The sequence below is a fragment of the Cololabis saira genome, chromosome 6 (assembly GCF_033807715.1).
Source record: "Cololabis saira isolate AMF1-May2022 chromosome 6, fColSai1.1, whole genome shotgun sequence".
NCBI classification, from domain to species: domain Eukaryota; kingdom Metazoa; phylum Chordata; class Actinopteri; order Beloniformes; family Belonidae; genus Cololabis; species Cololabis saira.
The window spans coordinates 11056999-11129087 of NC_084592.1; the positions used below are offsets into that span (position 1 = coordinate 11056999).

A 72089-nucleotide genomic window follows, 5' to 3' on the forward strand; every position below is an offset into this window, starting at 1 on the left:
TGTGTGTGTGTGTGTGTGTGTGTGTGTGTGTGCGTGTGCGTGTGCGTGTGCGTGTGCGTGTGCGTGTGCGTGTGCGTGTGTGTGTGTGTGTGTGCAGCAGGCCTTGACTAGAACACAGTCACAACACTCAGTTTGGACAATCACAATGGATTTCTGATGGATCGAGCCAAAATACCAGTTATTCAGAACAAGGACTTCAGAAATACAGGAACTTAATCATTTTCATAACCTAAAAACTCCTAAAACCTGGGGAAAAATGAGACTATAGTCTGTATTGTGGATTTATATACTGCATACTGTTAGCATCAGGTAGTTATAGCCTCCAAAGACCCGAGCCCTCATTTTGTATTTTTGTTTCTCGCTGCTTCAGCCCCCCTTCAAGCATAAATAACCCTTTAATACCTGACTTATGAAATAAACTATGTATAAATGAGTAATATATAATATGTTTAACAATTCTTTAACAATTCTTTATCTTATAATCATGAATAAATTAAGTGAGTTTTCTCTTTTTCCTTTTTTGATGGGGGTGGTACAAAGGCCTCAGAAATTCAAGTATCAAATATGATATATCGGGCATTATAAGGTTAAATATTATGGTATGCACACCCCAAGACAGGTCTTAAGAGTAGGAGTAAGGACCAGAAGTCGACAAGGAAGAAACCCGAACCCAGGCCACCACCAGCCACACGGAGGACCAGAAGAGGGCGGGAGGAAACCCCCCGCCAGCAAGGCCCGCCCCCTCCCAGCGGCGACAGAGGGAAGCCCCGGGCGGGACCCCCATGACCAGGAGGAGGCAGCCAGGAAACCCACGGTGATGGACCAGGACCCAGCCGAGCACCAGCAACCCGACATGGGCCGATCATGCGGCCAGGAGGCCCACACCCTCCAGACCCCACAACACCTGAGAGGCCAGCCTGCCCGGAGAGATGGGGCCTCCCCGACCGCCGACGCGGTGGGCCGGCACCCGCCCCGATGAGAGCGGGTGCCAAAGGCACGCCCAGCTGCAAGGGCAGCGAGGGGAAGCAAAGATGGGCACGGAGTGCGGGAACCCCCCAACAAGGAGCCACCAGGAGAGGCCCGGCAGCAAGGAGCCCCAAACCCACGTTAGACAACGGACACCCATTCATCCATCCATCCATCTATTTTCTAGACCCGCCTTATCCTTTACAGGGTCACGGGGGTCTGCTGGAGTCTATCCCAGCCAATTTTCAGGCGAGAGGCAGGAGTTACACCCTGGACAGGTCGCCAGTCCATCGCAGGACACCCACCCCCACAGACACTAACATACACTCACTGACAAAGACATGGACAATCATTCTCTCACCACTCCCTTCTCCCCTGGAGGCCTGACACAGCCCAGCAGCCCCCCCGCCCCCCCCCCGAGGCAGCACGACAAGCCCATACCTGGGTCCGGCCATCATTCCCTCCCATGGTCCCCAGGACGAATGCAGGAAACATGGGTGGAGGAAGACCTCACTCCTGCCCCTGGTGATGAGTGTGTGTGGCTGTGACTGGTGCGGTTAAAACAGGGAGGGGGAGGTCAGGGCACCTGTCAATAGCCAGATTTGACAATGCCCCCAAGCCCCCCCCCCCCCCCCCCCCCCCTGTCCAAAGACCCTAGAAATTTCAGTTTTAAATGCAAGATCATAAGAATACCATGTGAATAGTTAAAAATAAACTATCATTTGTTATTGTCAGTGTTGCAGTTTTGACTTCTGTATGGTAATATGGTATTTACAATTTTTTTGAAATCATGGTGATTAATAAAACTTCTTAGGCCCTGATTTTATTCTTCTATGTTCTGATTTATTTATGGGGGCCCCGTTCCTTCTCATTACCGAATGTAATTTAGCCTTTTGTGTTGGGAAAATGTCAATTAAAAAAAAAAGGAAAAAAAATGCGGTGACTGGCTGCTGAGGACATCTCTCTAATAAGCAGTCTGCAGAGTGAAGTACAGAGCAGCCAGATGAAAAAAACCCACTATTAGTCCTGCCAGCCCTCATTTTCTTCCACACCAAACACACTGTCGCCACCAATTGCATATCTCCTCTGCTGAGACCGTCTCTGCTGTCCCAGGATGCCTTGCATGTCCAGACACTGATTCAGTATTCTGCACACATACAGCAAACTTGTTAATAGCCATATCAAACACTGCTTTGATTTGACTTAAAGTTTCAAACTGTCTGTATGTGTTTGTGCGCATTAACACCATGTCACATCTGACAAAAGCCATCAATGAGGCAGGGATGTAAAGAGCATAACTGTTGGAATGCTTAATTGTTGCTACGTAAATATAATTACCTGGCGCTGCATTGGTGATCCAAGTGCAAGACCAAAACAGCTCCATGGAGGCGTGAACCACATGACCTCTGAAGCTGTCTCTCTCTATTAGGCAGCGAAACCCATAAGCCCTGTAAACTGAGGTGGGTTTCTTTTTTCTCCACTACAGCCCCTTGCATAAATTCATCATGGATCCATCTCCTGCATCCAGCCAGCTCTCTTCACATTGATGACTTTGCTAAAGCCAATTAATTTGGTTAGTGATAACCAACATTCACCTAGACTGGTGTAGGGAACCAAGAGAACCAAGTCAGCCTCCATTTGCGTCTTGTATATTCTAGCCAAGATAGGTGTTCCTAAACTGAGGGGCATCTTACAACCTCTATGATAAATGCATTCAATTGGAGCACAATTTACCACTTTCACACAGAAATATAATATTTGTAAAATTTGATTTATTGCATTTGACCATACATTTCCTCCATCATAACCCGCTATTTATTTGTGGATAGCATTACATTTAGCATTGGACCAAATATTCATCTGGGTTCTTTGGAGGTTATGGAAACTGGGCAAAATCTGTTGAACATGCCAACAGCACTGTATGACAAGACATGTTGAATTTCTGTGTACAAGTGCATGCATTCATGAGCTTTTTCTCTGGTTGCATTAGCGCCACAGATAGGTGCTCTGAAGAGATGTAACAGCCAGCGGGTGGCCAGAAGACCAGTGAAAATCTCTTTGTAGGTCCTGAGTCAGACAAAGGCTTGATATACCCTGGGTTTAATGAATGCCTTATTCCTCTGTGTTTTGTGAAAGTTTCTCCCCAAACACAATCAGGAGAATTGAGGGAGTCAAGATGAGGAAACTGACAGAACCACAAAAGGGATACTTTTCTGTAACTACTCTGCTGAGGTTCTCAGCGGGCTGAGCCAGGCTGTATCTGTCATGTTGATATTGAACGGATGCCACAGACTAAGCAGCACATACACCATCTCCTCCATGTTCTTCATCTTTAGTTTTGTTTTCTTCTTCTTCGTTTGTGTCACACAATAAAGTACATCACAGCAGCTTCGCTCCAACCCCGCCCGATTCTGATCCGGGTACTGGATTGTAATGGAAAAGAAACCAGGCCAAGTTGAGTCGAGATGAGTAGAGACGAGTAGAGCCGAGTAGGTGCTGGTGGAAAAGCACCATAACACTTGGTTTGGGTCAAGTTTGGGTCAGGAGCCAGGTTTCAGCTACAACAGGGTGAGAGGTGCCCCGGGGCATTTCAGAAACAGGCACCAAGGTGCCTCTTCTGCCCACAGGCCATTCCCTCCAACTGGCAAAATGCCTGTTCCTGAGTGGGCTTCTGGCCCAGGCTGTGTGGAGGCACAAGAGCCTCTTTCAGAGCCTGAACTCCTGTTTGAGGATCTCCCAGTTGACTCCAGGATGGACTTCCATGGGGAGCAAGGGACTAGAAGTAGATTGAGGTGTTGGATACCTGCCGGCACCCTTTAATTGTAAATCATGTCCCCTCTGGAGCCCATGACATGTACTTTTTCTGCGTCCTACATACACTTCCTCTGGTGGTGTCCATTTCTGTGTAGTCCATATCACTAAGATGAAGATGAAGACCCAAAAGCAAGACAATTAAATGTAGTTTAATAACCAAAACTAAAATCTTGCAACAACAGGATAATAAAAGAACCAACATCTCAAATGCTGAGGTGAGGTCAGCAGCATGGGGAAGAACAACTGGGAGCTTTCAACACAGAACCACAACGAATGGACTGGCAGGGGAGGGAGGAAAGCAATCGGTAATGGGAAAAGGCAAAACCCTTTCAAAATATACCTTAGAACAAAGGTATCAACAAAAAGAACACCAAAAAATGGTTACCCATTGTATTTGAATAGGGAAGTCAGATTTGATCATAAATGAGGTCTCCAAATAGATGGAGAGGAGTTTAAAATTTTAATCTACTAATCTACAGATTTAAATAGAGCTGCTTTGATTTATCCAGTCTTGATTGGATCACACAAAATACGTGTTAATGCTGGGTTTAAAGACACACCAAAGTCATTGTCAAATATAACCTAAACGTTCTGCTGGCCGAGGAAATATGAATTGTTTTTGATTTGACTTTTTTTTCATTCCTACATACGAAATGTCTTTTTAATTATATTTGTGCATATTTCCCTGAGATAGCACAAAAAGGGCTGTGTTGCTGCTGTACTTTAAAACCAGTAATGGTCTTAAATATAATCTGAGCATGACTGACTAAGTGACATGAAACCAAACTCCATGGCAACCTAAAACATTACCACTGTGGATTACAGTAGGAGATTGGGGAGGGAGGGTTGAATGGAGCAGAGGTCAGGAGGTTGTTGGCAGGGAGAGAGGCAGCAACCGCTTGATGGATTTGGGGGAGGGTCGGTGTTAAACGAATCATCTGCAGTGATGTTTGATTTCCTTCCAAACTCTTTGCAGCCTCCTGGGGCTCCAGAGCAGCTGCAGGGCTGGAAATCCCACCGCTTGGCTGGTTGAACGGTGTCAGACAGGAAGAGCTGAGCTGAGTGCTGCCTTTCACCAAATCTTTTACTTGTTTATCTTTTCTCTCCCCATGTAGGAGGCCTTGGCACGACAAAAAAAAAACAAAAAACTAAAAAAAATCACTTGTTTGTTCTTTGTTTTGCATTTCATTTAGTACGTCATATAGGAAACAATTATAGATATAAATTCCACAAAGTGTTGGCAACAACATGATGAATCATTATTTACCGAGATGAGGCATGGGTGTTGAGAGTTCACACTTATGAGAAACCTTAATGCAAACAAGAAAAGTGAAACTTGTGCCAAAGAATTCATTGCATGTCGAAACTGCCAACCTCAAAACAAAAATATACAAGTGCCTAGAGAATGCAACTTCTTTTTTATGTAGGTATAGAGATGGATTTACTGTTACCAAAGTGTCACAGTCTTTTCCTATATATATATATATATATATATATATATATATATATATATATATATATATGTGTGTGTGTGTGTGTGTGTGTGTGTGTGTGTGTGTGTGTGTGTGTGTGTGTGTGTGTGTGTGTGTGTGTGTGTGTGTATATACATAAGCAGTGACTGCAAAAGATTTTGGTCAGAAGTGTGAAGGAGTTCAGTGAGAGTCTTAGGTTTATATCCTCGCATGTTTCTACATGTTTTATCTCTGAACCAACAGGCTCTCCAGGTGTGCAAACACTGGGTTTATGTGTACCTGCCTGGAGGAACCAGCTGGATCTCGCTGTGCCTGACAGCCTCTGAGGTATTAGCAGTGGGTGGTGTTTCATTTTGTTTGGTTTTCAGAGAATTTCCTCACAATACCCAGACGTCTGTGGAAAACAGCTATGAAAGTTTGCCATGCGAGTGTAGGTTCTGTAAAACCTTAAGCCCTTCATGTTTTCCGAAAGCATGCCATATCTGGTTTTATAACACATAGCAGTTATTACCACTTTTCAGCAGCCTGGGATGTCTTGGAAGTCAGGGGTTTCTGGCTGAGACAAGCAACAACAGGAGGAACAGAAGCAAAAACACTTCTTGAACCCAAGGCTCCCTCTCATTCAACTCCCCTCCCCCTTCCAGGGAGCAGAATACTGGATCAGAGTTACTTGGGGGAGGGTTGAATGGTTGAACTATCAGTACTTTGACACTCAGTACATTTACATGCATTATTTAGTCAAGAAATGGCTATAGCTCAACTAAGCCATTTAACTGTCCTTCTTTGGTCCCAGTTTACATGCACGTAAAAGGAAAAATAATACATTCCACCATACTCCACCATAATAGGTGGTGACAGTATTCACTTTCAGCTGGTTAGCACTCGTCTTTTCTTGTTGACCTCCAAAGACCCAATTAACACATTCATCTTTGGTTGAGCTGGTGGCAGCAAATTAGAAACATAGTTAACAGTAAATTGGAAAAACTTACAGCTTTGTACACTGTGTGTCCTATAGGCTTTAGATTAGATCATTTTTCTAGATTTGATTGCATTACTCTGAATCAGCTTCACAGTATATTTCCACGTCTAAAGTCTGGGCAGGAAATACAGAGCATGGGCCAACTGTTCTAGACGTTGTTAACGATTTCGTTGCAGATTAACTTAAGTTTAACTGCATTATCTGGAAGTCCAACTATCCGAAGTTTAGTATATTTTGATTTCAGTCTGACTACAATATTTAAAAAAAAATTCATTTTAAAACGCAATAATACATTTTTCTTCAAACATCACGTAAATGCACTCAATGGTTAGAGGAATAAGCTTTGTTTGATCATGTGCATACACTTAAAGGTGAAAATTAAAGAGCAAATGCATTTGAATACAGTAGGTCTTTCTCCTTTCCTCCTTTTTAACCTTCCTAGACAACACCGTGGATCATTTCCAGTTGTTCCAGTTCCAGTTTATATAAAGTCTATGTCTGGGATGTTAAGCGACATTCCTGCAGGTGGAACACCCTCCAGGAACATCTGGAAAAGTTTTATTTATGTATTTATTTATTTTATTTATTTATAAGAGAAGAAAGGCCATCTTGAATTATCCCTTCATGAATTGTTTATAACAAGCTCCATGTTTTACATCCCAGCAGCTTATCAGAAGCAAGGCATAGAAAAACAGGTGCTTTATCAAATTCACCATCATCAACACAATACGTTCCATGCAGGCTTGAAACACCCTCTAGAAAACATCTCAGTTCCCTCCATTCTCCTCCATGTTGTGGTATCACAACATCAAAGGCGTTCATGACTTTCAATGTTGGGGGGTGGGGGGTGACAAATTATTGATTTCATGTGCGATGGTGATGGGGAATTATTGCTTGTGAGCCTGATGGCTCCCATACCAAAACGGAAACAGAAAGGCTGATGATGACCAATTACTGATGACATCTTCTGCGTAGTCATGGCAGTTAATGGGGGTGCTGAATCTCAACTTGAAGTTAAATTATGAATCTACCAAGGAACACAATCTGATTGGGATGTTTGGGTAATAAAATGACTAGTTTGGAATTAGGAAAAGTGTTATGTTATGTTTGGGTATAACATTTTGAACTATGACACTGATCCTCCAGATGCTGATATACTGCAGGTATTAAATTAATTATAGGTAGATATTATAATAAGAACAACACCATTAAACCCATTGCCACAGACAGTCCCAACTAATGCAGTGATATCCTCCTCTCAGAGGTGAATCCCAGAGAGTCTTACTCTACAGAGGACAAACCTTTTCCCTGCACAAATCCTTTTACTGTTGCCTGCTTTGTTGCTCAGGTCCTTTAGCCTGGACAGAATTGTTACAACTAACACTTGATTGACATTTGTGGTTATAAAAGGATTAATAACAAATCCCTGAGGTTAAGCCCTGAGAATTCCATCACTGCTTTGATTTTTAGATTAGGAATTAGCGATACACAAAACTATCAAGACTTAGCTAAACTAAACAAGTTCAAAAATTGTTGGGAGAATCACTTTGACATGGTATCTGTAAAATATTTTGGGCCTCTGGGGTGCGCTTGCTGAGTTTCAGTTAGAAAACACTGATGGAACCGTGAACGGACACTTTTCCACTAAATATCTCCAGAGCAACTTAAACACTAGATTACCTGTCAGGGCCTTTGTTCTTGGTTGCATTCCTCTGTTATCTAAACCGCACTGGCTGAGTTAATGTGAATTGAAGGAAAAAACCTTTGAACGGTTGGATATGAATGTGATAACCTGTAGGGTTGTGAGGCCAGAACTGTTGTTTCCATAAGCTGAGTCCGGTGCACTTGTTGTTGTGGATTCAGCGGGTGTTGTCAGCGCTTTGGTTTCCCACATATACCTCAGCCCAATCCAGGCCCAGCGCACAACGACACACACACACACACACGCACACAAGCCCACACACCGACCTCCCTCCTTTACACAAAAACACACACACCTCCCTCCCAGCACAGAGGGAGGTAACTGCATTTGGAGGAGGGAGGGCTGTGCTGGCTGCAAAGGGATAAACACAGTAGGAGTTCCACTTTTTATCACTTATATAAGCCTGGGTGATTCTGTCCCGTATCCCTTATTAGCACAACAATTCCTCTGCTTCACTGTTTGCTGCCTCTGTTGTTCTCCAGCCCTCCATTAGCTTTGTTCTATTTTAATTAGAACAGGAGGTTTAGTGCCAGTAAATACTGAAGTTGTGTCTCTCATGGGAGCAACTCCCAAGAAGAAGTCTGTGTGGGGAGACAACAGAAGCTCAAATACAATCTTCTGCATATATATTTAGTTATTGCATTCACTACAGCCTTCCAAGTTGAGTTGAATGGCTGGGGGAGACTGTTTTTCTCCCCCACATAAGACAAAAAATAAATAAATAAATCTAATTCAGTAACAGGATTTCATACAGGTGGATTTAGGTAGTTTGTGTTTTGGGTGTTGCTTTTAAATTATTACTGCTACATTTCTTTTTCTAGAAAATGAATAACCTAACCACACCTTTCTTCTGCAAGCTGTGCGTTTTATGAAATCTGTAGCCCATTCACACTGCCACTTCATCCCACCCTGTAGCACTTTATTCTGCTCTGCTGGGGTCTGAATTACACAGAGGGCGAATGGCACATACTTTTTTTACCGCTTCTGTTACGGCACTGGTTTGTCTTGGTAGAAATGAGTGCTGTCTGAACTTGCAGTGCAGAAATGCACAATTGGTGGATGAGGAGGGGCACACAGTTCATGAAGAGACTCAACTTAGTCTGTCACTGGGACACTGAGAGACAAGTTTGTGTTGTGGAACAGTGGTGACAGAACAATTTAGGTCTGCAGGAAGGAGCTGAAGGAGCATCCACCACCTGAATCCGGGTTGGCATCTCCCTTCTGCTGAACTTCCCTCCTGCAACTGTAATAAATCTACAAAACTCAGCAGCAACAACTATGCAGAAACTATTATTTATTGCTGTTTTTTTTTGTTTTTTTTTCCCAGCGCTGTGTTTTATTTAGTGAAGACTAAATATTGTAATCAGTGATCAGAGATATGAGGGACTTGTTGCTGTGAACCCAAAGGCTGAAGAAAGATATCATCTTTAGATGGAATGCTGTAATTATTTCTGAAAGCACACACTGGGGAGGAAATATTGCATCCTTGTTGGATCAATGTGAATGCACAGTCGGAGAGTGTAGGCAGAATGAAGAGAGGATCGGTGTGTCGTCATACAGTGATCTCAACAAATCCCAACACATTTTGGGGAAGTTGGATAAAACTAAAGAAGGGGAAGAGGGGTCTTTTCTTTGGAAGTGGTTACAAAATCAAGTTCAACATTCACATAATCCTGTTATCGTCGGGTAAATTTAAGTCTGAAAATGTCAGGGTTTGACATTTCCCCCATGTTTTGGGTTTCAGTTCTGTCCCTCCTGTTTCTCATCTGCCCTGATTGTCTGCACCTGTGTCTCGTTATCCCCTGTGTATATCTAGTCTTGTCTTTCCCCTGCTCCCTGTTGGTCCGTACTGTTTGCTTCCTCCGTGGTCTCCTCTAGTTTTTGGATCCCTGTTTTTGTTCTGCCAGTTTTGATCCTGCTCAGCAGCGTTTTTGGTTTTGTCTTTGTATTAATAAATCCTGCTTTTTGCAAACTCCTGCCTCCTGCTCTCCTGCATTTGGGTCCTCAACAACCACACCTTGACAGAAAATATGTCATTCAGTGAGCTTTTCATGTATTTGTGGTACTGTGACATCACAGAGCCTTATAATTAAATCATCCAACTTCCTTACGTTGTATAAAATGTGATTATGCTTCTATGTAGCTTCTTTGCCCGGCTTTCAGACGATACGGGCAGACAGAGATTTACAGAGGAGCTGAAATTACAAGGGCGGTGGAATTGCGGTGCTTGTCAACAAGAGATGGTGTAATCCAGGACATGCTAAAGGGAAAATCGTTTCTACAACTGGATATTGAACTGTTTTGTCTGAGTTCCTGTTCTTTTTGTCTGCTGAAAGAGTTCAACAGTATTAGTGACAGTTCACATCCCGCGATCAGCTGGTACAGACACTGCATATGATGCCATTAGCTCTGCTGTTGCTAAGCTACAGACACAACAACCCAGCACATTTCTAGTCCTGGTGATTTCAACCTGTCTCTCTCTTTCTCTGCCACATTTCCAATGGTTCAACAGTTTTATGCAAAAGACAAAGATGCATATACAGTAGCTCCCCTGCACAACCTGCTCTCTACAGGGGGGATCAAAATCTGGTCTTTCCCTCCATCTACAAACTCATCTTCCAGAGGCAACCTGTGACCAAAGGAGTCCGAGGAGGAGTCACAGGAAGCTGAAGAAACTCTGCTTGGGTGTTTTGAGACTACAGACTGGGAAGCACTCTGTGAGCGACGTGGAGATGACATCTATGCCATGACTGTGGTTGACTGTATCAGCTTCTGTGTGGACAATGTCATCCCCACCAGAACAGTGATGTGCTTCCCCAGTAATAAACACTGGATCACCAGTGACCTGAAAGACCTCTTCATCTTCCACCTCAGTCATGAATTTTGTTGTTCTTCCATCGTTGTCTCATACTACATCATGAGATGCTGGGCCCCCTTCTTCCTTCCCCCCAGCCTGTCTTTCTCCAGCTGTCAGGTGAAGAGGTAACTGGAGAGACTGAACCGGAAAAAGGGTGCGGGTCCGTTTAGTCTCAGCCCCAAGGCCTGAAAGCCTGTTTAGACCAGCTAAGTGAGATTCTGCAGCACTTCTTCAACCTCAGCTTGAGCCAGAAGAAGGTTCCAGTACCGTGAAAGTCATCCTGCCTTGTTCCAGTACCAAAAATACATCATCCATCTTCTCGTAATGACTATAGACCTTTAGCTCTAATATCCCACATCATGAATGTCCTGGAGCGAATTTTAATGGTCCAACTGAATGAGCAAACAAGCACCTTCCAGGACCCACGGCCGTTTGTTGAGGGGTTAGAGTCGAAGATGCAATAATACACCTGCTAATACACCTGCTTCAATAAACTCACAGTGATCTGAGGAAAGCAGGCAGTACTGTCTGGATCCTATTCTTTGATTTCTCCCATGCACTTAACACCATCCAGCCTGCATTACTATGTAAGAAACTCCAGAAGACACAGGTGAATGCCTCCACAATCACCTGGTTGACTGAGCAACTGACTGTGTATGAGACTGAATGGTTGTGTGTCTGAGGTGGTCAGAAGCACATGAGCTCCACAGGGGACTGTACTCTCACCATTCCTCTTTGTGCTGTGCATGTCAGACTTCCAGGACACGTTGGAGTCCTGTCATCTGCAGGAATACTCAGATGACTCTGCAGTTGTGTGGTGTATCAGTGGTGGACAAGAAACTGAGTACAGAGAACTGGTGGATCGTTCTGTGGCATGGTGTGGGAGCAATCATTTCATCTTGAATCTGAACAAGACAAAGGAGATGATTGTGGACTTTAGGAGAGCCAGGGTTAAGTCAAACAGTTTTTCCATCATGGAAAAGTGGTGGTGACGGAGGAGTATAAATACCTTGGTGGACAAACCTGGACTGGCTGGGTGGGGTTGGCGAGAGGGCCTTTCTGTGTGAAGTTTGCATGTTCTTCCCATGTTCCCTTGGGTAGCTAATAGGGGGGTGATCCTTTCATGCGCTACGTCCGGCCGCGGAAGCCCCACCCTGTTGGGTGTTTTGGGAATGTCCAGTGGTGTACTGGTACTGGTGGGACTGGGTATCAGTCAGGTGTCCTTGCGTCATTAAGCCGACGGTAGTCGCCACACTGGCGCCAGCCACCGCCCGGCTTGGGGACAATGTGGAAAGATGACGCTCACGGGATGTTGGATCAACAGACTATACCCAGACGTACCATGTTTGCAAACTCACCCTTTGCAACGGCAAGCTTGGTCGGATCGAGTCGCCGAGCGCAGGCGTAGAAGGGTATACCAGTGGTGGCAAGATGGTCCTCCACACCATGCTTCACAGCAGATGCAGAAAAAGTGGGCCGGGTGGTCGCTGGAAACTTGGCCTGGAGACGGTGGAAATGATCCAGGGCTGAGAGCACGCTAGACAGTCCCGCTGAGCGCGCATGTATAAGATCAAAACGTGATGGCGTCAATCAAACCGCGGTTCTTTACACCTACCAACAGTCCATGTGCACACAGAAAATCAGCGCCAAGGAGGGGAAAACCAACCTTTGCCGTAACAAAGTCCCAACCAAACTACTGTCCTCCAAAACACAATTCAACATACCTCGTTCCATATGTGCGGATGGGGCTACCATTGGCAGATTCCATAGGGGGGCCGTGGCTGTCGGTTACCACGTCCAAACGGGATGCAGGCAGAACGCTCCTCTATGCACCAATGTTGAACAGGAAACGTCGTCCGGAGATGCTGTCACGATGAAAAGCAGCCTGCCTACGCGGCCGATGCTCGCGGCCACTACTGAGTGCCGGCCCTGGCATTTCCCGATCCATCAAAACTGCGTAAGTCAACCACATAAATTGCAAGCACAGCCACAGCTAACGTTAGACAGAAAGATGTGAGCAATTTATCAAGCCACAGCAACGCTCTTCCCCAATCTCGAGGAGTACACGCCGCGCATGTGTACGTCTGCGACCGAAAGGCTGGCGAATGATCTTGCCAAGGGGATGTAAATGGCTAGGACTGCATCTGTTCAAGTCTGTTAAAAAGATAAATAAATGACTTTATAAAGCCACTTTTTTGGTTATACATCAATCTTTTGATCTGCCACATAATTGAATGAATTTAAAGGAAAACACTTCAAGTGAAAATTGCTGCTTTTCTCAGCAATTTTTAGGTGAGATTAAAAAAGAGGTTAAATAGATTAATTAATTAAAGATTTTGATTAATTAATTAAAATTTCTCATTTTTTTTAATTACTGGACAGCACTAAAAAAAACACCAAACAAAAAATGCGCTGTCCAGCAACCCAACCAGCATAGCGCTCAACGTCATCACACTATAGGCACCACGATCCCTGAATATGAAGTAACTACGGACAGTAAATTACATGCAGCATATTAATTTGGCATTGCATGAAGAACCACACTTAGACCCCGTCCACACGTAGCCGGGTATTTTTAAAAACGAATATTTCCCCCCTCCGTTTATAAAAAAATTTGCATCCACATTACATCGTTTTTTAAAAAAAAACCCTTCCACACGTAACCGAAGATCTGCGTTTTCGACCACATTCATAAGCATTCTAACCTGTAGATAATCTGCGGCTCCCGGGGAAGCTCCGCGGGCTCCGCCGCTCCGCGGGCTCCGCGGGCTCCGCCGCTCCGCGGGCTCCGGGGGGCTCCGCGGGGCTCCGCGGAGGTTCAGCCTCCGCGGCTCCGCGGAGGTTCAGCCTCCGCGGCTCCGCGGAGCCCTCTGTGTCGGTGTAACGCAGTAAGCGGCCGGTCAAGAGCAGAGACCATTTATTTAATAAATAGCTTGGAGAACAGATGCTGGATCATCTGTATTTCTATAGTAAACAAAAGATTTGTTGTTGTTTTGGCGCATAATGTGACGTTCGAAAACGCAAAACTCCGGTTGTGTGTGTCTACACGCATCTACATAAACTGAGTTTTCAAAAATCTTCACTTTGCCCGGAGTTTTTTTAAACCTTCGTTTATTTGCGTTTTCGTGTGGATGACAGGTCAAAACGTAGGAAAATATCTCCGGTTTAGCAGATATCCGCAGATATCCGGCTACGTGTGGACGGGGTCTTAATAACAAAGGTGAATTATGTACGGAGTGGAAGTGGCAGTTTGGGTTGTTTTTTGCGGCGCTGTAGCTTGCAGTTTCCTATTGTTTACGAACTTCATGTAGCCCAGAACTGGAAACGGGGTAAGAAGCTTATCTTATGTTAAGTGGAGCTGAAACATACTGAGCTACAGTCATTTTTACTGACACTACAGAAATGTAATTTTCTATCAAGCTTGAAAATGATGAAGTAGTAGCAGCAGGATGTACATTGAAGAAAATACAATGCAGACCAATCAAATTTTGTATCGATGGCATCAATACAAGCATAGTTAAACTTCTTGGGAGGTCCACATCAGGCAATGGCAGAGGTTGTGATTTAGGGGCACAAATCATCTATAAAGCTGTAACACATTTATCAAAGGAGTCAAACCCACCAAAAGGATGGGAGGGGCCAAGTTCACCATCTAAAACCAATCACTCCAAACCAAACTGTAAAGATACAGTTAAAAAGAAAACTTTTGTACTGTATTTCTGTGATATTATGAGAAAAGCAGATCATAGCAAAAGACCTCAGGAAGAAACTATGACATAACAGTACGTCTTCTTTTAAAGCATGTTGATGTAAACTTGTCAAGCCATGCAACACAAAGCATAACTTGCTTCTGTACAGTCACTGTGTTGATCTCGCTTCAGAAGACACGTACTTTTATATAATCAAAGCTTCATGTTACAAAACTCCCGTGGATTACAGATTGTTCTTTTCAAAGTCCATGCTTTTTCTCTCTTTAAAAAAAAAAATTATTTATATTTTTACTTTTCTATACTTAATCAAATATTTTGTTCAGTTATAAAATTTGACTTAGGCCATTATTTCAAGAGGTTTACATCATAGTATTAGTGAAGTTAACGCAGTCATAGATTAAAATCGACTTGTCTCACAGTCATCACATGAACTCATCAGCAGTTTGGTCGACTGCAACTCAACTGCTCCACAGCCTGACAGCAGGCCTTTACTGCAGTTCAGTGAAATTATGGATTTGAGATTCAGTCCATGTTTCTCTTTAGATGCTTTTTTCCTCTTTTAAAAAAAAATTTGATGTTTTCATTTTTTTCAGCAGATTGTGTTCACAGATGTCTGTGACAAGCAGATGGTTGCTCCAGTAAAAAAATGAAGCATTTCTGTTAATCCACGTTCTTTCTGACCTTGGTGATTTTGTGTTGGCATGTTAAGATTCTCTACATGTTTCATGCACATCATTACATGATCTCAGCTTATGTGCTTGATTTTTAGCTGGCGTGGATTCAGGATTCCCCCTCTTCCTCCCTCTGTCTGTCTCACTCCACCCAAACAAGCCAATGCACTGCCTCACATGCAGACAGGGTTGCCAGGCAACCATTTTTCGTCTCCCAACAGCCTGGTAATCCGACAATAGATGGGTATTTAATGTGTAGGTTTCGGTCTGTGTGAGTGTGCACCTAAAACACAGGCATGTGGTGATATTTAAAGCCCCGCTGCACGTTTACATGTCAAATAAATAGTGCATCACTATTAAGATTTATCTCTTGGCACAGAGCAGCAGGTGTGGAAGTGTCAGGGGATCATAAATTTGAATGCGCTGTTTTTTTTGGGTTTTTTTTTTTTGTTATTCATTTGTTTTGCACAGCAGCGGTGCAGGATCTGACTGGAGGTATTTCAGATGGTATCTCAGATATTCTGCACATCTAGATAGTTAAAGCTGGAAATCTTTACAGTAACCCCAGTTTCCATGGACTATTTTAGCCAAATGATTAAGATTTCGGGGTATTAAAAAACGTCAGTGTAGGATGAGCAGAAATAAGTTACAAACAACGCAATATGTAATTAATCATTGCAAACGTTGCATTGCATTTAAAAAAAAAGGTTGAAAGGTTGCTGATGTGTCCACTAATTTGGACATCATGCAGTCCTTTCACAAACTCATGAAGACGCATTTTTCAAGCTGCATTTTTCCTTATCAAGTGTGTAGTTGATTCTATTCAATCAACTAAAAACATAGCGAGTTCAACATGTTTACAGGCATACAATGTACCTGTCAACTTAAAACCAAATGGGGCGGCACCTCACCAGAAAGTTTCTGTGTCAGCTCCTGGAAACGAAGGCTATGTACACACGTAGCCGGGTATTTTTAAAACCGAATATTTCCCCCCTCCGTTTATAAAATAATTTGTATCCACATTACATCGTTTTAAAAAAAAAAAACCTTCCACACATAACCGAAGATCTGCGTTTTCGACCACATTCATAAGCATTCCAAACCTGTAGATCATCTGGTCTTCCAGCCGCGTCTCCTTCTCGGTAGCGAGACCGAGTCGACCCGTCCGCCCCAGGTGTCCCGCCACGGAGCTGCTGCGTTAAATCGACGTAGCCCTACGCCGTAGGGTACGGCGTACGGTGCGCATCGCTGCGTACCCTACGGCGTAGGCTCTGCTTCGGTGTAACGCAGTAAACGGTGGTCAAGAGCAGGGACCATTTATTTAATAAATAGCTTGGAGAACAGATGGTGGATCATCTGTAGTTCTGTAGTAAACAAAGGTCGCACGTTAGACGTCAGAGCAGATTTGTTGTTGTTTTGGAGCATAATGTGACGTTCGAAAACGCAAAACTCCAGTTGTCTCTGTCTACACCTGGTCTACACGCATATACATAAACAGAGTTTTCAAAAATCTTCACTTTGCCCGGAGTTTTTTTAAACATTCGTTTATTTGCGTTTTCATGTGGATGACAGGTCCAAACGTAGGAAAATATCTTCGGTTTAGCAGATACCCGGCTACGTGTGTACGGGGCCAAAGTGAACTGCACAGTCTCCACCCGACCACCTCCACGCCACTCTACCAGGCATATACATGTCCACAAGAGCCAAATCAGAAATACGGTACAGTGATGCCATTGAGCAACTACTTGCATTACAAATTTTGTTTGAATATTAGCATACACTAGCAACAATAGTTTAGCCTGCTTTCTAATCCTCATGAAATACTGGCAAATCTGTACTATTTTCATTTCTGTATTTGGTTGTAAGGCGTCTCCAACAGAGGATACAACACCATTGACCTTTGATTGACCTTTGATTTGTCCTTTTTTATTCTTTCTTGTTTTCAACTGGAAAGCTTTTTTTTCTTCGTAGGACTGTCCTGCTTGTGGTGAAGCAGCGCGTTCACCCTCTGGTGCAGCTGTTGCACTTGAATGGATTATTGAACTCATAGCCTGACATATATTGGTTTGTAGTTAATTACTTGAACTGCTGTATGGGGTGTTGTGTTGTTATATGTTTATAGCTTTTCCCACTTGTCTTGTCGTATTTTCTCCCTCTAGGTGATATCAGGCCTTTTCTTATTCTCTTTTTTGCTGATTCTCTGATGGTTTCAGATATTTCAAATACTAAACCAAATGCTAAAATTTACTTCACTATTGTATTGTAATGCTTATAGTTAGCAGCTTTAAAAGACAACTTTTTTCAATAAAGAGCATTGAATGGACGTGAAATGACTCCCATTGGCCACATAGGCAGCTAATGTGCACTTAAAGCACCCTAATCCATGTATATAGTAGAAAACAGGCTTCTAAACAGTCATCCAATGTAGTAACCACAATGTATAAAAGGATTGAAAAGGATCTCTGTATCTGGGTAAGAACAGTCATCTTTACATTAAGGTCTCTAACATCATAATGAGTTGCAGAATATTTAAATGACATGAACATTTAAATTCCAGATCTGCTCTGATCAGTGTGCCTCACTTCATCAGCTTTACGCCTCTTTTGTGATGCTTCAAGACAAATGTAGGGTGTTTGTGTTTGTGCAGGAATGACTTTGGTGTCAGACCAGCACCTCTTCAAAGATCTGCTTGGAGCAAACTTTTTACAACTTCTCATTGTGATAAATCAGTCACGACACAGATTAGTCAACTAACTACAAGCTTGTCTGGGAACCATGTTGTTTTACAGATGTCTTTAGGACATAGATTTTCAGTTACATAGTTACATCGTCCTGATACATTGTACATGTAAGTGATACTAAAAGCTTTAGATTATTATTAGGAAGCTGAAAGGGTGACATAAAAGAAAGACTAAAGGTATCGGCAAAAGTTATCACGGTAGCTTCACATAGTAATCAAGGGGACAAAGGTGTAAAGAGTGTGGTGTTAGAGTCTTCACCTTTCTATGACACCTCTTTAATGTTGAAATAAGCTCAACATTAACATGTTTTTTTAATCATGTTGGCCAGTCTGAACTAGCACTACAGTTGCTTCTAATAATACTTTGTAAATATTAGTAAGCTTGTATTGGCTTGGCTACGCGGTGCTGAGATAAAAACAAGACTATCCCAGATAACGAAGAACATTTGGCCCAAACACAACCCATATCTGCTTGGCCTTGACTGATGGCGTTGCCTCAGAGTGAGAGTAGCTGTCTAAACTCAGCCACGTACATACAGAACAGATCTGCATTTATCTGGTCCCTTTACAAAACCCTGGGGGGTTTTCCCAGTTAAGGAGGTGCAGGGCAGGATTTATTTATCTATAAACAAAAATTGTAATCAAATTTGCATTTCTCATTATTTGAAAAGACACACTGAAGAATGTATCCTAACTTGTGCAGGGGAATGTTGAAATTATTCATTCTGATAAAAGAACCTATTCATAATGTTTATTTTTGGCTCCAGCGTTATTCTCCACTGCACAGCTCGGTACTTTTTATTGCCGCAGTGGAAAAATCCCTGAATCCTAACTGCAACTTTGAGGAGTTTTTTTTCAGCAGCATTTATTATTCAGACCGTGACATCTGCCACAGCGCTGTTTTATATCATTAATAACTTCTTTGTATGCTGCTGTTGACTTTGACAATTTCTTTTTTTTCATTTTTGTGGCACTTGTGGCCTTTATTTGGGAAAATAGGGAGACAGGAAATGGGGGAACACACAGTAAAATGCAAGAGGCCAGGACTCAAACCTGCACCACCTGCACGAGGACTACAACCACTGTAACTGGCGCCTGCTCAACCTATTGATTATTATCAATATTTTGAACAAAACTAGAAAAACCCATTTTTGTTCCAGTTCATGGCCCCCCAGCTTATGTCTATATGCACCACACTTTTAGAGGTGACAGTAAGCAGTATATTCAGACATTAATATTTCCATATCAAACAAAAGTTCTAATTTTACATCCTATACGCATTTACCTAAAAGCTGATTAGTCCTCACATCCATTAAGGCTTAGCCAAATTTGACCATCTTCCTCCGTTAGCTAACTTTACTCAAATTAGCAAATTACTTGACAGTTCAAGATGAAAAAAAAAAAATAATGAGCAAGTATTTGACCCATGTGTATGTTTTCCTACACTTACTGGACCCTGTCCAATAAACAATTTAAAATTGTTGGTTTGCCTTTCGCCACACTCTTGCTGCAGTGAATGATGCAGGAACGAGGGTTCAGATTAAAATATACATTTTTATTTTATTGCAAACTGAATTGAAAGAAATTAACCATTTCCACAAGTTTTTATAAGAATGAATATCTTTCACTCATCAAAAGGTTATTGGGCTGGTTGTATTGTTTAGCTTTAATTATTGGAGGGGTTGAACCTCCTGATCCACCCACTTATTTGCTCCTATAACTTATTTCAACCCATTTTTAAAACTGGCCTTTGATATTTGACCCACATACAACTCATACAACACATGCCATGACTTATGATATACACAGCTTAAGAGCTTTGGGTCATACATGACACGCACAGCACATACCAATGCCGTGACTGAGCCAGAAGCCCAGCTTTAGCCTAGATTAGGCCCCAATATGTCGGTCATCTGGGTATTTACAAAATTCACTTGAAATTAATTGATTATTAGTTTATCCGTCCCTGTGATCCTGTGTAGGTTTAACCAGATCTAGAAAATGGATGGATGGATGGATGGATGGATGGATGGATGGATGGATGGACGGACGGACGGACGGACGGACGGACGGACGGACGGACGGACGGACGGACGGACGGATGGATGGATGGATAGTTTATCTGTATAATATGAATGTACAACAATGTGCTGTTCCATAAAAAATTAGACGGGTCCAGTTCAGTTCAACCCATTTACAGTCCAGTTCTATTCAAACATGTATAAATGTCATCAATATAATGCCAGTTCACTGTTTTTTAAAAATAAGCCAACCTAACAAGCACTTTGATTAAGTTAAAGTTAAGTAAAAAAAAAACACACCAAAAAAAGGAAAAAAGAAAAGGTATATTAAAGGGATTGTGACATGAAAAACACATTTTTCTAGATTTTTTGTGTTTTGTTGGGTGTCTTGACATCAATTACACCCAAAAAACAACGAACTTTTAACATTCAGTGTATTGTGTGCTTTCTGGGATTTTCCGCATAACTATGCAAAAACGGCGCACCTGGTTTGGTGGCGGATCGTTACGTAACGATCCGCTAAATCACCGCCCCCTCCACCCAGCTCCCTGTCTCCTCTCCTCTCCAGCGCACCATAAAGGCTGATTTATGGTTCCGCGTTACACCGACGCAGAGCCTACGGCGTAGGGTTACGCGGCGGTTTGGAGGTTTGGAGGAGGAGCGGAGCAATGATTGACAGGAAAAGGGGGGAAAGGAAGCATTTTTCACGGCGCAAAAAAACACTGTAATAAAAAGCCAGGAAAAGATTACTAGAGTGAAGTTTTTCTTGTTACACTCTTTTAGACACATTTGAGGGATGTTGCCCAAGACTTTTAATAGTGTTAAAAGCATGTTAAAAATGATGTCACAATACCTTTAAGAATGAAAACTGGGTACAAGTTGAAAACAAAAAGAAAATAATTTAATACTCAGTTTGATATCCTAGAAGTTCACACGACTTGATATGATGAAGATTAAGTGTAACATTATTTTTTTGGACAGTACAAGATGAAAAGGAAGTAATCACTTATTGTGCTTTCCATTTCTGATTTATTCCACCTCTTGAGTCATTCTGATATCCTGTAGTCTGCACTAACATAGTAAATTGAACGGGAGTTGAATACTTGTTTTTATTCCCTGAATAGAATCGTGTCGCAGTGTAGAAAAAGGCTTAACTGAAATCTCCACTGGTCACCATTTGTGTTTATTAACTGATGATGTCACACGGAGCCTTGGCAGGTAACAATTAGATCTCTCAATGGACAACGAGAGAAATAAATTAATCTGGCCATGAGTTTTTCTGTACTTACAGAGACATTTCTTCTACACCATCTGTTCTTCAACTACTCCAATCCATTCCCCTTTACTCATACAGCTGTCCGTCTTCTCTTTTTACCTGTAAAATCCTTTTAGGTTATGAATATGTTCCTGCAGAACAATAACTGAAAAAGACTTACCAATGAACATAAACAAATATAACCTACATTATAGAGAATAAAATCAAATATTCCGTCTTCCAGCCCTGCTCCTTAGAGGATGGTGCATTTACAAGTTAAAGACTTTCTTCTCTACTGAAGTTATGATTCCAAAGAAGAAGAGCAATAAATCATCAGGAACCAAATTCAAAATGTCCATTGTGTAATGTGTTTATATTTGGATTATCTGTTAACGATTCGATGAGAACAAAAAAGTTCAAGAAGTGAATGAATGAATAATTCATGAATAATTCATTCTGTCGCTCATGAGCAGATGTTTAAAATTTGATCCTCCTTCCTGATGGCTTCAAATGCTCTTTGTAACCGAAGACGAACTGTAGTCATCACATAGTATTGATTATGGAGACATGCATAATGGGGTGTTGCTGAAACCAGACCAGTGATATCATCACCCAAACACATCAACATTGGTCTTCTATAGAATTTCTGATTACAAGCAAAACTGATCATATTTCTGCTTTGATACATAAAGCTTGTCATCATGAAGGTAAAGCAACAGCTGCACGCTTCGATGATAATATCTTTATTTTTTCAAAACTGACCTGAAAAACACACAAATTACAAAATACAAGACGTTAGTGATCAATTTTAGTTGCCTCAAACTGTAAGGATCACAAAGGGGTTGCAATGAAGTCCACAAATCTTCAACCAAATCCTATTCTTTGTTTATTTCATGAATTTTCACATAAGAAAAAGCTTCAAATACTAACAATTCAAACAATTAACAGAAGCTACCAGCTTTGATGTCCTGGGTATATAAAAATAGAGGATGGTGCAGAATTTTAACTAACATTTGTAGAAGTTAAATCCCTGATGAATCGTGTTAAAGTGTGGCTGCTACAACAAATATTTAAATAGCTTCACAGAAGGAGGGAGTAACACATTTAGTTAAACCATTCTCCTCATCAGGTGGTCTTTGTAATCCCAGAAAACATAAATGAGGAGTCACACCGAGGGTCTCCATGCTATAAAAGAGAGGAAGTATTCCAGACACGCTGCTCCTGCTGCTCCTCTTAGCTTCATTAGCTACAGCTGCTGGGCTTCATTTTTACAAGATCACATTTTTAACCACTAGCAACTTTCCTTTTCCCCAAATATCTAGTGACTTTACAGAAAATAGAACCACCCGGGAATCATATTAATAGATCATATTAATAGACACCTTTATCTAATCTTTAACCTAACTGCTTGTTTTTGTTTTTTGAATGCAGCAACAGGCACATCATTTGAAATGGATACAGAATAATGATTAATAAAATTAGTTAATAAACAATTTCAAATAAATTAAAGTCTGCAGGATTAAGACAACGTCATAAAATAATGAATTTTGATGGCTGTCTCTAAAATTTGCAAAATAATAGCATTAACATAAATAAAATAAATATATTGTTCTTGGCCTGTTATGGCGCTTTTGCACTAGTCCCGCCTCCGCCCGGCTCGGCTCGGCGTGCCTCATCCCGGCTCCACCCGTTTTCTCCTCGTTTGTTTTTCCACAGCCAGGGGAGAAGTGGGGGGGTTGGGGTGAAGCTGCTGTGACGTACTCAATTGCGCAAAACCTGTTTGTGTCAGCGCTGATGAGAAATCAGCTGGAGCCGCGAGCGGCTGAGAGTAAAACAGCTCGTCTACATCCCTTTTTTAATTTTCTCGACAGCCACCAGGTTTATGAACATCTGCACCTCAGAGTTGGATCACCAAACAGACGTTTGTGCTGTATAATAAAATCGCCGCGAGCCGCGGGTCGCCTCGCGCTGACTCCCGCTTCCTGATTCAAACGTCTGACGGCCCCGCCCCCCGACCAATCGGTGGCGAGGAGGGTGGTGACGTCAGAAATAGTCCCGGCTCAGCCCGGTTAGAACCTCGCTCAAATGGTTACAGAAATAGTATCGGCTTGGAGCGGCTCTACCCGTTTCAGCCCCTAGTGCAAACGTGCAAGACGGGGCCGTGGCGGGTAGAACCGAGGTGAAGCGGGACTAGTGCAAAAGGGCCATTAGTCCATTTGTTGGCCCTCTGGATAAAATAAATCAAACAAATGCACATGTCACAGGGGTGGTTCAAGTCCCCAATTAAATACTTTCGAGGGTGAGCAGCGCTTAGTAACCCACAACAAAAAGCAGGAGTGCAGCAACAGACATTTATTGCTCCAAGACGGTTATAAAATCAGGGGTGGGGGAGTCACTAAAAATAGAACTGTTTCTAAAATGGCCAATCCATAAAAGGTTAAAAAAGGTTAAAGATGAACAGTCTCAATCTTTCTGGGCTCACTGTCCTCCAGTGCCCTCTCAGTGCCCCCTCCCTGTTGGCCCACGCCAACAGGGATCCCCGGTCCGAGTCCGCCGGGGGCTCCCCAACCACCTGGGCCCCCATGGGCCTCTGTACGTCAGTCCATCCACTCTTGTTCATCAACTCTTGTTCATCAACTCTCGTCCCTCATGGGCCTCTGTCCGTCCGTTCAATCTCTCAGCTTGAATGTCTGCCTTGAATATATAAGGGGAAGGAAACCCTCCCCTCGTTCACCATTGGTCTAGGGGGGCCAGCCTGCAGTGGTTTATTGGCCACTGCAGCTGTCTGTCAGGATTCAGTTGATTGTGTTCAGCTGTGTCTAATCAACTCAAACAAAAGGTAATTGCATGTCAACTCAAAACACAGAAAAGGTTACATTTCAAACAGTAACTAACAAAACAAAAACATGCAAATAAAATGTTACACTAAAATTCCAAAACAATAAAACGATTAAACACAGCCTGACACTCAGCATGACATCCCCCCACAGTTTACCGTTGGCAGTCCCTGTCAACAATCCCCATGTCCACCAACAGCAGCCTCCAGCGGTTCCTTATCCCAGCAGCTGCAGCCAGCTCTCCGCAGCGTCCAGCAGCCCCACCAGTAGCCTCTGGTGGTCTCGTGCCGCAGCCAGCTCTCAGTAGCATCCATCAGCCCCACCAGTATCCTCTGGTGGTCTCGTGCCACAGCCAGCTCTCAGCAGCATCCAAAAGCCCCACCAGTAGCCTCCGGTGGTCTCGTGCTGCAGCTAGCTCTCAGCAGCATCCATCAGCCCCACCAGTAGCCTCCGGTGGTCTCGTGCTGCAGCCAGCTCTCAGCAGCATCCATCAGCCCCACCAGTAGCCTCCGATGGTCTCGTGCTGCAGCCAGCTCTCAGCAGCATCCATCAGCCCCACCAGTAGCCTCCGGTGGTCTCTCTTGCTGCATATGGGCAAAGGTCGCATCACTGTTACGACGGACAAAACATCCTCAGGGCTTGGGGCAGAGGGCCTTCTTTAAGGCCCAACAAAAAACGGGCACCAGGATAAATTATCATTTTAAAACTTTGTGGGTACCCAGCACTGCTCACGAACTCGAATCCTGCCGACAACGCCAAATGTCACAGGGGTGGTTCAAGTCCCCAATTAAATACTTTCGAGGGTGAGCAGCGCTTAGTAACCCACAACAAAAAGCAGGAGTGCAGCAACAGACATTTATTGCTCCAAGACGGTTATAAAATCAGGGGTGGGGGAGTCACTAAAAATAGAACTGTTTCTAAAATGGCCAATCCATAAAAGGTTAAAAAAGGTTAAAGATGAACAGTCTCAATCTTTCTGGGCTCACTGTCCTCCAGTGCCCTCTCAGTGCCCCCTCCCTGTTGGCCCACGCCAACAGGGATCCCCGGTCCGAGTCCGCCGGGGCCACCTGGGCCCCCATGGGCCTCTGTACGTCAGTCCATCCACTCTTGTCCATCCACTCTTGTTCATCAACTCTTGTTCATCAACTCTCGTCCCTCATGGGCCTCTGTCCGTCCGTTCAATCTCTCAGCTTGAATGTCTGCCTTGAATATATAAGGGGAAGGAAACCCTCCCCTCGTTCACCATTGGTCTAGGGGGGCCAGCCTGCAGTGGTTTATTGGCCACTGCAGCTGTCTGTCAGGATTCAGTTGATTGTGTTCAGCTGTGTCTAATCAACTCAAACAAAAGGTAATTGCATGTCAACTCAAAACACAGAAAAGGTTACATTTCAAACAGTAACTAACAAAACAAAAACATGCAAATAAAATGTTACACTAAAATTCCAAAACAATAAAACGATTAAACACAGCCTGACACTCAGCATGACACACACGTGAACATATGAACTTGATGACTTTATGGCTACTTTCATGCTGCAGGCAAAAATGGTCCAAGTGTGATATTTTTACTCATAACCAATGTTTTTTGTCCCTGCTGTTCAAACTGGTCAAATTTCATGAAATGTTCCTTTTTCTATTTTCACATCAGATCTCGGTCACTTTCTTATGTGGTACAAAATTGGATATGTACCTGATGTTTTCCAGTGGGACTTTCTTTGTGAACAGTCATTTAATCCATCTTTGACGTCACTATTATTCAGTTAATGTAACTATTTTGCGTTGGAGGGATTTTTTGGGAAATCAAACAGGCTCACCGCTGCTGCATCCATGTTTACCTGACGCGTGTTTTTCGTGTGTTTAGATTTGTCTCATTCACATCCGGGTCACTTTGAAGCCTGATATAAGACACATTTGAAATAACAATGTGAACAACCACAAAAACAAAACTGGATCTTTGCAAAAAGTCGGAATTGAGCAATGAGACCTTGTTTGTGAACGTGGCCTGTGTTTAAAAGACAGTGGACTGAGGTTTTCCTGTAAAGGAATTTTGCGGCGTGATGTAAAAGTGAAACAGTTTCAGCTGGTTAAAAGGTGATTGGTTAAAAGGTGACCATACTAAGTAATGCTGTTGTGCCATGTCCATTTTTTTTCGAATGAAGCTTAAGGGTGCTTGCGTGGGCTTTCTCCAGGTACTCCGGATTCCTCCCACCGTCCAAAAACATGGACGTCAGGTTAATTGGTGATTATACCTTTTCCTCAGGAATGAGTGGGAGCAAGTGTGGTTGTTTGTTTGCAGCCATAGATGATGGACTGATGGATGGATCAAGTTATGGGGTTTCAATGTTTTTAAGAAAGCAGTAAATAACATTTTAGTGCAATTCTGTCACTTAATTGTTAGATATAAACATTTTAAAATGTGTTTGGAATTGGTATATTTTGTTATATTGTAAGATTAACAATTACACTATCTTTTCTCTCCTTTGGTGGCATATATAACATTATCACTGATACAGACATAGGACTTAAACTTATTTTGGTCAGGTTTGCATTCTGCCAACTAGAATGACTGTGACGGTTAAACGATAGAGCTTTCACATGATGCTGTATGTACACTAAAGATGCCAACTAGACAGAATTTCACCAACAAAAGTACGACTTTCAAAGGAAAGGAAAGAAGAATGTGAAAAAAGAACTATAAACGGCACAGAAGTGCTTTCTGGTAAAAGACTCTTATCTGTAGCGCACATCTGCTCAGAGAAAAAGGCAGCCTCTTTACACTTTGCAAGAAGACATAAATGTTTCCAATCAGTGTGCTTTCTCTAAAAGGACGTTATTATTCTTTGTGAGTTCTGTGAAACTAAGGTTGGTGTTGGTTGAGATGCAGCACGTAAAGCCGTGGGGATATTCCAGACATATGACCGCGGTGCTGGGGGAGTTCAAGCTTGTACACATGACTCCAAGAAACATGGGACCCTCCAGGAACACAAACAAGTCCTCCAGCAGCAGTCCGGCTCTAACAGGCTTTTGTTTGTTTCATGTTTTGAAACACATCACGGGCTTGCTGCTCAACTCTAATGTGTTACATAATAATTAACACCCTCCAAAAGACCGTTCTGAGAATTAATGAAGAGAGCAGAGTTTTTACCCGAGGCAAAAATAAGCGCAGCTGGGAAGCTTTAAGTGTATTAAGGATTCACCCCTCCCTCTGACCTCTGGCAGCGGAGAGCAAGTGCCGCTGTGGCGTTGGGTTTCCCTGTGGCCTGTTTTAGTTATTCACCTCTGCCAATCACAATTAACTGTGTCAGCAGCTGCACATCAGTTGCTATGCAGAAGATTTGCATCTGCAGATCAGTCACCGACCAGCAATGACAACAGGAGTGGATTCTGTTTAAGGTTCACTATTTAGTCATAAATGCACTTCTTAAAGTCTGAATAAGAAGTCTAAAGAATTACACCAGGAGATGAGTATTAACTAAATAGATTTAAAAAAAAAAATGGATTTGATATTTCTAAAAATGTCAAACCTGATCTGATTTTGAACATACAGGAACTGATTGTCAAGCAAAGCCAAAACAAACCCAAACAGGCAGAAATGAGTGACTCAAACAGAGAGAAATGATTTGCAGGAGGAAGAATTCCACAAAAACATTTTTTAATGAATGTTAAGTCTAAGAAATTTAAACGAATTTATTAAAATTGATCCAAGACTTTGAGAAAAAAGCTCTTCTCGAAGATGTTTTCATGCTCATTTACGTACAAGACATGAAACACACAAACATGTGACAATGTTTATAGTAAAATATAGAACCAGTCCTATTTCCATGGACCCGATACAACCTACCAAAGCTTCTAATAAAACACATTTCACTGCAAAGTTGTTCTTCACTATTGATGTCCACATTTTAATAAAAATGGGTTATAGGACAAAGAAATCTAACCTCAGCCGTGACGTGGCTTATTTCCACGACTTAGAAACCTCAGAGGTCACATTACAACATCAGCAGCAGCAGTAGGTTATTTGCAGAGACACTGTCGGGTGTACGTAGAAAAACCAGCCGAACCGCTGATGTGCCTGTTTTGACTTTAGGGCCATAAAAGCGTGTGTGAAAGATGATGTAATTCCTGGATGATACAAAGTGACTTTTAGTGCTGAGTAGACAAGACTGTAGAAATGCCAGCTCTTGCTTTTGCCTCTCATGTAATTGCTAGCATGTGCATCTGTGACACTGACGATTATATGTGACTGATCTGAACCGAACCAGCCAGGAATGTCAACTGGAAATAAGAAAGTCATGACTGGATGGCAGTTTGACAGGGAGATGTTCTCCTAGTCAAGCTGCCAGTTATGCACTTCTGATGTTTTGTTTCTTCTTCTTTTTCTTTAAGACAGTTACAGTTTAATGGTTCCAATTATTAATTCTATTTTCCATCCAAACAGACCTATTTACCATAAACTGTTCTTTTTTTCACTTGTAAAATGGGTCTGGTACCCTGTGAGAAAGCTGCTCAGGCTTTGCGTCGACAAAAGTCAAATGGTCAGGATCATACTGGCAGAATGTGTTTAATTAATGACGCAGTTTTTGTTATGTTATCTAATAACTCCTCTCTGCTAGGGGTCCTGGGTGCACATGACTACAGCCAAGGAGCACAGTTGGAATTAATCATCTGAGAGTCTATTTGAATATTTGTGAGTTTATTATGATTTCTGTGGATTGCAATGCTAATGCCAGGTAAATGTGATTCCCTTTGGTTTTGGTTTTGTCTGTAGGACAAAGGACAGTTGCTGCAAAACCAGATCACTGCAGTTCCACGGTGCCACCCAAGCTTTATGATGGTTGGTCAAGCTCGAGATCGGTCCTTTTAGGTTCAAAACAACCTGACAGCACCATGTCATCGTGCATGTCAGTGCATCACGTCAGTATCAATGAGTCAACACCTTGTAGTTATTGGAAATGTTTACGTTCCTCAAAGCACAAGCAGAGGAAGAGGAGACACAGCAATCTACTGTACCACTCATGTCTTTCACTCTCGCCTTTGTCCCATTTGCATGGGATTAAAGTTATCTGGGGACCCGCTGTAATTTGTAACAATGTCTGTGGATTGTAAAGTAAAAATTCCACCGCATATTACCTACCTCATTTCAGCAAACACCAAGGTCATGAGTTAATTTTGATCCTGTCCGAATGCACATGCCAATAATTCGGTGATGGCGGATGGTGATCGCTGGAATCTCTTTTTTTTTTTTTTTTTTTTTGTAAATCATCACATTGCCTTTCCTGCCTCTCCTGGTGTAATTTTGGCTTTTGCGATTGTGATATTACATCACAACTTCAACCTATATCCAACCCATACAGTGTAATGATCTGATACATGATAAACTTACAGAAATTAATCAACATCAAGCTACAGACGGAGACTTTTGAAAAACAGAAGTCCAGATCAGCAGAAGGACGACAAGGAGATGATGACAGGTATGGCTGCATCACACAGTCAGAAACCTTTTATCCTTCATCAAGCTCCGATTCTCTCTGACAGGCCTTCATTGAAAGCAGGTTGACAGGAAATGGATCTAGAGAGAGAGGAAGACACGCAGGAAAGAGCGACAGGCCAGGACTCGAACCTGCGCCTGCACAAGGGCAATAGCCTTTGTTAGATAATGCAAGGCCTCAACATCACTTCCGTGATCAATGTCTGTAAATCACGGTAAAACACAGACTCCACTTATCCAGCATGAACGTACGGAGCTAAATACAGGTGTCGGGGTGTAACTTCAGAACTACTGCAGGTTCCAGAGGTCATTTTAGTCCAACGCGAATTGTATATTACTCCATAATTTTTTTAATAACCTTTCATTTCAAATGAATTGCTGCACACCACCCGCGTCACTACAGTAGGCGTTTATCAGAGGCTGCTGAATCTAAACTCAAGAAAACAGTTCTGTTCCTTGGTGTGTGCCGATAAAATGACAGACTGCCACCTGAACTTTACTCCTGCACAGGCTGTCTGGTTCTCAGTATTATGGCCGCTGACAGTGTTGTAGGATTTGCCCTTTTAGAAATCACACATTAAACAAGTTTCTAGAGCCGCTGTTTTCCACTTCTGTAACACTGTAAAAATGAAAAAAATCCTATTTCAGAATGATGCAGAAAAACCAGACCACACATTTGTTACTCCGGGTTTGGACTACTGTAATTACTTGTTAGTAGAATATCCTAAAATTACTCAGAACTACATTTGAGATTAAGCTTAAAAATGTACTTTTTGATGAGTATTTAGTTAGTGATAGCCTGAGTGATGACATAACCTGCTTGTTTTTATGTTACGAGTCAGTGTCATAACAGTCTCTCACATGAAAATGTATAAATAAATAAAATAAAATTCGAGCCCCATATGACAAAACAATATTTGTTTTGTGACAATTTTACAGACTGTGTTGTGAAATAACTTGAAGTTCTAGATTATAACAAAGTGACATAGACATGTCTCCCGCTGCAAATGTTTTTTATTCATAGATTTAAGTTGTGAAACACAGGCAGAGTAAAATTCGTAACGTTTCCATGCTTATTTATTTGAACGTGAGTCTGATTTGCAGCAGGAGCCAACAGGATTTGCTGGGTTAAATGTGGCATGTTGCTGGAGACTAAGCCGTGTTGACATGTAGGCAATCTGCTCAGCTGCTGACCCACAATGCTGCGGGACGTGGAGGCTTTGATGCAGGTCATCTGATCTGAGAGGTGCAGGATTTTTCAGATTTTAATTCAATCACATAACGGTCATAACGTGATTTGAGCTCACCGTCACCAGACAGGCTGTCAAGGTCAGCCGCCCGTAATACCCAGCGTGTGATTTCTTTGCCTTTCAATAAACATTAACTTGGCTGCGTAACCATTAAGTAGATCATTCTAACTCAATAGTGGGCCTGCAACACTAAAACCAAAATCCCAGGATCCCAGCCTGCATAAAACACACATTTTATGTGTTTAATTTTTTTATCCCCAGAGGTTTCTACATTAAAAAAAAGTGCACAGCATCAAGGGGATTAGATTTGTGTTTTGTTTTATTTATTTATTTATTTTAGCTCTTTTAAAACCCTAAGCACTGAAAATATGTCTTTGCGTATTACATGGAGATTATCTTTTCATTCCTTCACCTTAATGCCTCAATACAAATCAAACCTTCTGCTGGAGCCTCTCTTGGCTCTTAATGTTGAAATTTTAAAGAGTGACCTCAAACAGATCAGAGTCGCTTTTTACACCAGTAAGTAAGACTCCTGGACTCCACCCTAGCAGCTCTGAATGATTTAGAAACCGTTATTAACTTATAATGTCGACAAGTTCACCTGGTGTGCTCAACAAACTGTTGTAGCTTCTGACTCTGTGAGGCGCTCCTCCTTAGAAGCCAGTGTTTCTGGGAATAAGGATAAGCAGGTATAGTAAATGGATGGAGGGGGGGATTTCCCGTGGGAGGGAAAGTGCTGTGGTCCAGTTTTGAAGCAGTTTCACTCCATATTCAGCTCCCAGCAGGGCACTTCACAACTGGAGAACTGGAGAGCTACCCAGAGGTTTCACCATTGCGTGAGAATTGTCTGTTCATTTAAAGACCTCTCTCTCTCTCTCTCTCTCTCTCTCTCTCTCTCTATCTCTCTCTCTCTATCTCTCTCTCTCCAAAATACATTGTTTACCCACAGCTTCTACCGGGTAATGTGATGTCAGAGTATCGGAGTCCACTCGTGGTGTTTTAGTTTGGAAATTCAAGCTTCACAATGTTATCCCGCCAGCTCATCAGCTTCGTGTAATTTGACGTAGTTTCGCTGTGATCCTGCACCAAAGTAGACTCCATGCATAGTTTTAGCTGACCGGAGCGGATGGCGGCATCAGGGACACCTCTCGACCACCTCTCAACGCTCATCGATTACAATGGTCAGGATTCATAGATGTTTCATGTTTCTAAGTCGACCGTCGAGCTGGTTAGAAATGAGGTGAAAAGAGGTTTGTGTTTTCCATGTGTGCTTCTGCCTCTTGAATCCTCATATGTGGTAAAGTGCTGTCTAGTAAAATATTGATACTGTCTGCATTTTCATATGATTCTTATTGTTTTGCAGAATGGTTTTTGACTAAGCTTCTGACATTAATCCCTGTATATGATAATATGGCAACCCTTTTTCTACAATCACTTTTCTATCCCTGCATCCGATCAAAATCCACATCCATCCACAGCAGGCATTACACAATACTGTATGTCAATATGCCTCTGGGTCTCCTTCAAACCATCAGTGAATCATTACATGACCCTTTCTACACCGTGGTAATGTACACGTTGTTTCTTTGCTTTTCCTGGAAATCTAGTTTGTAGTAAATTATCTGGAAAAGGATTTGAAGTCCAACATAATTCCCAGCAGCATCAGCAGGTCACCTTCTTTTATGTGTCTAAATCTCGTTCATGGCTTGCACACGTGTCATTAAGTGAATCAATGTGATGATGACTTTGGTCCTTTTCCACTACAGTAGCTCCATCAGCAGATTGAAATTTTAATCTCATACTTCACAAATACCAAAACTGATTATTCTTTTCCAGCCCTCGATCTGTTCAATACTAAACTCCTTGTCTTTGCAGGATATTTGCCAAAAGACTTTGTCGTCAATGATTCTCATAGATGCTACAGCAATAAAGATATACAGCTCTTGCAGCTACTTTAACTTTACCGTAATTTGTGGATTTTACATAAACTTCCCCAAATAGTCTAATATTCTTGTTTTATAGGACTATATTTTTTCGGATCTTTGATGCTAAACTTGATGAACTTGATGAACCCATGACTTTTAAAAGTGTGCACTAAGCATCAGTCATTGTCTAAACCTGTGAGGGATTCAGCTTCACGGATTTCAAAGGGCTTTTGATCTGTGTGTCAGAGACAGTTCAGTCCAGGAGACGCGGCACGCCGGCATCCATCAGGATCTCTCCTCGCAGTTGGGAGGAATTCTTCAAAGTTGATTCACATTCAGATCCAGCTCAGTCAACTCTGCGTATGTCCCAGTTCTGCTGAGAACCGATTGATCACACAGTTTGGTGTAAACGGTAATAAAAACATGGCTGACAAGAAGATTGATAAGACTGTCATCTCTCTCTGTTAAATATAAAATCACAAGCACAAGCTGGAAACAAATGCTAAGGGCAACCTCTAGGTCTGAGCAATGAAGCCAGTGCGGACATTTCTTAGACATGCGTTTCATCTATTGACCGGGTGGTGGGACGTGGGGTATCAAAAAAAAAACAATTAAAGCGACACTACGTAACTTTTCCACCTTAATATCATATTTCCAGAGTCATTGTGATGGTACATCAACTTCCAACAGGTTTAATGACACTTCTTTCATGATCTGAGGGAGTCTGTATCGCCTTCACTGGCACTATGTAACTTTGAGGAGCATGGTAGGAACCCTGCCACACTAAAAAACTACAAATTTTACGGCTTTGACTGCTTTACGGCATACGTCACTTCCCCCTCCTTCCCGATTCGCAGTCGAGACGAAAATGGGCGGGGCTTGGAGCGCAGAGCTCCGCAGAAGCTGGTAACCCGTTGCTGCAGCAGCAGCAGCAGCAGCAGCTCCACATATAACAGACCAGGGAAAAGATCCTAATGGTTTAACTTTTCAACGGTTTCCTGCTCGGAGGCAGAACCACGCAGGCCAAGTATCTGATATAACGGAGTAAAAGAGTGAAAGAATCGCTTTGGATCGCGGCTGTAACGACCAAACACAAAGTAAAGCCTGAATTATGGTTCTGCGTTAAATCGACGCACACCTACGGCGTAGGGTACGTGGAGACGCGCAACGTACGGTGCGTGTCGCCGCGTACCCTACGCCGTAGGCGCTGCGTCGATTTAACGCAGAACCATAAACAGCCTTAAACCACAAACACTCACACAGACGGGCGTCGGATCAAAACACGGGTTTTATTCCCCACTTCGCCAGCTAAACGCAGTTGCTGGCCAGCTCTCTGCGGTGCAATTAACCCCAATCTTCAGATAAAACTAGTTTGTTGAGGAAAAAATATTAACTCTTATTTGTAGCTGCAGAGGAAAAAAATAATCTCACGAGGAGCCTCTTCAGCATAATACAGCGGTCAAAAAAAAAAGAAAAGAGAAGTAAGAGGGATACAAAACATGTACTGTATGTTGTATTATACAAATTTATTGAAACATATGGCTCTTCAGTAGAGATTTCATATGGATCCAGACCGTTAATAATCATTATTTTCTCCATATACCGCTCCCTGGCTTCCTTGTTTAAGGTATCCCGGTAAATTCCAGTTCCTTTCCAGCAGTTTAACATCTTTTTTTTTGCGTTCCGTCTGTTCACTTGGTGAAACAGAAAAGCATCCAGTCTCCTCTCATCAAAACAAATGCAGCGACGGGACAGGAGTTTTCCGGCAGTACGCGCTGGTGCTCATGGGAAATGTAGTGTTCTTTCTGGTAAAACACTACCGCTTTTGTCCAAAAGATGCCGCCAAACTCAGAAAAGCTCAAAGTTACGTTGTGCTGCTTTAACTGAATTCTTACTTGATGTATTAAGTCAGTAAATATTCTCCAAATGAGTTTATGGTCAAAAGCTTCAAGTCCAAAACGGCATTATGTTAATTTTCAATAATTTTTTGCTTCCGACTGTGAAGCTATGTGTGTTAAAATGTACCAACACATTGCAGAAGTCATTTAATAACAATAACATTTAGAAACCCAAAATCTTTGCATGCACGTGTCACCTTGTCATCTATAAGCACCCGCGCACCGTTTCAGTCATTTGTTGTCATGAACATGAGTGGCATTAGTGAATAACTGTCTTTCTTATCTTTTTGAACCTCAGACTGTGAGACACCTTTGGCTTGATATTCAGCATCCTGAATAGGCTCCTTATGATAAAGTGACAATAAATGTTTACATTTTCAAGACCTGAAGCTGGAACGCTAAATAAAAGTTTATAAAACAGTCCACATGTGCTGATGAACATTTCCAGTGTATAGACCACCTAGCTGGGATAGTCTCCAGCCTCTTAAAAAGAGGGTATAGATCGTGGATTGTTACAACCAAAAACGTAATAATGGCCAATAACGTAATAACTGCCAATAACGTAATCATTTTGGCCATTTCAAATGTAATAAGGTCAATAGTGTAATAATGTGCCAATAATGTAAAAAAACTTTTGAGCCAATAACGTAATAACTTTTTGCCGATAATGTAATAAGGCATTACATTATTGGCTGGTTATTACGTTATTGGCCTGGTATTAAAAAATTATTACAAAATTATTACATTATCGGCAAAAAGTTATTACATTATTGACTCAAAGGTTTTATTACATTATTGGCACATTATTACACTATTGGCTTTATTACATTTTAAATGGCCAAAATTATTACATTATTAGCAGTTATTACGTTATTGGCCGTTATTACGTTTTTGGTTGTAACATGGATGAATGAAAAAAAAATGTTATGCTGCTTTAATCATAATAAGTTTGATGTACTCTAGTAATGTACAAGTACTGTATCTCAAAACTGCAATAAAGTCCATTCGTCAAGAAAATGTATTTAGTTGCTTCCTATTTCAGTGATGAGGAACCAACCAATTATTGACTTTTAGAAAATAACACATTGATTTTTCTCCTAGTTGTGTTTGTCTTTTTGGTGTATAAAGAGTTATTTTCTTTTGTATAGAACACATGTAATAGAAATACAGAAACCATTGGTATGAAAGAAAGGACCAGGACTGGGTGAAGTGTTAGTTCTGCTATTTGGGTTTACGTTTAGTTGTGATACACACATGCACTTTCCTCCAGAGGTTGACCTGCTTCCTCTGAGTTCACGTGATCAAAGATTAAACACTTTCTTCCAACGGTGCAGGAGGTGCCCACCCATTTTCTGTAGTTTATATCCGTGTAACCCAAGCGTAACTGGATTCTTTTGAAGACAAAAAAGTTCAAAAAGGAAGGTGGTTGTGCAAACACAAGGATAAAAGGTGTGTGGGGGGAGAATAAGAGCAAAACTGTAGGATGCCGACCATGAGGTTAGCTGATCAAACAGTGAATTAGCAGATTTAAGCAGCAGCAGATAAGACCTTCTGTTCACCCCATTTATCCTGTTAACATGATAACTCGAGCCCAGCAGGAGTCTCCTGCGGAGACAAAGTGCGAGTGAAGAGGTTTAAACCAAGCTTGATGGAACGTGAACAGTTTTTGTATGGGAGCTTGGCTCACATTGAATTTATCGGTTGTAACTGGCCGGCCAATCAGACGAGTCGCTCGGCGTGGAGTCACAGAGCCAACCATCCAGTCCCCTTTCAATGCCGCTGCTTGTTGCCAGGGTTGTTTGCGCCCTGCGGGGGTAGAGGTGGAAGTAGAGCAGAAAATGTCAACAGAGATAGATGGGCTGTAGTTCTGCCACCTGAGAACAAACATCACCATGACTCCTGGTTTGTTGTAGAGGAAAAATGAAAGATTGAGGGCTTCAAGGAATTCAACAAGAACCAGCAGGTAGAAAAAAGCTGTTTTCTTCCTTGACTGTTCTGTCTCTGGTGGTTCTTGGCAACTTTCTACAAGGAAAAGAAAGTTGAGGTCAAGAATTCATGTCTGAAATAGCAACATTAAATATCTTTAAGAGGAAATGTTCAGAAAGAACGTTGTCTAAACTTCAAATAAGCATACACTCAGCGGCCGCTTTTTTAGGTACACCTGGTATACCTGCAAAAGTAGTGAGTGCAGCTCACTATTTTTGCAGGTATACCAGGTGAATGAAATTAATGAGACTATGGCTTCAGTATATAATGACCTTTATTGATAGGTTTCAACTAAAGTGAAGATTTTGTGTCTTGCCTACATTTTTTAAAATCGGGCATCAAATAGTCGGACAGTTTGTGATTAATGAGGGGAGCATTGTATAACATTTGTTTTACCACCAGCAGTCTATAAGTCTATGTTGCATCTTGTCACCTGGTAAAATGAGGCAACGGCTAAGAAGCCGGACTGAAAGAAGCATCTGACCACATCTTTGGCAGAAACAGAACAAAACCAGAACATCTCCCTTTAAATAGACACCCCATCTTCAACAAAACACATAATATTGTGCTTTCCTCCCTTTTTAGATTCCCTGCTCCAACACATCTGAGTCAAATGAAGGGGTAAAATAAAAACAAAAAATAGACATAAAAAAAGAAAACAGATTTCATACTGTTGAGGTGAGCCCTATCTTTGGATCAGGTGTGTTTGAGCAGGGAACATGCAGGTAAGTGCGTGGATTTCAACGTGAAACCGTGCGTGGAATTTACACGAACGCAAAAAATCAGATGTACAAAACTGTGCGTTCGCCCAAATCCACGCAGGTTGCTCTGTACATACCAATCAGCGTGGATTTGAGCGCACATGCGGGAGCACAAAACTCCTCCCTGTCTCCTCCCTCAAATACATATGTTTGAATATGATAATGAAGATAATTATCCATTAAAAACCGCTCATCCTAACAAGAAATGTGGCACTCACGGCCACCGCCCCCATAAGCATATCAGAAATGACACCACCCACGACTTCCTATGTCAAACCATTCAAAAGGTATAGTAGAAAATCGGGACAACCAATCAGAAGAAGGGGCGGGGCTTATTCAGGCCAATGAAGCTCAAGGACTCAATACCAATTCAGGTGACATCACCCACAACTCTCTATGTCAAAACATTCAAAATTTATGGCAGGAAATATGGACAACCAATCAGAAGAAGGGGCGGAGCTAATTTTCACCAATTACGGTCAAGGACTCAATACCGAGTCCCACGACACCACGACACCACGACACCACGACACCACGACTCGTTATGTCAAACCTTTCAAAAAAGTTATGGCAGAGAAAAGTATTCTAGGGGGCGCTGTTGAGCCGTTAGGCCACGCCCATTAATGCAAACCATGAAATATCAAATTTATCGCCAGGACTGGCTTGCATGCAAAATTTGATGACTTTTGGAGAACTATCAAATATGGACCAATCAAATGAAGGGGGGCACGCTTTTTGGCGTCTAGCGTCGCCACGGTAACACTTTTGAAAGAGAAAAGTAATGCGCGTAGTCGCAAGATGAAGACGCACATTTTGATGTATAACACACCTGGGTGCACGTTACGGTTCGGGCCGTATTAATTGCCGAAAGAATGGCATAAATTGCGCCAAAATTACACAATTAATTCAAAATGGCCGACTTCCTGTTCGGTTTCGGCCATGTCGCCAAGAGACCTTTCTTTAAGATGTGTACTGATACAGGTGTGTAGCAATTTTCGTGCATGTACGTCAAACCGTATTGTGGGGCTTGAGGCACAAAGTTTTCCGGGGGGCACTGTTGAGCCATTTTGCCACGCCCATTAATGTAAACCATTAAATATCAAATTTTTCGCCAGGCCTGACTTGCATGCAAAATTTGGTGACTTTTTGGGCACGTTTAGGGGGGCAAAAAGGCCCTCCTTTCGTCAGAAGAAAAAAGAAAAAAAATTCCTACAGATACAATAGGGCCTTCGCACTGAAGGTGCTCGGGCCCTAAAAACATCGACTGTGAGTTGGAATAAATAATTTATTTGGGGGCATTTCTTCCAATTTCAGCTGCCTTGCATTATGGGTAATGCTGTTCTTTGCTTTGCGTTGCGTTCCGTGAAGAGTTTTGGTTTTATTATGATCGTACGGGTTTGTGAATATTTATGGGCAGCGTTAGTGCATCGTTAGCGTTAGCTTTAGTGTTTATATTTTAAGAACCGACACCAGAACTTAAGTTGGTGGATGAAAAACGGCTCCTCGTTCCGCTTTATTGTCACGCGTATTATATACTGACGGATTAAGACCAATGTACACGTTTATTGAGTCTTACACATTGTGGATGTCCGCGATCACCTCTCTCATAAGTATAACAATGTGAACAATATACATTTATATTTAAAACATGAAGCATTACGATCTGATTCCTCTGCTGCAGAAATAAAGACAACTTGTGCCAACGGGATTATCGAGGTGCAAACGTGAGAAATAAAGAGCAAAGTTGCTGTATGTCGGAGTGTTGCATCCGCAGGAGGAGAGACCGGTCTAGGTCCCGGTCCATCACCGGAGAAACACTTTCTGGATCCTGCAGCACCTGCAGCTGACTCCATATCAGACTCTGAAAGTTGCCTAAACATTCAATAAAAACTTTTTCATCATTGCTGAATTACATCAGTTCGTACCAACCAACCTTTCTGTGACATCTTAGTTTTATTTTAAAAGACAACTTTACAGAACCGGGTTTTCGCTGCAAAATGTATTTTAATGTTTTTCTGTCCAGACACAGTTATGGGATGTTTTAGGATCTGGCTTTGATCTCCAGTAATCGTCCCATACGGTCGTCATGGTGACAGAGAGATGTCCGACCTGCAGCTCCAGCTGAAAGCATCATGTTGGTCTGAACCGCAGCAGCTGGTCCAGTTCAGGGCAGAGATCCAGGAGGATCCTCTTGGTACCTAAACCAGCTGCTGGTCCAGTCTCAGTCCTGGACCAGCAGATCCAGACTAAACCAGCTGATGGTCCAGTCTTAGTCCTGGACCAGCAGATCAGTGTGATCTGATCATCAGCAGGTTCCTCTAATGGAGCCAAAGCTCCATCAGGATTTGCAGGTTCCATTGTTGAGCTCCTTTAGTTGTTTGTTCAGATCATGTGGTTGATTGTGAGATTGTTGCAGCTCCACTCTTGTGTAATTTATCTGGTGATGTCGGGACTGTCGTGTCCTTCACGTGGTCGTGAACCTATTGTTGACGTTAAGTTTCCTCATATTCTGCACTTCACTGCATCACCAGTGAGTGTCGCCCACGGACAAAACCTCAGAAAAGTGCGTGCACCAGCCTTAATGTGTGAGTGAAGGACCGCAACTTTCTACGTTCAAGTCATTCTTTGTACATCTGACCGTGAGAGTAGAAAGTGGCGTACGCACATTTTTTGTGCGCCGCACTATTAGTACATGAGGCCCCTGCACTGGGAAACCCTGATCCAGACACTGGGCTGGATTACTGAACCCGATGTGTTACTTTTGCACATACTTCTCAATTTAGGATTCTCAGCTTAAGACCAGTACTATTTAATTTGTATACAAATGACATATGTAAAGTATCTAATGCATCAAAATTTGTGTTATTTGCTGACAACACAAACATTCTGGTGAGAGTTTACAAAAACTTCTATCCATAATAATAACACAACCTGTTTTAAACATGATTTTTATTTTATTTTTTTAATTAAAAAAAATCTATATTTTATCATTTTGAATATCGATATCAAATCGGCCGGCGAAGTATCACGATAAATATAACTGGACCATATTACACCAGTCATGAAATCGCCACACTGACTTTCAGTGAGTCAAAGGATAGAGTTTAAAATCTTACTGCTGGTCTACAAAGACCTGAATGTTCTTGGACCAAAATCCATGCTGGATCTTTTAGTTCCTATGAAGCTCCCAGACCCCTGAGGTTCATCTGGATCTGGTTTGTTGTGGTTCCCAAGAACCAGAACCAGCAAGGTGAGGCAGTTCAGTTATTCTGCTCCTCACCGGTGGAACAAACTTCCTGTAGACCTGAGGTCTGCTCCAACTGTAGATCCTTTAAATCAGGGTTAAAAACATTACTGTTTACTGAAGCGTACTCTTAAATTAAATACTTACCTGCTGTACTATACTGCCCTTACTTTTTAACAACTTGTGCTTTTTATTATTTTACCTCTTTTCTTATCATTTTATTTGTTATTTACTGTCTAATTATGTCTTGCTGCTTTTAATGTTGATGTAAAGCACTTTGAATAACCTTGTGTTGAATTGTGCTATACGAATAAACTGGCCTTGCCTTGCCTTGCCTATATTATCACATCAATATTTTTGCCCACCCCTAGTATATATGCATATTTATGTGCGTATGTATAAATGTATATGGGTGTATGTTCCCTCAGTGGTCTGCATTCAGGAGGGAGGGATCCTGGGAGTGCTTGTGGTCTTGGGAGGTTTGCGGGGGCCATCGCGCTGGCATGGGTGTCTGGGCCCTGGGTGGCAATACCCACGGATTGGTGGATGCCTCCTGTCCCTCCCCGTCACTCCCCGTCACTGCGGATATGACTCATTGCCAGTTATCGCAAACGCTTGATTGCAGTTGTTGCTGCTAAGGGGCCCAACCAGTTATTAGGTTTAGGGGGCAATCACTTTTTCACACAACTGTAATTGCACATGGCAATAATCATTCAAGTATCCGCTAATTTACTGTATATTTATACTGTGTAAAATTCTTACTATTAATTTCTATATACGTCAATATCTTTGATATCTAATGACGACGGTCCATCTGAAAACATAGTATTGCGTTCAAGGGGTAGGAGTTCATATGTTATCGAACCTTTTCGAACATGTCGTGACTGCTGCTGCTACCAACAACAAAAGGAGCGTCTCACTTGCATTCATCATTCAAATGTTCAAACATTTCTGTTACCTTACACTATCATGTTCGAAATAGAGACTTTGAATTTAAATTTGAACTCATTAACTACTGAAGAAAATGAGTGGAGACATTTTGTGGCAAACAGAGCCAAACCACCTCAACTAGCTCTACTGGGAGGCATTGAGGTATTCCCAAGCCAACGAGGGGACCCCATTTCTACTTTATTCAGAGCCTCTCCTGTAGGACAAAGCTCCTCACCCTTTCCTGAGGGTAGAGGGTAAGCCCAGGCAGCTTTTGAAGTAGACTCATTCTGACAGCTTGGATCACCCAGAGCTTGTCACCGATGAAGGTTGACCCACAGATCGACTGGTAGCTCTCTCTTCACTACAACATTCCTTCAGGTGTCCACTCAAAGAATCCACCAGGATCACAACTTCTGCACAAAGCAAAGATGCAATCTTAAAATGGCCAAGCTGGAAACCCTCCATCCAGTCTATAGTGTGATTTTAAAATTGAAAAACTCCTAGAAACCTGTTAATTAAATTACAGTGATTCTATGAAATGGTAGCTATTTCACAAGCCAGCGTAATGTTTGAAATGTAACCTCACGATTTGCCCTATTATTAATGTAAATGTATTTTCTTGTCTTTATCGATCACTATACTGGTCATAAAGATTTACTGTGATCTTGACATTGTAAAGAAATGGATTGATATGCGGTTTTAGAATGTAGTCTCTAGCTGTCATCACCTTTTTTTTAAATTTTATTCAAATATGCCACCAATTCATCAGGGGCTGGAAACTCTGGGCACTTTTTTGGTGCTTTTTCTTCTTTCTTTGCTAAAAATTTATGTTGCTCCAGTTCAGTCAGGGTGCATGTAGGAAATGTAGAGTTCCGTCAGCGCGGCAGGGGGGGTTCATAATTGGAGCATCCTGCTGATTTTAATGTGCTGGCTTGTAAATACTTCAAAGGTTGGGGTTTCAGACTAAGGCAGGAGGGAGGCCGGATGAGACCCTTGCTTTCATTAATGACAAAGATGATTTATTTGTTCGTGGAGAGTACTAAAACACAGACTTCAAAGTTATTGCTAATAAGTCCAACATAATAATACCAATTTTATTACTTTAATATGTGTTTACCTGTTGCTTCAGCAGAAGACTGTTAGTGTGTGTGTGTGTGTGTGTGTGTGTGTTTGATCTTCCAGGAATCACAAACAAGAAGTGGATTTTTCTGTTTTTGTGGGTACCAATATACGTACTGACACACTAGTACAATATTCAGTAATATGTATAAAAATAAATAAATAATAAATTGCCCTAAAACCTTTACAATCAAATTTCCCCAAAAGTCTGCATCTTTGAGCAAGACGATGCTAAACCTCATACTGTAGCATCATGGCGACACATAGCAGTTTCTTCACTAGATGGTATATCGATAAGTAATTCACACGTATGTGTAGGAATTTCCCTCAGAATCGCCAACAATCACCGTGTTGGTGTGTCGTGGCAGGGTGGCTCCCATCAGAAGTCGGGCAATTTGAAACTGTTCACATTCCGCTGCAAATGTCAGCCACTTAAACTGCAGCCGCACAACTAGTGCTATCCAATGAAATCATCCACGGGGCCTGACTGTTTCATGCAGTTCATTTGTGTAGTGAGCAGAAAGAAATTGAATTGGTTGTTGATGGCTGTAAAAAGGCATTTCAGAATAATTTCAATTATTTATGGCATCACAGCCTTAAAGTTTGCTTCTGTATTACTTCACTGTCAGTTCCACTTTGTAGTTACATCCCATGCCGTTTGTTGATGTCCAGAACAAGTCTTGACACGATAAGCTTTGGGAGTAATTACACCCTTCTACAGCTTGAATGTTTTCCCTCTGACAGCGAGACGATCTGGAATGTATATGTTTCAATGTGTGGCATAGTTTTTGTTTTTTTATGATTTGATTGAAAAAAAAAAAAACATTGATCATCAGAATTTTAAGGAACAATTTCTGCCTTGATCGCTTTAAAATTACCTATTGGGATTAGGATATTTTATAGCGTTTGTGTCAGCATTAATTTCGACCCAGGAATCTGTAACATCTTGTGTCTTGTTAGTAGTCTATACTGCTACACACGTGCTTGCATGGATATGAAGACAGACACAACTCAAATTAAAGCTGCAAGCAGAGATGAACGGGCCCTCACACCCTTGTGCACGTTCAGGCGTGCTGCAGTGGAAGCGCTTGTATGACTTGCATGTAGATTCTTCAGGCCTGGACATTTAGCGGATGACACCACCCACAACTCTCTATATCAAACTATTCAAAAGTTATGGCAGAAAGTAGGAACTATCAAATATCGACCAATCAGATGAAGGGGCAGAGCTGGTTTGCACCAATTGAGGTGAAGGAGTCAAAACTGAGTCCGATGACACCACCCACAAGTCAAACCATTCAAAAGTTATTGCAAAAAATAGGAACTATCACATATCGACCAATCAGAAGAAGGGGCGGGGCTAATTCAGGCCAATGAAGGTCAAGGACACAATTAATTGAAAATGGCCGACTTCCTGTTGGGTTTCGGCCATGGCGCCAAGAGACTTTTCTTTAAGTTGTTACATGATACAGGTGTGTACCGATTTTTGTGCATGTACATCAAACCGTATTGTGGGGCTTGAGGCACAAAGTTTTCTAGGGGGCGCTGTTGAGCCATTAGGCCACGCCCATTAATGCAAACCATTAAATATCAAATCTTTCGCCAGGCCTGGCTTGCGTGCAAAATTTGGTGACTTTTAGGGCACGTTTATGGGGGCAAAAAGGCCCTCCTTTCATTGGGAAAATAAAAAGAAAGAAAAAAGAAATTCCTACAGATACAATAGGGCCTTCACACTGTAAGTGCTCGGGCCCTAATAATTTAAAAGCTCTCATTAATGTGGAAAGTACAGTTTTAAAATTAAGATGACTGTAGGCCTTAATCTAAGTAGGACCTTTTCCAGGATATGTTCTGTTGTGTTGATAATTTTGCTCGGCAGCCTCACTGATCTACCTCCACAATACTTCGACTTATCAAAATGGACTGTGTCTTTGCCAAAGGAGACAAGGTCAGAGGCGGCTTCCCTCAGAGAAACGTCAGCTCTCATTAGGGGGTGAAGTGGAGAGAGAGAGAGAGAGAGAGAGAGAGAGAGACAGAGTGTGTGTGTGCGTGCGTGCGTGTGTGTGTGGGGTGGGCTTTCTCGTTTTTGTTTGACTTCCTTCTGAGGACACGGACAACACAATAAAATAAAAAGATTTTTAGACCTTCACTGAGGGATAGTTAATGTGACTTTGCAAGCATTTATTTTAATTAATTTAATGTCCTCAAAAGAGAGGGAAACAGCTTTCCGTGTGTGTGTGTGTGTTTTAGACACACCGTTTCATTAATAAAACACACTGATCTTAGAACGAACCATCAGTCTGACACACTGCGGGCCCTCCCTCGTCTTTCCTCGGCTTCCCTCCTGAAATGAAAATGAAGCCGTGAGTTTGAAAACATGTTTGGTCTTGTGATTGTTACAGGAAGTGAGGAGTGGGGAGGAAAGTGGGAGGTGGGGGAGTGACAGAGGTTATCTGGTTGAGTTGAGGAGTTGGAGTTGACTATTTTCATTAATCATTTTCATTTCCTGAGGGTGTTCAGCTCTCTTGTAACCTGGGATTTAGAATTTTTGAATATAATTAATCTATCTTTCTGATTTTTATATTTCCTTATTATGCTGAGATTTTACCAACTAGTGAAACTATACACACTTTTTCACATTTTAAACAGAAATTAACTTGAAGTTGTTTCTCATCCAAAGGTTGGACTGTTTCTTCTTTTTGATGTATCCATGCAGATATTAATACCAGAAGTGATGTACAGGACTGAAAAATAATAAGAAAGCAATATTTGATTTAGTATCAGACACCAGACATGACCTTTTTTTTTCTTTCTTGAGCAACTGTCAACTGTGATCACTAAAACCAGCAGTTATGATTAGATCAGTAAAACATAGTTGAAAAGGGAGTTGGAAAAGGGTACTTTAAAAAAAAACAAGTTTGGGGATTTTTGCAAGTGTTGCAGTGTTAGCATCTGAAAACGGCTGAACAGTGAACAGGGCTCATCGTCTAAATCGTCACTGAAGGCGTTGATGAAGTGCTGCCAACCTCTTTTATTCCAGTAACTTTTTTGATATATAAACGATTTCTCATGTTAATGAACATTTTGTTACACATTTTCAGTGGCAACAAGTAAACAATAAGTAAAACCTAATAAATCACTGTTTCGTTTTTTGCCCAGCAAACAATATTTTAATGCTTTTCCATTGTAAAAATGCAGGTTGTTTGACTGCTTTTTACCACTTTGTTCTTATTTATTCAGTGATTAAAAAAAATTAAAATAACAGAAAAGAAACCTATATATTCCTAACACTTCTGTGTCGCATTCCTCTCCACAGGATGACCACGCACTCTTTTATGTAAATATAAATAGAGTAAAAATTCTGCAGCAACATGAGCGGTATCATGCCTAAAAGCTGCTGTGTAACATTTTGCTCAGATAAAATCTTACTTTATGATTTTGTTTTCTTCCTTGTAGAGAGAAGGTGATTTCGTACTGTCAGTTGTCAGTGTCGGTTAGTTGCAGTAATTCAGTAAAGACTCCAACACTGCGCAGTTTTGGGCTGCCACAGACAAAAGATTGTTATCATGAAAGAAAGATGAAATAGCTTCCATCAGACGTCCAAAGCAGTTGTCCCATGTCATAGAATGTGAGCGGTTGAACCACCACCGTCACACCGGTCTTATGACCAAAGCCTGCCTGATATAATTTTCACAGAGCCAGATATCCTACAACTCTGTCCTTTGTCTTGTAAGTTAAAATGCAACTTGAAATTATGTTTAATGAATGTCTGATTCTGAATGTCAATAAAAAAAGAAATTATGTTTAAAAGTGATCCAGCATGATTGTTCAAAAAAGAACATGGAAGAGAATGTAAATCAAATCAGGCTTTATTGAACACTTGGTAGAAATTGGTGATTTTGTGGCGTTGTGGCAACAGAGGTCCCTACAACTCGAGCTCCCTTTGTTAAACGTGATTCCCTAGTTAGTGTCCTCTCGCAAATCATGACTGTGACCAGATTCTTTTTTTTTTACACATACGAGTTACTACAGAGCATTTAATTTTCATGTTTTTTTTGTTTACAATCAGCGATGCAATCTTTCACCCGTCCTCATCAGGTCGTAGCATACTAATTAAGATGGCAACCTCGTATATTCTGCACATACCATTCTTGACGTCTTGTTGACATGAACATTGTATTCGTTCAAATTTTCTAGCCATTTTTGGGAAGTTACCCGACTGCAGCTTTAAAGGAGGAGCATGAATGAATGTTCCTCCATCACATTACAATACAGTTCTCTATGCGACGTGAACAATTGTGGCTCAGTAATGACGTTATGTAATTCTTTACCTGAAAGACCTGAATTTGATGGGACTCATTAATGTGAACACAAGTCCTACTATTTTTGGTTTCTGATTATGGAAAAAAGTAAGTTAACAAACTGGAACAAACCAATTAGGCATTTAGTGAAAATCCCTCATTGGAAATTTCATTTCATTCAATGCAATTAATTCAATAAAACTTTGATACTATATTAATCCCTTAGAAGAAAGGACGTTTTCCGTACATTATCTTCACATATTCCCAAGTAATTTTAAACCAATTTTCTTGCTCAGCTCTGTGAAGCTACATTTGTGATTGTTTCCTGAGGATTGCTCATCACAAATTCAAGAGTTTGTACCAACTCATCATCTTAACTAAACATTTCTCACAACCTTTACTTAATAAACCTGTTGAAACTAGATCTATCACATTTCTGAATACGCTTCCAGAGTGACACGTCCACTTGGAAGGAATGCAGAATTAGCAGCCAGGTAATCCTGGAGGTAAATGAACGGCAGCAGTATTTGCTTCACAGGGCAGCTGTTGGTGATGAAGTAAATGACTGAGTCACTGTGATGTCTCATTGTCTTAGCAAAACATTCCTAATTCTGTACTAGCAGGTAATAAACAGAGACTCGACATGGTTCCTGATGTTTCCTAAAGAAAAGAGTGTTGCCCTGTGGCGGTTGTTGCTTCCAAAACACAGTCTAAAATTAAAAGCCTATAGGGTGCAGGTTCTCATACCTGTCCCGCAGTTGTTCCGGAACAGGGAGCTTTTCCCCCTAAAGATCGATTCGTTTGGTACATGTGAACACAGCAATCGCGCTCGGATGCGACACAAAACAAGCGGGCCGAGATCTCCTAGGAGAGGTGGTCTCGGCTTGCTGCCATTCCAGACCTGGAGCGGAGCGTTTTTTTTATTTGGAGTCAGAACATAATCTACACAGCAACCGACACAACTCCATTCATTGTGTATGTGCTACCGCGGCGCAAGGAGAAGAGTCAGCGCAGCCTCCACCACCTTCTCTCCTATTGGACACAACTTTCTCTCTTCTCCCTTTTGTCCTATTGGACGTGCCGAGCTGTTGTCACAGCGCTGCATGGTGAAATTAAAAATTTTCAATTCGGGCAGGGTTTGCGCAGCGCAAACGCCGCGGCAGGCACCGCTGAGCTCCGTGGCAGAGCGGCCCGCTCCTGCACCGCGGTAGCACATAAATGAACGGGAAAGCCGGCGGCGGTCTGCGCTTTGCGCCCTCTCTGTGAAAGGGGCTTGTTGTTTTTCCGGAGGTGCGGAAGAGGAAACTCCTTCCGCGTTCAGTTTTGACCAATGAGAGAACAGTTGGTTCACGCATGTCATTTGTTAACAGCTTTGAACCGCTACAGACGTTTGCCTTGTGAACACAAACGCCACAAACCGAAAAACTAAACAACTGTATTGATTTAGCCCCTGAATCGGAACAAAACAAACGGGCCACAGGTGTGAAAGCACCCTAACCTTCTCTTTCAACTCAACCCAAAGGGAACACGGTTGCCCTTAACGCCATTGTTTACCTTTCGGAGTTCTGCATTGGAACACAAAGTGCATAGTTGGATGTGAAACTGAAGGATGTGCAACTCAAATGCTTTTATTGCAAATGCCTGATTGTGAAAGAAAAGTTGTGCAAGGCGGTGGTCTGTACATGCCTTGAACAAGTCTAGCAGAAGGGCCAAAGTGGACATACGAAGTACAAGAAATGATGCAGTGCAGCGGACCAATCAAAGCCCTCATGATCCGTGTTGCGTTGATCGATGTTCAGTTAATTTGGGGAGGTGCACGTAGGGCGATCTGCTTTGTGGAGCGTTGGCTTCAACAGCGAGGTTCTGCTTTGCAATGCCGTCAATTAGATTTTTTCATTACTTTGTGGAGCATCTTGGTCACCTCTGCCATAATGTCCACTGTAGCTTTGTGAGCTATTTTCATCGTTGTTAATGTGTGACACAACGCCATAAGCAATGTGCAGCTGTCCAGCCAGGACAGGAGCAGGAACCTACTTTGTCAGGTTTTTGCCAATAGCAGGCATGAGAGATCGCTGCAGCTCGAAGACACAAATACTCCTTCAAATTAAATCAAAGTGATATTTTAACATGCGTAAAAATGACAACTGCAAATCACTTACAGCACTCTAAATATGTTCAGACTGCCCGCCCAAATTTCATTTTTAGAATATTCAGACCTTATCTAGATATAATTATTTAGAGTGTGAGCGGCCAGCAAATGCAATGACATGTTATTTTCCCAGATCTGATTGAAACCGCACACAGAGGTGGTTTCAAATGTGATTCCAGTTGGATCTGATTACAAAAACAGGATTTCAAACAATCTTTTGAAATGATTATGTCTACCAGAGTGATGCCGTTTATGGCATCAGAGTATAAAAATGACTGTTTGTACTTTTTTGATCCATGGTTTTGACTTGTCACATAAGACTAGAATACATCAGTGCACAGTAACGCAGTCAATCTTTGAATGTTTTTCCAAAGTTGTGTAGTGTATCATTAACATGTCACAACTTGCCGTCGATGGGGCTAGCTCACAGAGCTACAGTGGACATAATGGTAAAGAGACTAAATAAAATTAGTCATGGAAGTAAGAACGAAAGTCACCAAGACTGATCAAGACAGCCCCTTGTTTTGAACAAGTTTTGAACTAGGGGGGGTTCAAAGTTCCTTTGAACTGCCCTAGGCATACTAACGCCAAGGAAGTACTTTTTAATTCCAGTCGCGTGGAGTTCTTTTAAAACTACCTGTCATAGTTTTGTTAACCAGATCTGGTTTTCTCAAAAACAGCTTGTGATTTGGCTCAAGGGGAATTTTGTATCTGACCAAACATTTTGGTTTTTATCCGACTACAGTAATACCCCTTCAGCACTCCGTCTCTTCATTGCTTCACCGTGACTCTGATCTGCCTGCTGAGCCTCCTGCCTGCCGAACAGCTGGACACTCTGCCCGGCAGCAGGCGTCACGCTGTCAGATGGAAGAATGTGCAGCAGCAGGTCCAGACACGCCGAGTCACAAACACAAACAAAACAGGACTGGGGGATGGGTGTGTGTTTAAGTGTGATTGTGGGCACAGGTTGTTATAGAAGCTAAAGGCGTGTGGTTCCTCTGTGGCTATTTTTAAACAACAAAAATGCATTAAAACCATAAGATGGGCATTTCAACTGCTTTTTCATGTCACGTTAAAACCTCAACAAAGCAGTTCAATTAAGAGTTCCTTACTTTGTGTATATATATATATATATATATATATATATATATATATATATATATATATATATATATATATATATATATATATATATATATATATATATATATATATGCCACTAATAGACTGTCATTTTCATTTTTCTTTATTCAATTATAGCTATAGCTACAATGACTAATACGTTCATACAACAGGTTTAAAGAATACATATTGTGGAAAAAACTACTTTTTTTCAGCCCTGAAAAACAAAAATTCAAGTTTCTGAAGGTGTTGGAACATCAAAAATGTTAAATTTTAATTTCACTACTGTGTTACTTTGTTTTGAGTCTTTATGGTCTGACCATGTCGTTCAATGAGCCATTCAGATTTGCAGAGTATTGTGACAACACTGTGACATTGTATCTTCACTTTGAATGAATTTAATTTGCGAAAGGAGCATTGCTTTCGTCAAAAGTTGGGTAATGTTCGACTTCTGATGCGTCATTGTGAGCGAGGCCAATCAAATTGTGTCGACAGAGCTTACTGCTAGCCAATGGAACCCTTTGTGGGGGCGGCACAGTTTCAAAGTGCAAAGCTTATACTGTATATGTAGCCAGCACAAACACATTTGATTTGTTTATGCAATGAAAAAGCCACATCAGAAGCACCACCCATTGAATGCAATCATGATGCTGCATTATAACTGTACAGTATTATCAATTTTGAAAGAGGCACACGGTATAGAAAATGGGTGGAGCAGAATGGTTAAGTCCACCCACTAAAACCAAATGGATTTAACATGGGTGTGTTTAGACTAATGCTTGTCATCATTACAGTGAAGGCATTGCCACGTATTTTTATTTAAAACTTGCATTTTAAAGGCAAAAGAAATCCACATTCACACCAGCATTTCAATTCACATGACCATCCATTCTCATTGGGTATAACATCATTGGTCAATTTTCTTTATGGGTTAAATTTGCAGAAGCAGTGATAACCATGACAAAAAAAATCATATTTTTAAAAGCTGCACCACTGTGGAAGTGCCCTAAGACCTCAGAAAAATGTCAGTTTAATGAAAAGGGCATCTCTTTGAAGGTTAAAACATAATTATGCAGAATTATTTGAGAGATTAAATCAGCAGTTTTGAAACCTTTTTGTCTCATGACTAAACAAAAAGCACCCTTTGTGGCATGATTGTATAATTGTGTAATATTTAACATCCACTAAAAAACAAGGACAAAGATTAGAGAAAAGTCTGAAATTACAGAAGCAGAACTGTTTTTATAAATGTTTCTATTTTTTTATAGTGCTCTGATTCATCCAGTGTTTCTTACAGGGCAACTCTGGATACTCACAGGGACATGTTTTTTTCCAACTGCAAAGAATGTTTGGTCCAAACATTGCTATTTTTTGTAGCTTTCTTTGGCCCATATTTGTCCTTGACTGATGGTGTTAAGAGTGGAAACCAAAATGAAATGACATATATACTAGACATGGACCAAATGCCTTTTCTTCTGGCTTTTAAGCAACACCCGTCCCTTGCAGCACTTGCTATGCCCTCAAGTCAAAGCTTTCTCATGACATTTGAGACAGATCTGGCAGATTTCACATATGCCATAATCCAAGGTGGGAATACCTGTTGTTACAGACTAGGCCAAAATGTTTGGGCCATTTGGTCTCCTACAGAAATGTTCCCACACCTTAGTAATGGAAATGCAATATGCAAACCTGTCTCTGCACATACGGATTCACTAACTGGTGGGGGCAGGTATTATTCTCTGTTCTGTACATTTTTTTTTTTTTTTGCGCTCTCCATTGTCAAGTTGGGGAATTGCAACAACCTAAAGATTCAATGCAACCTGTTACGTTACATAACTTAGCCGTTTTATGATATTATTAAGTGTATCCCAATGAACTGGATTGAACTGGAAATAACTGGACTGAATTGGATTAGATTTTGTTGTGAAATGGTTCCATACAAATATAGTGAATCTAATCATTTTGTGCATCATTTTTTCCTCTCATCTACAGACCTTATTGCATCTTAGTTTATTGAATTAGAAACTAAACAGAGGAAATAAGTTCATGTTTAAGGAGAGAGGAAGCAAAGTTAAACACTCATGAATACATCTAATATAACAGCCCTGTCCAAAAATGAGCATTAATCTGTATCAGTTTTAAAATGTGATGTCTAGATGCAGACGACCCTAAAGAGACAATCAAAGACATAATCAAAGCCACACACTTTAATCACAGCCCAAAACCTTGCTCTATAAGACCTCTAACCTAACCTCTAACTATACCTACAATCAGTGTCAATCAGTTCAAATGATATAGAGCCATTTTAATCTTTCTGTTGTCGTTTTCAACTATATTTAATGAGCTAAAAACCAACCTATACTTGTATATAAACCTACCTGTGCTAAGAATGTGCTGTCAAATGGGTCTCACAAGGGTCTGTCTTCAGGCTCCATGGTGGGCATGTCTATGTTTGATCATACGTACCTCGCCTTTAGATGGGGCCTTCAAGATTGATTTTCAAATTTCAGGGGATACATTGAAGAAAATATATCGGGGTCAAACAGTTTGGCTCTTCCTATCCTATGCTCATTGAGAACACTTATATCTCCCATGGGCCCCACATGTTTGACCCACAGTGCCTTTCTATTTGGTTCCAAAGTACTAAAACCAAAACCCATGCCACCCGCACATTTCAGGCCCACTCGGTCCCCAAGTTACCCACTTTTAATCCAGATGGGGCCCACATGAACATGAGGCCTGGGTAACAACTATGTCTTACATAACTGTGTAAGTACATCAATTCTGTCGGACATGTAAGTGGCAGCTTCGTCCAGCTTGTTCAGACTTGAGGTAAAATTAAGAGGGTGTGTACTCAAAAAATGCAAATGACAAGCTGACAGAGTCAGAGACACACCATGAGCTCTATGAAAACAAAGAAGCGGGTATGGCAACCAGAAATTACAGATGGAGAGACAGAGACCTCTAGTGGCTGAAGCACAACTTTGATCATCATCAGATTGGTTTCAAAGGTTCTACTGACCCACCGGGAGATGGCGCCATTGATGTAACTTTAACTATGCAGACTCTGGACTGTATCAAAACAAAACAAAAACAAAAAAATTGCTCTGAAACTTTAGCCAGAATTATTAAACTTATTCATCTTCAGAAATGTTCCTTCCAGCACACAACCTCAAATGTATTCACTTTGAGGTAATGCTGATCTGAATTAATTATTGACTAAACTTAGTTCATAATGTGTATATTTTGGCTCTAAAGCACATGCATGAAGACATACATACACATAAATAGAACATTACTACAACAAAAATAAATACACCGTTTCTGTTTTAATGTAACATTTTTGTTCCTGTTTATGGAGCGTGAATGAAATGGAACTCCTTAGATAACAATAACGTGTTTGTTGTTTAATTAATTTAATTTGAATTAATTAAATGTATGAAATTATTGTTATTTTATAAAATACAATCTTTATATGAATTAGTACATCTATTTATAACATTAATAAATGTTTGCATACAGAAAAATTAATACAATTTTAAGTTTAAAATATAAATATTTGCTGGGGCGAGCTGTGCGTTGCCACATTAAGATAAAAAAAAGGAAATAGGCGAAACATTTCTCTCATTTCAACCCTTTCATGTGCATAAATATTCCACTGTTGTATCTTTCTCATATGGTGACCTTTAAAGGCAAAATTTATTTCATCATCATCATCATCATCATCATCATCATCATCATCATCATCATCATCATCAAATGATGTGGACAGTTCATACATAACGAAAAAACCTGTTTTGATTTTTAAAAGAAAGTTTTTAGAGGGTTATTCATGTAAATGTCGAAGGTGTCACAAGATGAAAAACACAAGCATATTGTCAGTTTATCCTTAGGCAAAATGTGAAATAAGAAAAAAATTCTTATTTTTAGGAATATCATTAGGAAATGATACAAAAACATTTAAAATATGAGCCATATATGCAGTAAAACAAACCATTTATTTAATGGTTTTATAGGACAGGAAAAAGCCCAGAGTCCTGCAGCTAAGACCGACAATGACTGGGACTTATTCACAAAGGCATCTCAACTGACTTAAAAGATCTTCTAAAACTTTAAGGAATTCAGATGCAGGACCAGCATCTTAATAATTTACTCACTTTGCTCTTATTAATGACAAGAAGTGGTACAGACATAAAAAACACATCATTAAAATGATGAGAATAAAACAATAACTGTTGTATATGTATTTGTTTTGTCTAGTACAAGTTAATTGACTGTAAAATGTCAGGTTCAGACTGACACCCTCAGCAACTTGGCTAAATCTGCTGGATATTAACAAAAGACAGAGACATCAGAGACATACAGTTACAATCCTCCAAACATCTCTGTCCGTCTCTGCTTCGTCTCCTCTTTTTATTAATTTGGGAACGCCCTGGTTACATGGGCACGAGCAGCATAAAGGTGGGGGTTAAGGCTGCTCATGCAAAGTGGGAAATTATTAGCTCACAAGAGAAGAATACTAGCAGTCAGTTAATATCTTCAGTCCAAGATGCAGTCAGGCCTCCCCTTCCGCTGGCACCTGGCTGTTGCCTTCCTGCTTGAAAGACACACACACACACACACACACACACACACACACACACACACACACACACACACACACACTAATGATTGATAAGAGGATGTGCGCTACTCCCACATTCCTCTGCGGTGATGTGAAACTGCAGCTTCTGTTTCTCAGCAGCTTCAGTTGACACGTGCAAAACAATAAGCACAAGATTAATATTCAAAGTTATGGCATAATCATGACAAATGATAACTTCAACATGTATCTATTTTCTATATACAGAATTATTCCAACAAAAATCAAGAGTTTGAATTGCCAAATCTGATCCTGGGGATGGCAACATATATTTTTTAGAGTAACTTTGTGTGGCAGGTCGGGTGTTGCTCTGCCCCACCCCCTCCCACTCAATCGGCATTTGCGAGGATGCACTGCACAGCTTATTGCTGACCATCACGGCCATCCAAGTTAAACCTCCGCGGCCTCCAGCCTTGGTGCAGCCGCTCCGTTTTCACTCTGTCTTCCACGCCATTGTTTTAATTCTGGTTGCGGCTCTCCACGCAGCATCAGACTGAAGCCCCACCGCAATTGTTGTGTTTCTTTGTTTGTTGGTTTATTTCTTTTGTTTGTTTTTGGTTAATTATTCAATTGCTTTCCGGTTCCTCCTTGGGCCAGCTGTTTAAAGCATTTTTTTCTTTCCGTTTATTTTCTTTTTTGAGTCACATCTGGTTATGTTTTAGTTTTTGGTTACATTTCTGATTTTGTTATTTAGCTATGGGTTGCCACCCATAGCTGAGTTACTATTTAAGTATTTCTGTTTACCTTAAAACAATTAATTTGTATTCTTTATGTTGGTCTGCATGTGGGTGTGAATGTTGTGAGTGTTTTAGATTAGGCCATTTTAAATATTTGTATAATCCAACCCTTGAGTGTCACTTCCCCTAATTTTGTTTCTTTTCCCCCTGGACAGGAGCTGGGTAGTGCGTGGCAGACTCCCTGGTGGTGGTCCCCATCTCACATCCTTTAAGTTGCTGTGGCACGTGGTGGTTTGGTTTGTAGTGTTGTGTGTTTTAAGTTTCTTTAATCTGTCCGCCTCCCTGAGTTTGGCCCTGCTCCCCCTTTTTTTTTGTGTATTTCCCCCTTACCCTACTGTGGTTGTAGCATACACTTGGGTTGCAGAGAACATGTTCATTTTAAATCCAGAAAAACATTGTTAAATAAAAATAAGTTGTATATTTTTGGAAGTCAGTCTCATGTCCTCTTAACTTAGTGTAACGAATCTGTGTGACCTCATAGTAGACCGAGTCGAGTTTATTTCCTGGGGTGCAATTCCCCAGGTGGCGTTGTTGGACAACTTCCCCCTCTGCACTACGTCTCGCCACATTTGCTTCAGTGTTGTGTTCATGTGATAAATAATTATCAGAATTATATGCCTGGACTGCAATTGCCTGGCGGTTATATTTTATGACCGACAGAGGGCGCTGTTACACTGTGCAATGGATGAGAATTAGACATTCCATCGGGGAGGAAGGAGGATGATGAAGTTGGATTGATGTTGAATAAAGTCCCGTTCTGTTCCTGAATACGGTGTGGTAAATGACTGATACACCCACACAACACACAGGAGCCGGGGTGTAACACCTTAAGAGACACAATGAGTTTCACTGCTTTTCTAAAAACAGGGGTACTGTAGAACATTGCATAGATAACAGGATTCATACATGAGTTACAGTTTTTTCTGAAAGCTTAGGCGCTAATCATGTTCTTGTAGCACAATTTCTAAAACTATTAATACATATAGCAAAACCACTCACTGAGTTAGCCAAACTAAAAGCACAAATACTGCTTTGCACTCAGTTTGTAATTTTGTAACACACACTTTGCAAAACTGTAAGCACAATTCACTGCACAGCACTCTTTTTGCAGAACTTTAAACACAACTCGCTGCTTACACTCAATTGCCAAATTTCCAAAACACTCCTAGCAAAATTATACACATGTATGGCTATTATTTACACTATTTTGCCAACTGTCTGGCACGCTTTCACATGTGAAAACAATTTCAGAGAATTAGTTAACTTTACAATCAGCCTAAGCACTATAAATAAGCCACAGGTAAGCTGTCTGTGTGGAGTACAATGGAAGGAGCAAGAAGAGTAAGAATCAGAGGACGAGGAAGAGGACGTGGAGGTGAAGTTGGAGGAAGAGGACATGGAGGTGAAGAAGCAAGAGGGTTAGAGGAAGTTAGAGGAAGAGGACAAGGAGGAGCAAGAGGAGGACGAGGAGGGGGAAGAGGAAGGGTAAGAAGAAGAAATAGAATAACTGATGACATCAGAGCAACAATAGTGCACCATGTCATAAACCATGGAATGACCCTGAGGGAAGCTGGCCAACGGGTTCAGCCTAATTTGAGCCGCTACACTGTAGCGAGCATCATTAGGACATTTCAAAATGAAAATCGGTAAGTAAAGTCACATTGCACTAAGATTTGTAGAACTACCCTACTCTAATGTGAAACAACAATACCATACATGCAAAAATTCTGAAAGAGGAAGAATGTTCACTCCAGAGCAAGAGCCCCATATAGTGAATATGGTGATTGCCAATAACGCAATAAGACTACGCGAAATACAGCAGCGTATAATTGATAATGACACCATCTTCCAAAATATACGCAGTGTGAGCATGTCAGTACTAAGTCGTGTACTTGCCCGCAACAGAATAAGGATGAAACAAATTTCCTTTTCCTTTCGAAAGAAATAGTGAACATGTGAAGCAACTGCGATATGAGTATGTGCAGGTAAGCTATAGTGTCATTGGTTCTGAATTTCGAAGTGCATAGGCTACTGTAGTGCTGTGTATGGGCCTGATGTGTTGCATTTGTTTTGTCTTGTCCAGAGAGTAATGGAGCTGGAGGCAGATGCCATGGGACACGAGCTGCTCTTTGTCGATGAGGCAGGTTTTAACCTCAGTAAAACAAGGAAGCGTGGTAGGAACATTATTGGACACCGTGCAATAATCAATGTCCCAGGACAACGTGGTGGTAACATCACCATGTGTGCAGCTATCAGCCAAAATGGTGTTGTTCACCATCATGCAACCATTGGCCCATATAACTCTGCACACATGATTGCATTCCTGGACACCTTACACGACATTCTCACTGTTCAGAGACCAGAGCAGACCCGATATGTCATTATATGGGACAATGTTAGTTTCCATAGGGCTGCTGCGGTCCGCAACTGGTTTACCGATCACCCACTCTTCATGGCACTCAACCTCCCCCCATACTCTCCATTCTTAAATCCGATTGAAGAGTTCTTTTCTGCCCGGCACTGGAAAGTCCACGACCGCCATCCCCATCAACACACAGCCCTTTTACAGGCAATTGAGCAGGCATCATGTCAGGCCTGGATACGGCATGCAAGGAGGTATTTTCCCCGGTGCCTTGGACTGAAGGACATCGCGTGCGATGTGGATGAGATTTTGTGGCCGGACCCAGAGAGACGGCATGATATAGGCTGATTGTCTTTTTTTTTTGTGAATTTATTATTTTATGTTCTGTGCTGTGTCTTTGTTTTGACGAGTGTGAATAAACACCAATACTTGAAGTTTGGATTCCTTGTGCACAGAGAAAGCAAAAGCCAGATGTGTTTTGTATTCATACCATCAGTGTGTAGTTGGCACATTATGTGCTTAGTAAAGGATAGCATGTGTTTACTGTTTGATATGAAAACACAATTTTTACTAAGGTGTGAAGAGTTAATCAAGCTGTGTTTGCTTTTGCAAGAGAACTATAACGTTTTGATAATTTGGTGAAAGGTTTTCTCATTTCTCAAAAATAGCCAATGTTGCAAAAAAATGTGCTTAAGCATTCAGAAAAAACTGTAATATAGAACAGGTCATATAAAAATATGCAAAAGGGCCATGAAGCAAGTCAGTCCTGGCAGCTTTCAGCTCAGATTTGCTTCTTTTTACCGTTACTGAATGCTGGAGTGTGACGGGTGTGACGTGACAGCGCAAGGCACGAGCCTGAGACACAGCCACCACAAAAACTCTCATGTACAGAACTACGATGGAAGAAACTGGAACAATAAAGTTTATCACAGGATCAACATTTCCAGTAATGTAGTCAATAAAAATCACACATTCCCCATAGCAGGAATCATGCCTGTTACGCGGAGTCAGGCTACCCCTGACGAACAACATGCTGTACAAAGCAGAACATAGCCAGCACAGACAGGCACAGATTTAAACTCGTCTAGCAGTTACTCTGGTTAAGTAGAGCAGAGGGTCACAGATAGCCACATGGCGGTCGACTTGATGTATTTCGGAAGATTTCTACTGGCAGAAACAGGAGGCCCACAAGAAAGTCTGAGACAGCAAGGGAGAGGAGGAGGATGTTACTGGGAGTGTGGAGCTGCCTGAAAGAGACAGAAAAGCATCATCAAACCATTACGCTCAAAGAAACAACAATCTAAACATCAGATTCTATTGAGAAGTCTATCTCTGCCTGAAATGGGAGACTGAGATGATGATGAGCAGGTTGAGAGTCACAGTGAGCAGAGAGATGGACAACAGCACAACACGAAGGAGCACAAGTTCAGGCCAAGATACAGGTTTCCTGCAGGAAATGTTGGAGAGATGTGGAAAGCAGAGATCTGCAGTGCTCTCTGTTTCCATCTTCAGAGACCTGCATGTTTTCCTTTTTCTGCATATATATTAATTGTATGTGGAAAAACCTAAAAGCCAACATAGATGCATTTTAATCTTGCCGCGGGCAGTAATGTGGTTGTGTGTCAGTGTGTTCCCTTCACCAGCCCTCTTGACAGTCCAGCCATATTTTATTGTGACGTGTGTGTGTGTGTGTGTGTGTGTGTGTGTGTGTGTGTGTGTGTGTGTGTGTGTGTGTGTGTGTCAACATGCACACACACGGGACCACTGTCATTGACTGGAATGGCTGATTCACAGTGGCAGGTGCGGTCACAGCAGGACCCATGAGTAAAAGTAAAATGGTTTAATTTTAGGTGTGTTTTTTAGTTTTTTGTGCTTTATCTTCATTCAAACATGATATATTTCCTTCAATTTAAACTCCTGTTGTAAAATCACATGTGTTACCTCTATTTTGAAACCAGATTTGCGTGAATACACCTACCCCAGATGCTGAGACACTCATTTTAAATTAAGTTTATTATATTTGTTCAATCACCGAAATAGGTCTTATTAGGAAAGGGTTAGGAAAAAGTATTGCATTTCTGAAGTGACTACCACCTCAAACACTCATGAAGTGTTTGAGCTTCATGTGTTCTTCTGAAAAAAAAAAAAGCAGTTCTGCTTCGGCTTCGGTTTCTGGAGGAGTGCTTCAATAAAAGCCTCATTTAAAGAGCTTAATGTTCATCTTCTGTGCCCTTGTCATCTTCATCCTCTTTGTCGTCCACTTCTTCCTCATGCTGGTATCTACTAGGTTTTGAGCAAAGTACATAAGTTCAATGAGCATTAAAATTTCCAGGGTATTGTTTAGGAACGGCTCCATTTAAAAGTAGAATCATTGAGATTCAGCATCTGTATCTCCAACCAGCATCCGCTGCATTTGGTGTCCCCTAAGCGGATAATCATCAGGAACTTGCAAAACACCCCTTCATCAATATTATTACCCCTTCATGTGCATGAGAATCAGTTGTGTCATCCTGCTTGGTTCCTCCTCCACAGTGACTCTTGACTGAGTCTAATACCGGTTGTAAAAAGCACAGCTGGGATCATCGCCACAGTTATTTCAGAAGTTCTCCTGACTTGCCAGAAGATGGAGGTGTTGACTAAAATTCATGATAAAAATCCGGAGACCCCTCGATTCATCAGGAAGAGGTTTGTGGGAAATTTTACCTCCATTCATGTATTCATGTATCTTGGTGATAAACGTAAGGATGTTGTTGTATTTCATTTCTTTAATTGCTCCTTACTGAAACACCACATTGCACAATTTGAATTAAAAGAATCATACAAATACAGTTTAATTGATTCATTACTCCAAATAATTACTTAGGTTTTCCCTTCAGAACTGAGATTTGTTCACTGAAGGATAATACTAGTGAAGAAAAAAAGAAGCTGGATTTAAGATAAACTTGCTTGCTGTCAGAGGTAAAGGGAATAATGGTTTTAACTTGTACAATGTGGCTCAGAAACACATATTTGAATGCATGCAGGTCCAGAAGTACGTTACTTTAATAAAAAACTGAGATTACATTTTTAATTTGAATTTTTAATTGGTAATATACATTCCCCGGCCACTTTATGGGTTAAATCTATAAAACAGATACGACTGGTGCAAGCTAAAGCAGCCGTTCTTCCTTGGAACCTTTATATTTCCTTTTTCTGATGAAACTGCTAGTAAAAAAGGTTGTTCTGTATTACTTTTATAATAAAGTCACAGTGGGTGACTGAGCCGTGTTGTAACACATTCAAATAAAATCAAATAAATAACATTTTGCACCTCTGATTTATATCAATGAGTTGTACAACTCATAAATTACTGAGAAACCAGTCTTGATTTTTTATTTTTTTTTCCCAAAAGTGCAAAACTAAGATTTAATCTTTCATGATTACAGACTCAGAGCAACCAGTGGCTGTCATAATTAAATAATAACATTATGGGATTGTTACCAGGTAACATGTGAGATAAGTGAACCTCGGAAACACAAAAAATGATACAAGAAATGTATAGCATGAGCAACCCTGTTATGGTTGTGTGTGCGTGTGTTTCCTTCACCAGCCGTCTTGACAGTCTACCATATTTAATTTATCCCTAAAAAAGAATTCTGCTAAAGAGGACAAAGATCACCGATGATGGAATGAGTGTGTAACGTAGTGTGATGGAGTAAAATGACTCATATGAAAACCAGGTACTTGCAAACAGAAGAGGACAGAGAAAAGGGGAGGAGCTTTCCCTTTGAAGTTGTTTATTTTTTTTGTGTGACGTGAGTGTGTTTAGGATGCATGTGGGCCTGTCAATTATTTTAGGTATATGTGTGAAACCTGGGGGGGAGGGCAGTATTGATACATATTAATTATATAAAAATGACATGTGCATTACAATTATAGATAGATAGATAGATAGATAGATAGATAGATAGATAGATAGATAGATAGATAGATAGATAGATAGATAGATAGATAGATAGATAGATAGATAGATAGATAGATAGATAGATAGATAGATAGATAGATAGATAGATAGATAGATAGATAGATACTGTCCAGAAGCTCATCGAAACATAAAAAACAACCACACTTCCACTCAGACAATAAAAGCACATTAATATTAAAATTAACATGAAATATAAGGTTTAAAAAAATTTAACTGCTCATTCATATTTAAGTATACCAATATAAAGTTGTATGCATGGAGCCAACTAGTAAATATGTATATATATGAACTGTGGCAATCAAACGTTTTGCAAGCAAAACTGATTTTATATTTATTGTAATGTATAAAGGACATTGATTAAATCATGTCAGAATTAAAGTGTTTGAAAGGGAAGTGTTGTGATGATTTCATCTCAACCATCTTGTCATACTCACTTATTAATGAGAGAAAATAATGCTATAACTCTTTTGCCAACAACATGACAGTCTCTGGTGGTACAGATGAGTTGTCTACAGTATGTTGGCCTCAGAGGAGCCTGGCTGCAATATGTGAAGAGTGACAATCAGCTTTACTGCTTTTCTAAACCAGGGGTAGAACATAGCATAGATCACAGGGTTTACACATGAGTTAAAATAGAACAAATAATATGCCAAATATACAGCAGAGCTATTGGAGATGTTGTTCCCTGCAAGAGAGACACAGTAATAAGGGCAGAAACAAAGTAGAAACACAACTGTTAGAACACCAAGAGTCCTGGCTGCTTTCAGCTCAGATTTCCTCACAGTCACAGTACCTGATTGCTGGAGGGTGACGGTTATAAAGTTAGAGCGCATGACACGGGCCTGAGACGCAGCCACCACAAAAACTCTCATGTACAGAACTATGATGGTAGTAATGGGAGCAATAAAGCTTACCACAAGGTCAACAGTTCCTGTGATGTAGTCAAACATGATCACACATTCACCGTAACACGAACTGTACCTGCCCGGTTGAGCAAGGTCATCCTTTACAGTAAGACCACCATAGAGAAGAGAACAGAGCCAATACAGACAAACACACATTTTAACTCGTTTATCTGTCACTCTGCTTGGGTAATGCAGAGGGTAACAGATGGCCACATAGCGGTCGACTGATATGAGCACCATGTGTCCTATTGAGGCACAAGTGATAGTGAAAAGCATGAAGAAATATAAAGAACATGAGACATCACCAAGTGACCAACATGTGGTTGTTAATAAGATTTCCCCTGGCATCAACAAGAGCCCGACGAGAAAATCTGAGACAGCCAGTGAGAGGAGGAGGACATTAGTGGGAGTGTGGAGCCGCCTGGAAAGAGACAGAAAAAAAAAGCATCACTGAATCAACAACCACAAAAGTTAGACAGAATAGCAGTAACTGGTTTAATCAGAGACATAATTTTCTACCAGCCCAAAAACATTTTACTGGTAAAACTGTATTATAAGAAGCAGATTGTATTGAGAAGTCTATCTCTGCCTGAAATGGGAGACTGAGATGATGATGAGCAGGTTGAGAGTCACAGTGAGCAGAGAGATGGACAACAGCACAACACGAAGGAGCACAAGTTCAGGCCAAGAAGATACAGGTTTCCTGCAGGAAATGTTGGAGAGATGTGGAAAGCAGAGATCTGCAGTGCTCTCTGTTTCCATCTTCAGAGACCTGCACGGACCTGCACCTCTGATCGCTTTCTGAGTGCGACTCATCATATAACTGATACCTCTCAACGTCTAGCTCCTCCTCTCTTCCTTATCTGTTGGACACTGACGTACCTCCATCATCACTGTAAACTTCAGACCACCCACTTCATCTTCCAAACAACCCAACTCACCTCCAATTTTTGCTCTCCTACTTGTCTTTATTCATTTTAATCTCACAACAGGCGGTGTCGTGGTTGTGTGTGAATGGCATGCCCGCCAAGTCTCTCGTTTTTGCTGGGAAACCATATTTTACCCCTCTTTCCCACCGTCCTTCCACATTAATATTTTCCCGCCTGCTGTAACATGGTTAGCAGTTCTCGCGACAACGGGAACAAACTCAGAACAAGAAATCAGAGACACGGAAGGATGTAATGAGAGAGAAGGCATTTCTGCTAAAAAAGCGATAGCGAATTTACTTTCCTAAAGAGGAGCAAGAGTTACGTGTTCTGTAAGATTTGTAACTGCGATTTTATGCCCCTTTTGCACTAGTACCACCTAAGCTCGGTTCTACCCGTTTTGCCCTTTTGCACTAGGGCTGAGACGGGTAGAGCCGCTCCAAGCCGATACTTTTTTCTGTAACCATTTCAGCGAGGTTCTATACGGGGCTGAACAGGGACTATTTCCGACGTCACCACCCTCTGCGCCAGTGATTGGTCGGGGGGCTGGCCCGTCAAACGTTTGAATCAGGAAGCGGGAGTCAGCGCGAGGCGACTCGCGGCGATTTTATTATACAGCACAAACGTCTGTTTGGTGATCCAACTCTGAGGTGCAGATGTTCATAAACCTGGTGGCTGTCGAGAAAATTAAAAAAGGGATGTAGACGGGCTGTTTTTTTCTCAGCCGCTCGTGGCTCCAGCTGATTTCTCATCTGCGCCGACACAAACAAAGGTGTTGCGCAATCGAGTACGTCACAGCAGCTTCACCCCAACCTGCCCACTTCTCCCCTGGCTGTGGAAAAACAAACGGGTAGAGGCGGGTAGAGTGGGTAGAGGCGTGACGAGCCGAGTCGGGCCAAGTAAGTCCTAGTGCAAAAGTGCCATTAGTGTCTCTCACGAGGGAAGGAGTAATGTCCATCAGCATGAAAAATCTGTGAAGCACAAACTAGAGGATTATGAGCACATAATTAGTAATTCATCTGATTGGTCCATATTTGATAGATCCTACTTTCTGCCATAACTTTTGAATGGTTTGATATAGAGACTCGTGGGTGGTGTCATCGGTTTTGACTCCTTCACCTTAATTGGTGCAAATTTGCCCCGCTCCTTCTTCTGATTGATCGATATTTGATAGTCCCTATTTTCTGCCATAACTTTTGAATGGTTTGACATAGAGAGTCGTGGGTGGTGTCATAGGACTCGGTTTTGACCCCTTCACATTAATTGGTGCAACTAGCCCCGCCCCTTCTTCTGATTGGTTGATATGTGATAGTTCCTTTTTTCTGACATAACTTTTAAATGGTTTGACATAAAGAGTCGTGGGTGGTGTCATCTGACTCGGTTTTGAGGACTTGACCTTTATTGGCATGAATCAGCCCCGCCCCTTCTTCTGATTTGTCGATATTTGATAGTCCCTATTTTCTGCCATATCTTTTGAATGGTTTGACATAGAGAGTCGTGGGTGGTGTCATCGGACTCGGTTTTGACTCCTTCACCTTAATTGGTGAAAATTAGCCCCGCCCCTTCTTCTGATTGGTCGATATGTGATAGTTCCTTTTTTCTGACCTAACTTTTGAATGGTTTGACATAAAGAGTCGTGGGTGGTGTCATCTGACTCAGTTTTGAGGACTTGACATTCATTGGCATGAATTAGCCCCGCCCCTTCTTCTGATTGGTCAATATCTGATAGTTCCTATTTTCTGCCATAATTTTTTTTTTTTTTTTTTATATTTTATTTTTATTTGGTATTTCAACAAAAACAAAACATAAGACAGACAGGGTCATCACAGGTGTATAGAAATGCATGTTGTTAAAACAAGATTGAATGGGTCCGGGTTACATTTTTATCAAAATGTACTGGGTCCTTAGTGTCCATGTGTGCAGGTTGGGGTGCTAGAGGATTTTAGATCCTTTACTCTTTTCTTGTAGATCCTAAGCGTTCCGTAGGAAGATGGAAGATGGCTCCCATTCTTACATAACTCACAAGTCCATTCTTTTTGTGCAGAGGGGAAATACAAAAGCAATGGCATATTTCTTCTACCAAACACATATACAGTAAATCATTTTAGGTTCAAATAGGACTTCCATTTTTCCCAGTATTTTTCACCTTTCTTGGTAACATGTCTCAAAGAAAAAGTCAATCGTTCCATATTGTAGATGTCATTAACTATTTCAATCCATTCAAGGATAGTAGGAGATTCTTTACTCAGCCATTTCCTGGTTATTGCTTTTTTACTAGCTACTAACAGTATTTGTAAGAGGTATCTGTCCTGTTTATTCAGTCCCGTCGGTACATTTCCTAAATATATAGCACTAAAATTGAAGATAAGTTCTGAGCTGATTATAAATCTGATCTCTTTCACTATGTCTATCCAATAGGAAGATATGTTTGGACATTCCCAAAAAATGTGAAAATGACCAGCTGACATGTTACCACACATTCTCCAGCACTGACCTTGTTCAGGGTTGTTACTTTGCGCTTTTTTAATACTTGGGGTTATAAAAAACCTTAAAATGTTTTTCCAGGTGTATTCCCTCCATAAGTCAGAACTTGATGTTGTACACATTGTCCTACATATATTTGACCAGTCATCTTCAGTCAAAGCTATGTTAGCTTCCTTCTCCCACCTTAATTTTACATACAAAGTGGAAAGACCCCTTTCCAGTTGTAGAGATGAATAAATCTTTGAGATCAATTTCCTATTAGAATTACCTTTGTATGCATCCGTAAATATCTTAATCAAACCCGTTCCTTTCTCTCCAATAGTTTTAATATTTGTTTCGAAATGATGTCTCATTTGAAGATACCTGAAGAAATCACATTTCTCGAAGTCATACTTTTTTGAGAGTTGTTCGAAGGTATCTAAATCTCTATTGGAGGATATCGTACAGTATGAAGTCATACCTGCATTTGTCCAAAGTTTAAATCTGTTATCAAATTTAGCTGGTGTAAATTCCGTGTCATGTGCCACCCAGCGTAATTTTCGTGCATTTCTTTCAAAATGTAGGTCTTTAAATTCCTTATACCAGATGTTTAAGGGGACTGCAATCCATTTAGTTCCTTTGTCCAGATGTTTCTTCAGAAGGGATTTGTCCCCCAATATAGATTGGAGAGGTATATTTATTTGATTTTGTTCAATGTCTTTCCATTTTGCATCATATGTAGGATCACACCAGCAAACCAAGAAACGTAATTGTGCTGCTTTATAGTAGTCTTCTAAGCAGGGTAAAGCCCTTCCTCCTCTGTCCTTGGGCAGTTGTAATGTCTGAAAACGAATCCTGGGCCTTTGCTTTCCCCAAATAAATGTTGAAATCAGTCTATTCCATTCACTGAATTGTTTGGGAGGGACATCAACAGGCAGTGATTGGAAAAGGTAAAGCAGTCTGGGTAATATATTCATTTTTATAGCATCTATTCGATTATACATATTCATTGGTAACAAAGACCAACGGTTTAAATCAGCTTTAATATCAGCTGTTATGGGAGTATAATTATATTCATAGGTGGCGGATAGCTCTCTTGGTATTTGTATTCCTAAGTATTTGATTTTGTCACCTTTCGAATTTAAAGTTACACAATCTATAAACATTGTCCTGTGGTTCATAATTAAAGGTAAGAGTTTGGGTTTTCTGTAAGTTTAATTTGTAACCGGAATATGAACCGAATACTTTAAGCAGACACAGTAATTTGGGTAAGCTAACATTAGGGTTGCTAAGCGTCACAAGAATGTCGTCCGCGTACAGACAGGCCTTGTGTTGTGTATCTCCCATCAATATACCTGTTATTTCATTATCTTCCCTGATTGCCTGTGCTAGTGGCTCAATAAAGGGCGCAAAAAGTGTGGGGCTGAGGGGGCACCCCTGTCGACACCCCCTCTCAAGAGAGATTGATTTACTTAAATTCCCATTTATTTTAATTCTAGCTGTAGGAGAGTAGTATAGAGATTTCAGACATCCAACTACCTGGTTGTTAAAACCAAACCGTCTAAGAACTGAATACAAATATTCCCATCGAACCGAATCAAAAGCTTTCTGAGCATCAAGGCTTATAGCTATCGATTCCATGTTATTGTTTGTCATCTGATCGATGAGGTGGAGGGCTCGTCTCACATTGTCCTGTGTCTGCCTGTTTTTTACAAAACCAGTTTGGTCTGTATCGATCAAATCTGGGATTATATTTTCCATTCGCTTTGCAAGTATTGACGCAAATAATCTATAGTCTATGTTTAAAACGTATATGGGTCTATAAGAACCGCACTCTGTTTTATCCTTACCCGCTTTGGGGATTACTGAAATGACTGCTTGTCTCCAGGACAGTGGAGTCTCCCCACCCTGAAGAACATAATTAAAACATTGCTTAAGAACTGGTATTATAATCTCTCTAAAGGTTTTATACCACTCCGATGGGTAGCCGTCTGTACCTGGCATTTTATTCGTTTTTAATCGTGATATAGCATTGTTTATTTCTTCTTCTGTTATCTCCTGGGTTATTATTTTATTCTGCTCTGTTCCTACAGATGGCAAGTCCAAAGACACTAAAAAATTTGATACGGCTGCTGACTCAGCTGCCTGAGGCTGAGCGTATAATTTTGCGTAATATTTTTCAAAACAGGTTTGTATGTCTTCCAGGTCATGACACATCTTATTGGTCTGAGGATCTTTTAATTTATGTATAGACCTCTCGGCCTGTTGTTTACGAATTCTCCAAGCAAGTAATTTTTTTGATTTCGCACCGTTCTCATAGAAATTTTGTTTAATTAGTTTGGCTCTCTTCTCTATCTGATTTTCATACAGGTTGTTTAAAGATTGTTTGGTATCCTGAATCTGATTTAAAACTTCAGTATCCTTGTATTTCACATGTTTACTCTCCAGAAACTTTAACCTTTCAGTCAGATCCTTAATTTGTTTCTCTTTCTCCTTTTTCTTCTGAGCTGACCACATGATAAGTTTACCTCTAATGACAGCTTTTGCAGCGTCCCACAGTGTGCTGGGAGACACTGCGCCATTGTCATTATGAGTCAAATAATCTTGAAACTCTCCCTTTACATATTTCTGGCAATGATGGTCATTCAAAAGATAAGTATTAAGTCTCCACAGTGTATCCTTGCGCTTACTATCAAGGTGCAGTGTTAAATATACCCCTGCGTGGTCAGAAATATCCCTTACCCCAATATTACATTTAGTAATCCTGTGTCGATCTGAATTAAACATAAAAAAATAGTCGATTCTTGAATATACAGAATGCGGATGGGAGAAAAAAGTAAAATGTCTATTAAGCGGGTGTAACTCTCTCCATACGTCTATCATGCCCAATTCTTTAAGTAATTTTTGAATATGTATTGCTTCGGATCTCAATTTTTTTGTTTTGTTTGAGGAGTCAATGGAGGGATTGAGTTGAATATTCCAGTCTCCCCCACACACCAACACGCCTGATACTTCCGTGTTTATTAAGTTAAAGACCTTTTTGATCAGCTGTTTATCATTTCCTGGTGGTCTGTAGACGTTCAATAATGTAACTTCTTTGTGATCAATTAAACCTTTCACCAGTAAGTAACATCCCTCTTTATCATTGATCTGTGAAGAGAACTGGAAGTTTACTTTGTTTGAAATTAATATCGCCACTCCCCTTGAACTTCCTTTTTCAAATGAAGAGTAATATGAATTTTTAAATCCCATCTTTTGCAACTTCTCATGTTCAACATTGGAGAGGTGTGTCTCTTGCCAGAAAATTATGTCTTGTTTTTCCCTTTTTACTTTGGCAATCGCTTTACTTCTTTTTATAGGATTGTTTAACCCATTCACATTCAGTGTAATTATGTTATAATGTTGATGGGGCATTTCAAACAGTACAAAGGAGAAAAAGATTCACCTGAACATTTAAACATCCCTGGATGACCTGAACACTGTAACTTCTGTCTGCAAATCAAAATGAAACTAAACATATAAACATCAAAAAATAATGACTTCCATCTCTGAAGTATGAACTCAACTTCTAGTTTGGGAGGGGAAGCCCTTAACCGTGAAGGGGCCCCTCTCAGTGCAAACCGACATCTCTGACTTAATGAAATCAGAGCAGTGCACATAAAATAAAAACAACATAGGTTCCCAGCTGCGGTCTATATCAATATACAGTTTAAACTTAGAAAGGAAAGTTGGTTTAATTTGTATTTATATTTCACAGCGCAGTCCGAGCTGGCATCAAGATATATTCTTACCCGTTTTTTTTTTTGTTTTTTTTTTACCAGTCGCGCAGTCATTTATAGTTGTTGGTTGTTTTCATTCAGCATCTTCCCCTCGCCTGAACCCCTTGAGCTTGTCCTGGATGCGCTGCAGGCGCACGCCTCGGCCCCGGCCCGCCGCCGCACCTGCTGTCACCCACGGGAGCCGTCTCCCTCCCGACGCAGGCGCACCCTCCGCCCGGGCCTCAGCTCCGCTGGTATCCGAGATTAAGCCCTTTTTCTTCAGGTCATCCGCTGCCTCCTGTGAGCTGTTGTATGTTACTTGACCGCTCTCGTAGAAAACCTTGAGTTTCGCCGGATAGAGTGTCTGAAAACGGATCGCTTTTTCTTTGAGTGCCTTTTTGGAGGCGGAGTAAGCCTTTCTTTTCATAACTATTTCGGTCGGGAAATCCTGTTCAAAGAACACTCGTCTACCTTCATGGTGGATCTCCTTTTTTTTCCAAGCCGATCGGAGGACGAGCTCTTTAGTTTTATACTCCAGGAAATAAATGATGATGGACCTCGGGTTGGAGCCCCGCGGCGGCTTCGCTCCGAGGGACCGGTGACAGCGCTGTATGCCGAGGGAGGGGTCGGGAAGGGACAGGTGGGTTTTAATGAACTTTTCAATAAATTCCTGTATGTTGTCCCCCTCGGCCTCCTCGGGAATACCGTGGATGCGTATGTTGTTTCGGCGTGACCGCGCCTCGAGGTCTGTCAGGTGGGCTTGGATGCTCTCCTGAAGCTCCAGGGTGCGGGAAAGTACTTCTCTGGATTCTGCGGTCCAATCCTCCACGTCCGCCACTCTCTGCTCCACTTCTTCAGTTCTGTCTGTGACTTCTTTTAAATCAGCACAGATAGCACTCAACTTCTGGTTAATTTCTCCTCTGAAGTCTGCCAATTCCCCCTTCAACAGCGCCATTGTGTCAGTAAACTCTTTTTTCATGTCCGAGCGAACCGCTTGTATCTCGGCAATGATGTTGGCCTGAATAGCCTCCATGGCCTCGTGCTCGGTGTGGATGCTAGCGACGTCGCTGGTGTCTTCACTTTCGCTCTGTGAATTGTCGTCTTCCCTCAACTTTTGCTGCGACTTTCCTCTCGTCCTTCTCGTCTTTCCCCCTCTCATGCTATAAAAACTACTTTTTAAGAAAGATAACTGATTTTTGTAGGGGTATAAGTGCGACCATCTGGGAGCCTGAGACTTATGCTGCTGCTGCCTGCTGCGCCATACCGGAAGACTGCCATAATTTTTTTTGAATGTTTTGAGAGAGTCGTGGGTGGTGTCATCCGCTAACTGTCAAGGCCTGAAGAATCTACATGCAAGTCATACAAGCGCTTCCACTGCAGCACGCCTGAACGTGCACAAGGGTGCGAGGGCCCGTTCATCGCTGCTTGCAACTTTAATTAGGGCCTGGGTGTGAAGGCCCTATTGTATATGTGGGATTTTTTTTTCTTCTTCCGACGAAATTAGGGCCTTTTTTCCCCCCTAAACGTGCCCCAAAAGTCATCAAATTTTGCACGCAAGCCAGGCCTGGCGAAAAATTTGATATTTAATGGTTTGCATTAATGGGCGTGGCCTAATGGCTCAAGGCCGCCCCCTAGAAAACTTTGTGCCTCAAGCCCCACAATACGGTTTGACGTACATGCACGAAAATCGGTACACACCAGTATCATGTCGCAACTTAAAAAAAAGTCTCCTGGCAGTCGGCCATTTTGAATTAAATGTGTTATTTTGGCGAAATATATGCCATTCCTTCGGCAGCTAATACGGCCCGAACCGCCACGTGCACCCAGGTGTGTTATACATCAAAATGTGTGTCTTGGTCCTGCGACAACGCGCATTAGTTTTCTCAAAAGTGTTACCGTGGCGACGATAGACGCCAAAAAGCGCGCCCCCCATTCATCTGATTGGTCCATATTTGATAGTTCCTACTTTCTGCCATAACTTTTGAATGGTTTGATATAGAGACTCGTGGGTGGTGTCATCGGTTTTGACTCCTTCACCTTAATTGGTGCAAATTAGCCCCGCCCCTTCTTCTGATTTGTCGATATGTGATAGTTCCTTTTTTCTGACATAACTTTTGAATGGTTTGACGTGGGTGGTG

The 72089-nt window shown here is 41.3% G+C and overlaps 1 protein-coding gene and 1 pseudogene across 1 annotated transcript; both read right to left on the reverse strand.

Moving 5' to 3' along the window:
- Positions 1 to 862: 862 nt before the first annotated feature.
- On the reverse strand, positions 863 to 59441 carry LOC133445537 (trace amine-associated receptor 13c-like; annotated as a pseudogene).
- A 2967-nt stretch (positions 59442 to 62408) lies between these two features.
- LOC133446358 (trace amine-associated receptor 13c-like) lies at positions 62409 to 63566 on the reverse strand. Its single transcript, XM_061724375.1, has 2 exons — positions 63394 to 63566; positions 62409 to 63225 (listed from the first exon to the last, which is right to left on the reverse strand). The coding sequence occupies exons 1-2, from the start codon at positions 63564 to 63566 to the stop codon at positions 62409 to 62411; spliced, it is 990 nt and encodes a 329-aa protein (XP_061580359.1).
- Positions 63567 to 72089: the final 8523 nt, after the last annotated feature.

What these genes read in the sequence shown, in the direction of transcription:
- LOC133446358 (XM_061724375.1), bottom strand. Translation starts at nt 63,566, where the DNA reads ATGGAAACAGAGAGCACTGCAGATCTCTGCTTTCCACATCTCTCCAAC. An exon ending in ATCTCAGTCTCCCATTTCAG is followed by an intron (nt 63,226 to 63,393) that starts GCAGAGATAGAC and finishes GTCTCTTTCCAG; the next exon opens with GCGGCTCCACACTCCCACTA.